This window comes from Sphaeramia orbicularis, chromosome 8, assembly GCF_902148855.1.
Source record: "Sphaeramia orbicularis chromosome 8, fSphaOr1.1, whole genome shotgun sequence".
In the NCBI taxonomy this organism is placed as follows: domain Eukaryota; kingdom Metazoa; phylum Chordata; class Actinopteri; order Kurtiformes; family Apogonidae; genus Sphaeramia; species Sphaeramia orbicularis.
In genome coordinates, this window is record NC_043964.1 from 8239081 (window position 1) to 8303255 (window position 64175).

General features: G+C 36.0%; 3 protein-coding genes across 6 annotated transcripts in view; 1 reads left to right on the forward strand and 2 right to left on the reverse strand.

Moving 5' to 3' along the window:
* Positions 1 to 1238, forward strand: part of LOC115423373 (cytohesin-3-like) — a 16863-nt gene extending 15625 nt beyond the window's left edge. For both annotated transcript variants that reach the window (XM_030140137.1, XM_030140138.1), the window contains exon 13: positions 367 to 1238. In XM_030140137.1, coding sequence (XP_029995997.1) covers positions 367 to 445 — 79 coding nt within the window. In that variant the 3' untranslated portion in view covers positions 446 to 1238. The remainder of the gene's footprint in view (positions 1 to 366) is intronic.
* Positions 1239 to 4266: 3028 nt separating this feature from the next.
* Positions 4267 to 32095, reverse strand: fam83fa (family with sequence similarity 83 member Fa). The gene is made up of 5 exons (XM_030142420.1): positions 31558 to 32095; positions 20922 to 21089; positions 13404 to 13525; positions 6643 to 7427; positions 4267 to 4859 (listed from the first exon to the last, which is right to left on the reverse strand). Exons 1-5 carry the CDS (start codon positions 32026 to 32028, stop codon positions 4810 to 4812), a joined length of 1596 nt encoding a protein of 531 aa, XP_029998280.1. The 5' UTR covers positions 32029 to 32095; the 3' UTR covers positions 4267 to 4809.
* Positions 32096 to 33821: 1726 nt separating this feature from the next.
* grap2a (GRB2 related adaptor protein 2a) lies at positions 33822 to 58953 on the reverse strand. 3 transcript variants are annotated; one of them, XM_030140085.1, is made up of 9 exons: positions 58722 to 58953; positions 47729 to 47881; positions 46832 to 46990; positions 43056 to 43147; positions 42859 to 42978; positions 40368 to 40554; positions 36766 to 36861; positions 36561 to 36677; positions 33822 to 34421 (listed from the first exon to the last, which is right to left on the reverse strand). In XM_030140085.1, the coding sequence occupies exons 3-9, from the start codon at positions 46907 to 46909 to the stop codon at positions 34242 to 34244; spliced, it is 870 nt and encodes a 289-aa protein (XP_029995945.1). In that variant the 5' UTR covers positions 46910 to 46990; positions 47729 to 47881; positions 58722 to 58953; the 3' UTR covers positions 33822 to 34241. The 3 variants fall into 3 exon arrangements, with proteins under 3 accessions (XP_029995945.1, XP_029995944.1, XP_029995946.1); XM_030140084.1 differs by lacking the exon at positions 47729 to 47881; XM_030140086.1 differs by lacking the exons at positions 47729 to 47881; positions 58722 to 58953 and adding an exon at positions 51331 to 51513.
* Between the last annotated feature and the right edge of the window lie 5222 nt (positions 58954 to 64175).

Here is a 64175-nt window from a genome sequence, read left to right on the forward strand (position 1 = left end):
AACATGGAATGTCTAAAAGCACTGTTTTTGTCAGTACAATGTCATAGATATTGATGTAAGAACTGAAGTGATTTTGGTTATTATCAAGAAAGCCATGAAAAATGGATAGATATCAGCTCTGAAATTAAACTATGATGAGATATTTTTGTTGTTATCATTATATTTGTCCAAACAAATGTACCTTTAGTGTTGTACCAGGCATTAAAATGAACAAGAAATTGAAGAAAACAAGGGTGGTCTAATAATGTTTTCTGCAACTGTACCTCCTCTTCTCCCCCCCCCCCCCGATCTTCTTTCTCCTCCTCCTCTTCCTCTTCCTCCTCCTCTTCCTCCTCCTGTACTTAATTTCCATTATTTCTCCCTCAGGGCCAGTGTCACCAAAGACCCATTTTATGACCTGGTATATCTACGAAAGAGGAAGGTCATCAGCAACACTTCCTCTTGAACCTCAGTGAATCCAAACCTAAACAAAAGCTAATCGTCAAACCACACAGTTTTGACACCAGAGGAGGAACTGAAACTCCATGAAAAATGAATAGGCCAAACTTTCTGTGTCTTCACTACGACTCTGATGTTTCAACCGAAAATGTCACTTCAATGGGAGAAAACACACCGGCACTTTGTCAAACCTGAAAGGGTTCATTAACAGCTAGTACTGATTTAAATTAATCCATTGTATTGATACTTAATATTTGGTTAAAAAAATTGTAAATACTGATAAAATGTACATTATATTTTATTTAGCTGTAAATTACTTCATGTATAATTTAATGACTTTATCAAACAAACAACTGAACTTGTAAAATAAACAGATTTATGTTGAAAGTACTTGTTTTGTCCAGCAGATGGCGCTCCTTCCTTACTCTACATCACCCACATCAGTCTTTGGGTTCTTTTATTGAAACTCTGTGAATGTTTTAAGGTTTTTTTTTTTACTGTGAAAAGTCTCATAAACTAAGACCATACTCAGACATTAACACTCTGAATCTTGTCAAATCGGTCGTATCTTGTGTTTTCCTGCTGTGTTTCCTGTTGTGTCTATGATTTTCTGATACTGAGCTGTGGTCGTGAGGTTAACGTTTCCTTGGAGAGAACAAACCAAAAAGCAAATAAGAAAACATGTTATTTTTACACAGTTTATTTCCCACAGTACGTTCATGTCTTTAGTATGTAGACTGAAGGAAGCTTCATATGAGGAACCTTAAAATAAACTTAACATAGAAACCAGATAGAGGATTTAAAACATCTAATATTAAGAGAATAAAGCTGGAATTTTACTTGTAATTTTACTTGCATCTTAATTCAGAGTATCAAATGATATAAACATGAAACAGTTGTTCAATCAAAAACAGCTGCTGCATTCTTATTACTCTAGTAAAAAATGAGTTTTTCTTAATGCTGTAACTTTTTGTTTCATCTTGACTTGTTTGAAATATTCAGATTTAATTCTTGTGACTATTTTCCAGCAGTCTAATATGATATTTGTATAATATCAGCTTTGTTATCCTTGATAATCCCTCATAGACACATTTGTTTTAATAATTCTGTCAGATGCTGTTCTTAACAACAATTGTATATATTTTCTGAGTTCCTCGAGGTGTGTACTTTAACCCTTTGAGACCTAGAACTATTTTTATGTGGTGACTTCAAAATGGATTCTTCTCTAAACTGATTCTTTCCACAGTGACTTGTTGCAATATTTTTTTTCCTCTGCTTTTGGCATTTATCAGTGTAAAACATGTATGATCCTATGTTTAATTTCCTGATCATGCAGATCTGGGGTGTCAAACATGTGGCCCACAGGCCAACACCGGAACACCAACGGGTTCAAGCCTGTGGGATGAATTTATGCAAAAATGACACTGAAGATATTAAATGTTAAAGGTGTTAAACTTGTTTTAGTTCAGGGACCTTATACAAACCTTTATGATCTCTAGTTAAATAATAACTTATAAATAATGGTAACTGAAGTTTCTTATTTAATATGAAAAAAGTAATTATGAAAATTTCTACATTTACAAACTATCCTTTCACAATAAAATGAGACGACCTGAAATGTCTTTAGAATACTTAAGCACTTTACCAATATTCTGCCTGTTACTAAATGTTTTGTATATTTTTAGATCAACAGATAAACGTGTAAATGATAAACAGGCAGAATACTGTTAATATTGCAGTTATTTTTCTAAAGAAGTTTCGTGTTGTACGTGGTTGTTCAGGTTATTTACATTTTCATAATGCAATTTTACTTTCTCACACTAAGTGAAAAATTAGTATAAAATTATTATTAATGAGTTATGCTATTATTTTCCTGGTCCGGCCCACTTCAGATCATGTTGGATTGTATGTGTATCCAAAGACATGCAGGTTACACATGTAGGTTAATTTAAACTGCCCATAGGTGTGAATGTGACAGTGATTGGTTGTTCGTCTCTATATGTTCAGGTCGTTACAGAAAATGAGAATCAGTTTTCAACTAACTTACCAGGTTAAATAAAGATTAAATGTGGCCCCTGAACTAAAATGAGATCGACAGCCCTGAAGTAGATGTTCATAAAATGTCAAACTAAATTCAGAGGTTATTTTATCAGAAACAGAGAAAACATGCAAAATACATCATTAACTCTCAAAGAATGAGACTAACTGGAAAAAATGGCAGTTTCTAAAACGAAAGAACATTAAATCATTGATGTTTTATATGCTTTAAAAGTCTGATGACCTGGAGTTTCTAATTTTTTCAGTTTTATTACAAAGGTCTTATTTGAGAGAATGTGTTCAGGCCCAAACATTGCACAGCCTTGATTTATCATATTGTCATTTGAGCCGATAAACGGGTGTAACTTGCTCAGGTAAGGTTAGATGTAAACAATAATTAATTTAAATATGTTAAAGTTTCTAAACAAAAGGGGAAAAAAATCATTGTCAGACACTGTAAATGCAAAACTGTGACTTTAAACCAAATGAAACGGAGGTTTTCCTGAATCAGATGATGTTGCACACCTGATAAGGAGAGATTATATAGAAATACTTAAAAATAAAACAAAACTAGTACATGTCATTTACCACAGAAACGTTTCTAGGTCTCCAAGGGTGAACTGGGTGAAGCCCACAGTGTATAATTGAAATTAAAAACCAGTTATCTCTAACTTTGCAGCCCCTCCGGTGAGAAATAACTTTGAATAGTGGGAACCAAGGTGTTGGAGTAAATAAATACATTTTCCTAAATTCTAGGAGTCATGAATTATTTGCCAGGTATTAAATTCTGTTCTAAGTCTTAAAAGTCTCAAATTTAACTTGTAGAATCCTGTAGAAACCCAGGTAACAAAAACAAACAAACAAAAAAAACAGTCAATTCCTCAAAATAGAAATTTAAAAAACTGATAATTAAACTGAAACCAAAACCAAACTTAACCCTCCGGTATCCCGTCCAGCAAGGCCTTTACTAAGCACCAAGTGTGCCTTTTTGGCACACTTGTGGAATAATGTCAAAAAAATTTTCATACAGTTTGTTTTTAATTCTTTTACACTTTTTTCTATTTCATTAACTTGAGCCGTAAACAAAAATACCAAATACTCAATAATTGTCACATTTTTTTTTTACCCTTTAAATGCTGTGTTTGTAATGTAAACAAACCATTTTTTTGGATGGAAGAAAAAAAAGTTTAATTTTTTTTCTATATACGACATAAAAAGTGGATCACATATTTGATTTTTGCAGCCTGGCATATGTCAGTGATTAACTCCAACACTGGTTAATTTGCATTATTATTTTTGGCGCTAGGTCAAATGTTCAAAAATACCAGCCTCTGTCACCCAGTGTGCCAAAAATCCACACCTACAAATCAAACTATTAAATATTATATATTGATTTATTTTTCTGCTCTCATTTCATTTTACTTTTGTAAATCAAGGTCAGCCCTAATCATACAGATCAAATGGAAGAAATAGTGTGTTTTAGGCACACTTGGGAGACAGATGCTAGTCTTGTAATTTTCTTTTGTTTACAATGTGCACATTTTAACTGGTGGCCAGAATTTTAAAGATCATGCAAAAATGAACATCTTTTGAATTCTAACCTTATTTAAATTGTGAAAAATAATATGAAGTTCTTTAAAACGAAGTGCAAAGTGTGCCTAAAAGGCACACCTGGATACCGGAGGGTTAAAGCTCAGTCAAACCAAAACTGATCTGGAGTCTTTTCCTGCTGAAGTCGTTTGTTCACAACTTTATTTGCATCATATTTATTTACAGAAAACTTGTTACACATTTTTTTTCCAAACATTTGCTACAAACTGAGATTCCTCTCATGTGGTGGTTCAAAACACGGTGATTCACATTTTCATTTTGGAACTGGATTCAAACCCGGAGCTCGGCGTTCAGATGCAGGAACTCTACATTATTCACAGCCTGTACAACGCTCTGCCACAGGTCTCACTCTGTTACCAAGGGTCCTCGTAAGGTGACACCCAAGGACAACGCCACGTCTGATCACTTTTCCTTTCACCATAGCAACCGGAGTAACTCCCGGGTGTGATGTAATCCAGTCGTGCGGCATTGAGCTTCAAGCATGAGAACAAAAAAAAACAAAAAAAACCAACACTGACAATAAGTTCATACGACAGACGGGAGGACGGCCACAGCGCTGACATTTACAGAGGGACTTTAAAGCGTCTCTCGTGACAGACTGAGGTGAACTCGAACGCATCGTCCCATTAGCCACATATCGTGTAATGTTTAATGTCACCTCCGAGACTTGGCTGATCTGTCACTTCCTCTGTTTCAGTCTTTAGAGTAAAAACATGGGTTTGATCAGGACTGGATGCAGTTCTTCTTCTGTTGTCGCCGACGACTCTTGAATCCTGGAAAAATTTTTAAAAAATAAAAAAAACGATAAAGTTAATCTAAGTTACAGCGGTTTAGACACATCCACACTTTTTTATTGTATAAAGAAAATGAATAAATAAGAACTGAATCATGGAATCAGACACTAGAGGTGTGTTTGTTTCTGTCATTTTCATGTGTTTTGTTGCATTTTTTACAGCGTTTTCATCTTCGACGCTTTGCAGTTCCACTTTATGTTTTTACATTTATATCATTTTTGTCTTTTTGCATTTTTTCACTGTTTCCTTATCCTTGTATCTTTGTTTATGTTGTTTTGGTGATGTGCTTCTAATTTTCATTATTTTATTTTTTCACTTTTTTGGTATCTTTTACATTTATGTTGTTCTAATCTTGTCGCATCCTATATTCAAATTTTTTTTGCATTTATGTCATTTTTTGTATCTTACATTTATGTATTTTTCACATTTCACACGTCAACTGCTATTTTATTTTCTTGTTTTGCTTAGTTTCCATCTTGCTGTTTCTATTAGTGTATGTTTTGTGCATTTTTTTGTCTTTTTTTTAACATCATTTTTTGTATTTTCACATTTTACATGTAAATTTGCTGCTTTTATGCTATTTTCCCCATCTTGTTGCATCTTTTATGCATGTTTTGTGCACTTTACATTTACATCATTTTCATTTGTTCTTTAAGCTGTTTAAGCTGTTTAAGCTCTTTGTTCTTTTTTACAGTGTTTTCATCTTTGATACTTTGCAGTTCCATCTTATGTTTTTACATTTATATAATTTTTGTCTTTTTGAATTTGCTCATTGTTTCCTTATCCTTGTATCTTTGTTTACGTTGTTTTGGTGGTGTGCTTTTACATTTCATTATTTTGTTGTTTTTCACTTTTGTGGTATCTTTTAAATTTACATTGTTTTAATCTTGTTGCGTCTTATATTCAAATTTTTTTTTGCATTTTTTGTATCTTACATTTATGTAATTTTCACATTTCACACGTCAAATTGCTGCTTTTATGCTATTTTTTCCATTTTGCTGCATCTTTTATGTATATTTTGTGCATTTTACATTTACATCATTTTCATTTTGTTCTTGCTGTGTTGCGTCTTTTGCATCATTTGTCTTGTTCTATGTTTACATCCTTTTCATCTTGTGCATTTTGTTTTGCGTCTTTTACATCTTTTTCTTCTTGTTTTGTATGTTATCCTTTCATTTTGTTGACTTCATGTTTTTTTTCCATTTTGTTGATTTTTTTTGTTCTCATATTGCATGTTTTACGTTGTCGTCCTGTGGTGTCTTTTTACTTTATTTTCATTGTAGGTTTTTTTTTTTTTTTTACATGGTTTTTATCTTTTTTGTATATTTTCATCTTGATGATTTTACTTTGTGTTTTTATCTTGTGTCTTTTGTCCTTTTCTTTATTTTTTTGTATTATTTTAGTTTTGTTGCAGATCTTTAACATTATTCTCATATTTCTGGACTGTCTACACTCTGTTACTCTTGTCCTTTCCATCTTCTTGTGTCTTTTCCATGATGTTCTAAAGCTGTTTTATTTATTTATTTTTTTTACATTGTTCTAATAAGATAAATATATCGTTAGCTTCATAGCATGACTGCATCGTCATATTTTTGGCCAAATTGTGAGATCTGTGTAACTTTACTCTCCTAACACTGCTCCTTCATTCTATACAGATATCACAATTTAGCCACAAATATGACTTTAATTAATGATGCTATGAGGCTAACGATATCTCTATGGCTATATTTTGATGAAACGTGGATGGTCATGTGACCCGTACCATCTTCGTCCGGGGTGTTGATCGTCTGCATGGAGATGCTCCTCTGGCTCAGCTTCGACGTCTTCTTGAACTTGGCTTTCAATGGATTCGGCTTCTCGATGATCTCAAACGTGTCCTCCAGCTCACTTCCCACGACGCCGCTGGATTCGGGCGTTTTGGCCGGAGACGGTGTCTGCGGAGTGGCCATGCCCTCATCTAACGTCTCTGAGCCCTGATTAGCTCCTCGTCCTTTTAAGAAGTGTCTGAAGGAGCTGCGTTGCTTCTTTGCGTTGAACGACTGGCTCTTCTTCAGACCTCCCTTTCCGTCGTCGTCCTCGTCTTCTGCAGGCGAAGCCGGACTTTGAGGCGACGGCTGCTCCGCTTTGTCCTTGTTGTTGTGATGGAAGCTGTTCTGGAGGCCGTTCCTCTGGTTCGACCCGGCCACCGTGTCCTTCTGGGTGGACAGGTCCTGCAGGGAGCCCGTCAGACCCATGCTGTTCCCGAAAACCAGAGAGTATTTGGGGTTGTGGTATTTATGTGCGGGAACCTTCAGGTCGATCTGTTTGGAGTCGCCGACGGAGACCTGGAAGCGAGACGTGGAGACGGGCAGAGGCCGGACCTGCTCCACCTTTGGCTTCCTGATGGGGGTGGGCGGAGGGGGCTTGGTGATGTTGAACTCTCTGTAGAGGTCCACATGTTCAGAAATGGCGTACATCTCCCTAAAGTCATGGTCGAAGAAGTCCACAACTTGACCCGACATGACGGTGATGGTGTTCCTGTCCATCCGGGAGGAGCTCCAGGTGAAACTGTGGATGAAAGAAGGGTTTAGACTGGATCAATGAAATAAAACTAGAAATGGGCGACTTTTAGTTCAGTCTAGTGTTCACACTTCACACCATTAACCTCCTGACACCCAGGAATGCATTTTGTTCTCTGTAGTGGAGGAGTTTCACAGCTTTACTTAACCTATAAAGACCCACTGCTACTTTTGTGGCCGTTCCAAAATAGTTCTTTCTCTATATTTATATATTATGTTTTTTCTTTAGTGATTTATTAATTAACAGTGTGACTTTACCCCTTCTCCACCAACATTCCCAGGTATTTATCTAGCAAGTGAAAGAATTCCTGGTAATCAAAGTTCTGGGAAATGTATGTAAATCAGGCTGTCATTTCTAGTCGCCGAATCAAAGTCCTGCTGAAATTCTTTTGAGCGTATTCACTGTTGAGTCATTATTTTGCCGCTGATTTCACTGAAATCATGTATGTTGATTCCAAATCTGAAATCAGAATTCCTCCAATTTGTCAGGATTTTAACTCATAAAGACCCAGTGCTACTTTTGTGACAGTTCACGAATGAATTTTTCTCTCCATTTAACCTTTCTTAAACGATTTATCACCATTTATTATCATTTTATTTTCTGTATGTTTGCAGTTTTCAGTGTCACTCGTGTATTTTTCCTATATTTAATTCACAGATGTAGATGTTCATAAAAGCTCAAAATAACGTTGAGGGTAATTTTATCAAAAACAGGTAAAACTAAGAAAAATTGACTTTTTCAGCTAAGATATCAATAACTGAAAACCAAGCATGTCCATTCACTGTCATTGATCCAACTCCATGGGTTTTACTGGTGAATCAATGTTGTAGAGGATGACGGTGTTTCCACGGTAACTACGGAGCCTCTGAACGTCCAAATGGGTCATATCTGATGACCATGAAAAGACAACAAACTGTATTTTACACCAATTATTGACATGGATTGATAGGATTAGGGGATCAGAAGTTATTAAACATTTTAAATCAGGAGATGCTTTTAGTTGCCGGTGGATGTTTGGGTCAGAAAAAAACAAAAAACAAAACGCCATCCACTGCAAAGAACATTCCATAAAAAAGTATTTGAAAAAACTGTTGCATCATACTATTTCCAATCAAGGCAATTTAATGTAAAAAAAAAAAAAAACAAACACCAAAACTTTTACTGTCCTGTGTCTCAGGAGGTTAACATAAAGTAGTCCTGATACGCCATCGTAGAAAATGACACAAAATAAAGATAAATTCAACTCTCCACTTTATCAGCACTGTGTAACATGGAGTAACTAAGCAATAGTACGAGATAATTCCCACTGTTTGATGATTTTTACAGATTTGTCAGTTTCCCTCAATAAAAATGAGGATGAACTCAGTCTCATTAACTTGGTACAAATAGTCTCTTATTTACTAGGTTCAGGTATTTTTTTTTTTTTTTTTTTTAGTTTTTACCTGTGGACAAGGTGACATGTCCTACCAGACTCTTGTTTTGTACACCGAGGATTAACTCTACATTTACTCTGTATTCCAAACAGTGTAATCAGATTATTCTGAAGTCAGTCGGGGTTTTGTGTTTTGTGCTAGTATTTTATTCTTCAGAAATGTTGTTGATTCAAGGCTGGTCTTTTGGTTTTGTTTGGGTTTTAGTCAAAGAGGACTTGGGGTTTTTATTTATTTCAGACCAGTCCAGACCACAGCTGTGGGGATGTTACTACATTTGTGGTGCCTTTTTTGATTTATTTGTTAGAGAAAAACATCTTTAAAATATTATTTAAGTTAATTTGCAAGATTTTAAAGTGTTTAATAGGCTCTAATTGCAGAAATTTAACATCATATTTAGAGATTATGTTCATTAGTGTGTAACAGAAGTCGACCGATATAGGTTTTTCTCAGGTTGATGCCGATTTTTTAAAATTTGGTCAGCTGATATCTACAGCCACTTTTTGAGGCTGATATTTAAGGCAGTTTTTTTATTTATTTATTTATTTTTTTTTATAGCACATTGACTGTAAAATACAACTGAAACACTCAGATAATTAAGATTTTTATGCAGCTATATAAATGAAATTATTCATACACCTACACATAGTACTGTTTTAGTATTTAATGAACTTCAAGTGCTGCCCACACAGGTGCCTGATCAAATATCTTATAACAGTTTTACTACTGATCAAATATCGGATTTCCAAAAAAAAAAAAAAAAAAAATTAAGGTCAATGACTGATATTCGGAAAAAAAATCAATACATCAGCCCGATATATCAGCTGGCCTATATATCTGTCTACCTCTAGTGTGTAATCAAGTGAAAATAAAAATTATTGTATTTCTGTTGGCTTTTAATGGGATAAGATGGAGCAGATCGCCTCCGCAGTCCATGTTTATGTACACTATATTTCTACAGGATCAGGTCCTCAATGTGGTTTGGACCAGCCTTAAAAAAAAGGCCAAAAAACAAAACAAACAAAATAAAACCAGCTGTCTTTGAAATTACTAAAATATAGTTCTGTTGAGACCAATCGTTATTATAGAGATGATAAACCAAGCCTGAAACTTGGGATTATGTTCAATGTTTGCTCTAAATAGGGAAAAGTGTTTCTAAACTCAAGACTCTAATATCAATGTCAAACCAATGATCTTTTTTATTCTTATGGTGTTTATCTAATTATCGTGGCCAAAATGCATCGTAATTTCGTTCTGCAATGCATCTCTGGCATAATGTCTGAATGACAATAAAGAAATCTGAATCTTAATGTTATCAGTCATCAGAATAGTTGTCAGTTAATTTAATCATTGACAACTAACTGATTTATCTTTGTATCTGTACATGCAACATAGTTTAATTTAATGTTAATAACCTTAGAGAGCAGCAAAACAAACAGCAGACACAGAAACAAAAATAGAGATTGAATAAAAGACCAAAAATGCTTAATAACTGTCTTAAATATCTGTTTTTGTATCTGGTTTTTGAGGTTAGATATTTCAAATATTATTTATATATTAGTTCTTGGTTTATCTCTTCGTGTCCTGCCTCATTTCACTGCTCATTAACAGCAGTAATTATGTGTCTGACCCCTTAAACCACATCAGTCTGGAACATCTGAAAACGTCTTCGTTTCAAAACTCTGATCTTGGTTCACATGGTCTTGTTGAAATAAAGTACTGTCTCTATTCTGCTGGTTCTTTTATTGCGATATGTTTACATATGTTTATATATATTGTTTCTTATATTATTTAAGAAAAAATACAAACAAGGAGTATCAGTAAAGTTTCTGTTCCACCTTCAGATGTTTACCTTTGAATGACAGGTAAAAACTATTATTATATTATATTATATTATTTCAGTCAGCTTTCAGCTTCTCTTCTACTTCTGCACATTTTTAACGTCTGTGATCATACTTTAATGAGTCAGGTCTGTGTGGTTCTGTATTGGACCATTTTCAGTCATTTAATAAGCGAGTTAACATCTTAATAGTTCATCCAGAACTATTTGGGAAACTTTTTGACAAGTCATCAGTACACTACACTACATCCTGGACTTGAAGCTCCGCCCACAATGACTGTGAAATACAAACAAATCACAGACTTTATCATGAACCTGGATCTGTCATTAAATCGTCACTCTAACACCTTTATGGAGCCGTGAGATTGGACTATTTTTTGACTCTTGGTATTTTTATGTTGGTTTAAAGCTGTTTTATACGGAGGAAGGTTGAGCTGTAATCCTACTTTCGTGTTTTATCGCCATAAAGTGAACATAAAACAACTCAGCTGATGGAAAAACAAGGACATTTAAGGTGACGGGAGGCTGGTGTCTATCATCAAACATCTATCATCTAAGTTTTTGGAGCAACTGAGAGCATAACAATAACTTTAAGAAGCAGAGAAACATCTGTGGTGAAATAAATAACTCCAGACAGAATCACATCCTGGTCGATCATTGACCAGAGGTTTTAGTCACAGTCAGGTGGTGGTTTTACCTGGTGCTCATTTCTTCAGGTTTCCTTATTTCCAAACTGATCCTAGTTAAGTAAAGTTTATTTTTAAAGCACTTTTCACAGATAAAAATCACAAAGTGCTGTAGATAAAATGGATGGAATAAAACAACATAAGAATAATTTCATAAAATAAATAAAAAGGATAAATCCATCAACCAAACGCTTTCCTAAATAAAAACGTCTTGAGCTGCTTTTTAAAAGAGTCCATGGAGTCGACCGCATGGAGGGGCAGGGGCAGGGGCAGGTCATTCCAGAGTCTGGGGGCTACAGCCTGAAAGGACAGGTCTCCCCAGGTTTTAAAAGGAGTCTTTGAGACCTTCAGGAGGTTCTGGGCTGAAGACCTAAGGGTGCGCCCTGAAGAGTGGGGGCAAAACATGTTGTCAATATAATGGGGGGTCTGACCGTGCAGCACCCGAAAAGTCAGGACTACAATTTTAAAAATCGATCGAATAACATGTTAAACTCCTCATCATGATCTCTTCCCCACAATAGAAAAAAATACCCTTGATGTTACGAGTCTAATAAGCAGGAAGAATAAATACAGTTTTACCTTTGAGTTTTCAAGGACGGATGATCAACACCTGCCTGACTCATCAGATTGAAAGACTTGAAGAAAAAATATTTATCTCATGATTTTACAGCAGTTTTTTGTGCACGTTTATTTCTGGCTTGATGGTAGTAAATTTGAGGCTTAAATAGAACTGTTTCAATGTAATGCATCTTATCAGGACGGTGATTTCACTAGTTTTAGTTTTCCTTTAGGACAGTGGTTCCCAACCTTTTTTAAAAATATATTTTATTTGACAGTTTTCATTTCTGTAAAACACACACAAAAAAACACAAAGGCTCAGATGTGTGTAACAACTAATTAACGAGCCAGTCCTTGTTCAAAGAAAGAAATTCCCAACCTTTTTTGACCCCATTTTAACTTCACAAATTTCTGGCAACCCCAGATATTCAAATCTGAGCCTTTTTTTTTTTTTTTTGCTAAAATTAATTTGTTTTTGATCATGTAATAGTTTGCTACACTATGTTGCAAATAACCATTAATTTTAGAAGACATTTAGTCTATATAATGTATATTATTATGGACGGAGGCAGAAAAGCCAGGTGTAGATTACTGCACAGTGACAAGTGACAGTTTTATTTTCCTTGGTCAGGATATGTACAGTCAGTCCAGCTTGGATTTACAAGGCTGACAATTAATACTGAACAAACAAGAACTCAAACTATGAATTATGAAAGAGCTGCAGCATCTGAAACCAACCACAATGAACATTTGAAAGATAAACAGAACCACAGTGCTGCAGTTTCAGCTCCACAGTTTGTCATGTCTTTTATGGACCGTGACTGTCTCTGTCAACTGGTCATATATTTTTTATTACCTCCGCCAAGGAGGTTATGTTTTCATCAGGGTTTGTCCGTTTGTCTGTCTGTCTGTTAGCAAGATAACTCAACAAGTTACGGAAGGATTTTGATGAAATTTTCAGGAAATGTTGATACTGGCACAAGGAACAAATGATTAAATTTTGGTGGGGATGGGGGGGGCAGATCTGCCTTGGGGGAGGTCTCCGCTCTCCGAGTGCTTTTCTAGTTAATGCGTTTTTTGTTTTTTCATTTTTATTAACTACTAGAAATTTCAGGCGACCCCATGGTTGAAAAACACTGGTTTGGAGAAAAATGTGTAATTTGTCATTATAGGTGTTTATGTTGTTATTTCACTGGTTCGGCCCATTTGAGATCACATTGCTCTGTATGTGGCCCCTGAACTAAACCGACTTCGAATTGAAAAATCTTTAATGTCCCCAAAGGGCAATTTGATTCGCAACAGAAGTGTACATATCTCACATATAACAAAACAATCAATCTCACATAGTACAATAAATACAATAAATACAGTAAATAATACAATAAATACAGTAAATATGCCCCTGGTCTAAATGTTTACTGATGACGACTTCCTGTGTGAAACCTCTCACCTGTAGGATCCGAACATGACTTTCTCTCCGTCCACCAACATGTACTTGGAACACAGCGATCCGGGCAGTTTTCCAAAGGACAAGGCCAGTCCAGCTCCTCTCACCATCCGCACACGCAGGTTCTGGAAGGAAACACCCGCTTAATTACACACCTCAGCCCAATTCATCACACATGTAAACCCTGAGTAAACGCCGTCCGACGTCCAGACCGTGTCATTCGCTGACGTTTGAGCTGCCAAGTCAAACTGCAGCGCTGACACGCCTCACGGCATTAAGTCAACTTTCCCAAGAATTAAAACCCTTCAGCCATGTCTGTTTACCTACAGGGAAGAGAAAGGAAAGAAGGAGCAGAAACAAAGACCAGGAGGAGTAAATACTGATTAGACCCGTATCAGGAGGAGGTTTTCCTCGGCCGTCAACCCGACGTGGGCTCTGGCGTCGGGTTACACTCTCCGCATCTGTTCTCACAATCCATGAATGTTCATTTGTCAGAGTAAGAGTAACAGAGCCCAACGCGAAGAAAAGGCCTTTCACAGCCACATCAACTGACACCAGGAGGAACCGACTCTCCCAGCGCTCCAGTTAAACCAGACCACAGCCTCCAAACTCTGCCACCAAGACCCGATAAGGCCGGTTATTATGTCGGAGTGGGGATAGGATGACGGTTTGGCTTGAGGAACGCCGTCCGATGTTAATCTAGATCAGCATTTAGTAACGTTTCTCAGATGCTGCAACACCTACGGACTCAGAGAGATGATATTAACAGGGTTGAATGAGGTGGAGATGGATTAACAATATCGGCAATATTAGGCCCCGATAGTGGCTGATAAGACTGGACAAAAAACCCCCCAAAAAAACTATTGGTCTGACACTGGTGGAGAAACATCTGGTTGAGGTCGTTCTCACTCCTAATAGTCTGGTAGAGTCGTACGATTGGGGTTGAAACGTTCAGCAGGTCTGAGTTTTCTTTCACTCTGCACTTGATCAAACAAACCCCTCCCTGTTTGTGGCGGCGCTGTATCAACAATTACCAAAGAACTCCTCTTACATGGCAGGAACTTTACCAGAAACATTTACTTTATTGGGGATTTTTGAAAAACCTTGTTCTGTTTCCACCAAAATTACCCAAGAAAAACATCCTCTCAACCCCAAACTTTTCCTGAAAAAAAGTTCCTTGTAGGGGATTGGACTTTACAGATTCCCCACAATTCTTAAGGGGCGGGGCTATGTATTGAAGAACTCTGATTAGTCGAGCACACTTGCAACATTCTGTCCCTTCATTCACCCTTCATGTTTAATCCAGTGGCGTCTGCGAACTTGTTTATTCCATTTCTACAAGTTTCACTTCATTGGTGATTTGATTATTTGGAAAATGGAGCAAAAAAAGAGAAGCTACGAGAAGTGGACGACAACGATGATGTCCATTTGACGAATACACTCTTTTGATCTTTTGAGCGTATTCATCTCGCATTGTAGGGATGCACCGATCCGACTTTTTCCAGTTCCGATGCTGGGACCTTGCGCATCGGTCAATACCCAATACTGATCCGATATCACTGTTAATTTAGAGCAGAGGTTCTCTCCCGGGGGGCACAGGCACATGGGTGTGTGTGTCGGGGGGGGTCACAAGTGCCATCATTGTGCCTGCGTGTAAATGCGTTACCAACTACTACTGTACACCATCCATCCATCCATCCATCCATCTGCCACTTATCCAGGGCCAGGTCATGGGGGCAACAGTCTAAGCAGGGGTGCCCACACCACAACAGTATAAATCACTCGGCACATACTCCTTCCCCAGGCACAAATTTGTTTTCGGGGGGCAGCAGGTAGTCAATGATAAGGGAGGGGAGCTCACTTTCACTTTCTCACAGCTTTATCTACGGAGCTATAACCTACCATGTTCTCGTCCTCCACATACAGGTTCCTCAAGTTACTTTTAGAATTATGTTCAGCATGCATGATGTAGCCTGTGTTGCAAAAATTGAAAGGGGAAGGATCAGTCTGATGGATCGGTTGCTTTTACCAATCCCCGATCGAGCTAAAATGTTGATATCGGGGCTGATATCCATCCTAATATTGGATTGGTGCAACCTCAGGGCATTTCAATCATGTGTCTGTCTGTTGTCGTTCGTTCACAAAGACAGCGAGAGACATGGAGTCGCCTCAAGGAGGGAGGATGTATTTGGCATACAGGGTAAACAGAGTATCTGAGTCCATCTGAGTACAAGTTTGGATATGGAGACTGGTGTTTTTATGGTTTCTTCAGAGTTCTTACATGTATGTGTTTACGGAAATTGTAGATAAGTCCATGGCTGAGCTGGCACCCCTGTATTCTAGAAGGCCTTGACACACTAAGATTATTTCTCACAGCTTGTATGAACTTTATACAGAGTATAAGTGTGTCCAAAGTTCACATGTAGTATAAAATGGCTAAACAATGACATAATAAAAGTGAAAGTAAATAAAAGTATAGATCCACATGTCCTAACCATGAAGTTAACACTCCAAACAGCCTGGATATCTTCAAATGTGGTTGCTGAATAAAATGCATTGGGTCTTTATGGGTTAAATTGGTAGAATTCTGATATCAGATTTAGAATCAATGTATACGATTTAGGTGAGATCAGTAGGAAAACACTGATTGAACAGTGAATATGCCCAGAAGAATTTCAACAGGATTTCGACTTGGTGACTGGAAATGACTGAGCATGACTTTCATAAATTTCCCAGAACTCTGAGGTGGAAACATAAACCTCACAGATTACCAGGAATCCTTTAATCAGTAAACAAATACCAGGGAATGTTGGTGGAAAAGGGGCTTAAGTTACAGTGTAAATGAACTGAACCACAATCCAGTTTTCAGACCAAACGCTGTTGGTTGTTGCTGCTGTTTGTGTTGGTTTTGTTTGTTGTTGTGTTCTATCTTTGTGTTACAGTAAGTGATTCATGAGTGAATCATTAACACCTAATTTTACACAGAAACACCAGATCATCGTTTTACAACACGTCTATACATGTGACTCCGGGACTTTTTGTGACTCATGGATCTATATGCCAATAAACACTTCATCTGATATCTGAAAATGTAGAAAAACAGGCTTTCCTTCCCTGCAGGTGCTTCGGGTGGAAACTCTCCAAAGCTGCGATCTTTCTGAACAAACGCATCACAATAAAGACGCTGTCGGGAGAGGAAGTGATGAATGAGACGGTGTTTTGTTGCAGTCTTATCTCCACTCTGATCTTCACCGTGCTGCTCAACTGGTACCTGAAGACACTTCTTTCATCGGCCTCTTTCGTAATCTGACTTATCAATGTTCACGCAGCATTTGAGGCCTTAAGGTCAGAAGTCACGGATCTGATCATGATCTGAACACAATCTGGACCCACTGGAGATGATAAAAGAAAATTTTTCTAATATTATTTCTTATTTTGTATTGCGAACACTGCCTGAGACGCACAAACATCATTAAATTGACTCATACGCCATGAAACACATCACATCAAGTCATGTCAACATCTAAAGTGCACCGACTGAATCACGGCATCGAGTTGAAAACATTCCAGGCTCTACATTTATACATTGTTTTCATCTTTTTGCATCTTTACATCATTATCCTCCTGTTACAGTCGTCATCTTCAGTCTTTCTATGTAGTTTTCTTCTTTTTTTTTTGCTGTTATTCAGTCTTTTACATCATTTTCGTCACCTATTCCTTGCAGAATTTTGAATGAAAAAAGTAAAACTACATTATGGAAATGCTTACATTTACAAGCTATCCTTTAAAAAATGTGAATAACATGAACGACCTAAGCTTTAATAAGAAAAATAAGTGCCTCAGCTTAATATTTATCCATGTGCATTACAACTTACAGATCAGTGGATCTACAAATACACGACGACAACTTTTTATGAGGAAATATTTAAAGCACTAAACCAACTTGTACTCCGGGAAACACATCAAGTCATGTCAACATCTAAAGTGTACCGACTGAATCACGGCATCGAGTTGAAAACATTCCACCTTAAAAGCAGCCACAGATTTTAATAAATATACAAAGTCGTGTATTGTTTTAGGCTGTAGTTGAACATTTATACACAAATCAAACAGGAAAGTGAGATGGAGACACATCTGAATAAGACGAAAAACCACGTAAAAGATGAATACTCTCTGGAAACGTGGTAACTCAAGCTCTACATTTACACGTTGTTTTCATCTTTTTGCATCTTTACATCATTATCCTCCTGTTACAGTCATCATCTTTAGTCTTTGTATGTAGTTTTGTTAATTTTTTTTGCTGTTATTCAGTCTTTTACATCATTTTTGTCTCCTTTTCCTCGCAGAGTTTTGAATGAAATAAGTAAAACTACATTATGGAAGTGTTTACATTTACAAACTACTCTTTAAAAAATGTGAATAACTTGAACGACCTCAACTTTATTAAGAAAAATAAGTGCCTTACAATTTTCAGATCAGTGGATCTACAAATACACAACGACGACTTTTTATGAGGAAATACATAAACCATTAAACTGAGTCGTGTGCTGTGAAACCCATCAAATAAAACCAAACAAACTATGACTAAATTTTCATGTCAGAGTCTAAAGTTCACAGACTGATTCATGCCATTGGGTTGGAAACACTCCATCTTAAAAGCATTATTATTTATTATTTATTGAATGTACAAAGACAAACATTCACCTTGACGTGAAAGGGTGTGTTTTGTGTTTAAGCTTTAAGTTGGGCATTTATATGCAAATCAAACAGGAAAGTGAAATGGAGACGCATTCAAATACGACGAAAGCATGTAAAATATTAATATTCCCTGGAAAGACGTTAATTTAGGCTCTAAATTCATACGTTGTTTTCATCTTTACATCACTTTACATCCTGTTACAGTCGTCATCTTTAGTCTTTTTACGTAGTTTTGTTCCTTTTTTGCTCCGGTTCAGGCTGTGACATAATTTTCGTTGCCTTTTCCTTGTTGTCATTTTGGTTTTTTTTTACCTCTTCTATGTCTTTCTGTACATTTACCAGAGTTTTGAATGAAAAAGGTAAAATCTGCAAACTATCCTTTAAAAGAATGTGAATATATCGGGCTGATGTATTGATTTTTTTTCAATATCGGTCATCTGCCTTAATTTCTTTTTGGAAACCGATATTTGATCAGTAGTAAAAATGTTATAAGATATTTGATCAGGCACCTGTGTGGGCAGCACTTGAAGTTCAATAAATGTTAAAAGAGTACTATGTGTATTAATAATTTCATATATACTGTATAGCTGCATAAAAATCATAATTATCTGAGTGTTTCATTTGTATTTTATGGTCAGTGTTCTTTAAAAAAAAAAAAAAAATCAGCTTCCAAAATTGGCTGTAGATATCGGCCATCGGGTGACCGAATTTTTAAAAATCGGCATTGGCCTTAGAAAAACCCATATCAGTCCACCTCTAATTACAACTTACAGATCACAGTGGATCTACAAATACACAGCGAGTTTTAATGAGGAAATATTTAACACACTAAACCGACTCGTGTGACATGAAACACATCAAATAAAACAAAACAAAAACAATGATTAAATTGTCATGTCAGCGTCTAAAGTGATTCATGGGTTGGAAACATTCCTCCTTAAAAGCAGCTGCAGGTTTGATTAAACGTACAAAGACAAAGTGTGTGCATTGTGTTTTAGGCTGTAGTTGAACATTTATGTGCAAATCAAAGAAGAAAGTTGGATATAATCACAAAAATAACACAAAAACCACGAAAAAGATGGATATTCTCTGGAAAGATGCTAATTCAAACTCTATGTTATACGTTGTTTTCATCTTTTTACATCATTTCCATCTTATTACAGTCGTCCTCTTTAGTCTTTTTACATAGTTTTGCTCCTTTTGTGGTCTTGTTCTGTCTTTTACATCATTTTCCTTGCTGTCATTTTCATTGTCTTACCTTTTCTACGTGGTTTTGTACATTTACCACAGGGTTTTGTTCCCTGTAAAAACTGTGAGATTCACAAATAGAGTGAACTTGACCAGACTTGATGCCGGGAACTGGATCACAGATGGAAACGCAGGCCTGAACAGGACTGAAGAGGATCTGGTTCCACTTGGATTCACCCACTTGATTTGATTGTTCTTTTGCATCTAAACTAACATTTAAAACGGGTGTCAAACATACGGTCTGTGGACCAAAACCGGCCCACAAAAGGGTCCAATCCAAACCAATGTGATCTAAAGAGGGTTAGACCAGTAAAATAATAACATAATAACCTATGAATAATGACAACTCTAATGTTTTATACTGAAAAAAGTTCAATTACATTATGAAAATGTTCATATCTACAAACCATCCTTTAAAAAATGTGAATAACATGAACAACCTGAAATTTCTGAAGAAAAGTGCATTTTTAACAATATAGTGTCTCAGTTACAACTTACAGATCACAGTGGATCTACAAATGCACAAAACATTTAGTCATCATAATAACCTATAAATAATGACAACTCCATTTTTTTCATTTTGTTTTAGTGTAAAAAGTAAAATTACATGAAACTGTTTCCATTTACAAACTATCCTCTCATAAAAAATGTGAATAACCTCAACAAATATAAGAGAAGTAAGTGCAATTTTAACAATATTCTTCCTGATACTAAATGTTTTTTTGTGTATTTGTAGATCCACTGTGATCTGTAAGTTATAATGTACATGTCTAAATGATAAACTGAGGCAGAATATTGTTAAAATTGGTCATATTTTTCTTAATAAATCTCAGGTCTTTCAAGTTATTCACACTTTTTTAAAGAACAGTTTGTAGATGTAAATATTTTCATTATGTAATTTTCCTTTTTTCACTGTAAAACAAAGATAAAATATTGGAGTTGTCATTATTTATAGGTTATGATGATAGTATTCTCCTGGTCAGACCTGTTTGAGATCATATTGTTCTGTATGTGGAACCTGAACTAAACACACTGAAGTCACAGAAAAGAATAACAAACTAACACAACCTACACTAAACTAGACTAACCCCTGTTCTGGTTTTACTGCTCTAGAGGAGTCCACTTGTAGACTTAATTTATGGGTGTACTCACACCTACTTTGTTTGGTCTGTTTAAAACAGACCAAAGTTCATTTCACCGGAAAGTCCGGATTTTTTTTTAGGTGTGAATACAAACATGCGAACTCTGATTCGAATCCAACAAGCGGACCACTTCCAAACGGACTCTGAGCCGGTTCAAAACGATAACTGTACGTACGACCTCCATGTTTGTTTTCATCAACACCTGCTGCCTCTGATTCACCCTCCCCTCAACTTTTCTGTCCAATTCCAGCGCAGTTCGTCACGTGTGTGCTTCTGTGTACACATTTTGGTTCACTAGCTAAAAGAGCAATGAGAATGCAATCTGACCCAAACAAAAAAAATAAGTCCATATTCAGTCTGAATCAAATAAGCGGACCAAAGGACTTTCCGGGTGTGAATTCACCCTAAACCACCTGCTCCGTCTGAAACTCACCCGTAGGTGAATGGCGCTGATCTGCAGCCGTGTGCACATGTCCAGGAAGTGTGGAACTCCGGAGGCCTCCAGCACCACGTAGACCGCCACACCACGCCGTGACGCCGCGTCCAGCAGGTCCTGGAGGATCTGCAGGTCGGTCAGCAGGTCCATGACGATGGCGACCACCTGAGACGGAGATGGGACGATTAAAACCCTGACAGATTCAGATCAGACAGATGACAGAAAACAGATGCACTTCAGGGATCGTTTCCTTAAAGGGCTCATATTTCTCTAAACCCACTTTTATTAGTCTGTGGTTCATTTATTTGTGTTTTTGGACCCTAATAGTTCATACAGTTTGAATTTGAACCCTCCAGGTGCTGCAAAGCTATCTTTATATTCATTTTGGCAAAAATCAAGTGGATTTCTACAACCTGTTTTAATTCCTTCTTAATTTATTACGTTTTATAACTAGTTACCAGAGGTGATTTCTCATAGACTGCAAGGGAAGCTCGGCTTCCCCTAAAATTACGAAAATTAAATGGTTAAATATGTACGGTTGTGTTGAGATTCACTGACTACAAATGTGTTAGAACATGTTCATCTCACAGACGAGTTCGTTCAGAATCAGTTTTATCACAAATCAACAGACTCGATGTTGTTCACTTCTCATACATTCCCGTTGCGCTGTTTTCTCATTCGATCTCTGCTCAGTGCATTTGTTCGTAGACGCTCAGCGTCCATGCACTTCAATGGGACTGAGTGGAACAGTTTTTTTCATTGCCTCAAAACCGGACGATAATTGGATAAATGCCACGATGTTGTCCCGCCTCTGGACACTCAGTGTCTCTGGGGGTGAATAGAACTGTGGGCGGAGCTCGGCCGGGCTGGACACCAAGCATTCCACGTGCTGATTGGAGGATCAGTCGAAAGGCTGAATCCTGTTTGACTGACAGCTATTTTCAGATCTACTCCTTCACTGACACAGTTCAGTTTAATACCGTCGCACATTCTGCTGTGAAATCGAGAGAGAAACCACTACAAAATTACTTGTTCATTTCTTGCACTGTAAATAAAACACACTCACTGTACTTCCTTGTTTCAATTTAACATAATTTCAACGTTTTCTTGTTTCAGTTACATAATTTAATCATTTCTTGCCCAAGTTCAATATTGTTTTGTAGATAGTTAAATCAATCATACTATTGGCTAGGTCAGAGTGAACTAGCTATTTAGCAAGGTGCACACGATGGCGGACAGTGCTAATGGAATGGAGGGCTAAATTTATGTTTAAATAACTTGACAATTTTTTTTTGGATGTAAGCCGACAATGAGCTTCCCCTCTCTGAAAGACGAGCAGCCGCCACAAAGAATCCAAACCAAAAAAAATATGAATAACCTGAAAAATAAGTGCAATTTTAACAATATTATGCCTAAACATGTGCATTACAGATGAAATGTAAGCTCTGAATTCTTCAGTTTAATCTTTTTTGCTGTCTTTTAATTTAATTTCTGTTGTGTTACTTTTTTCCTCGCTGTATCTTTCAAATGATTTTCATTGTAGGCGATTTTTTTTTTTTTTTTAATTTTACGTTATTTTTGTCTTGTCAAATACTTTGAAAACACAAAAAAACTGTCTAATTTTACTCACAATTGAAGATCAGGCTTCACACTGTCAACTTTTCCATCATTATTATTACCTTGATCTGTAAAAATCCAGTATTTTTCCACTTATAATTATTGTAGTTTAGACATTAAGGCTGAGAAATAGTGGAATATAAAGATAATTCTGCTGAAAATGCAGTTTTGTGAATGGAGTTCATACATATTAATGTCTGTTTTCCCTCCTTCAAACCCACTCTGTGAGTAATTATCACCTGTCACTGTTATTTCTGCTGATGAATGTTTTGACCTGGTTTTACAGAGTCAATACTTCAGTGAAACCTGCTTTTCCAGGTAATTAAAACGGTTACTCAAGACGTTCTGGGCTCGGTCCAACAACGGTTACGGTTTTCTGCTAATTAATTCATCACTGTCTGCGTGTGAGGTCGTTACGTAACAGTTACAGATCCGAGATAAGGCAAAATCACATGTCAGGATCAGTCACCGGCTCTGATAAAATACAAATAACACGTGGGCTTTTACTGATCGGAAACATCAGCCACTGTTTTACCGTCAAACCGACTCTTTCCATCCTTCATATATGAGACTGTTTTCAGTTTCCTCGTCTTGTAAATACTTGAACCTGATCCAGCGTCTGAAGGTTTTCCTGAAAAACAGCCTCACATTCAGAAGAAAATTCAATGAAATCCATCATGTGAAGTTTGTGGAGAATCAAATGAAGAGGCCAAACAATACTACAATAAGTTTATTTTTCATATTTGGGTTTTATTTTGTTACAAAGTGAATAATGTTTTTTTTGTCTTGTTGAAGAAAAAACTCAAGATGTCCTGCTTTTATTCATTTTGATGCTACAGGTTTATTTTAGTCTTGTCAAACATCTATTGAATTTAATTTGTTTTGCTGAATCATATTATTCTTACGTCTTTTAAGCCACATTCATCTTAACCCTTCAGTACCCGGCCCATGCAGGTCCTTCTTAATCACAGAAAATACGTAATCTGCACAGTTACATGATAATGTCAACATTTTTTACAGTTTGTTTTTTTACTTTTTTTGTATTTCATCAACTTTACCCAAAACAAAAATACCAAATACGCAATAACTCATATATTTTAACTCTTTATATCTATAGATGTCCTTCAAATCACCTAAAGCTCATCATCTACACAGTGCCGTACTAATGGTAGAATGATTTTCATACAGTTTTTAACTTTTCTTACATTTTTTGGGGGGTTTCATCAACTTTTTCCATAAACACAAATATCAAATACTCAATAACTGTCTTATTTTTAACCTTATAAATGCCATGTTTATAATGTAAACAAACCCTATTTTTTGATGCATTAGAATATGCATTAGAATTTTTTGTGCTTGGTCAAATATTAAATGCTAAAATTTGTTAAAACACATTTTTTACTCATTTCGGAGAAGGATGTTAGTGTTGTAATTTTCCATTGTTTATAATGTGCTGATTTTAGAAAGAAAGGACAAAAAAAATCAGGCAAAAATGTATAACTTTTGAATTCTAATCTAATACAAATTGTAAAAAAAAATAATATGACCTTTTATAACATTTAGTGTAATGTGTGGATAATATGGACAGATTATATCTATTCATTTGGTTTTTGTTCCATCATTTTAATGTTTTTTATATCCAATTTCATCACTTGTTCGAATTGAAGGGAATAGAATAGAACAAAGAATACAACAGAATACAATAGAACAGAATAGAACAAAGAATAGAACAGAACAGAACTGGACACAATAGAATAAAGAATAGAATAGAATAGAATTGAACAGAATAGAACAAAAAACAGAATAGAATCCTTTTCATCATTGTACCAAGTACAATGATATTAAAAGTGCTATCCAATCTGAGCATCACTGTAAAAATACAAATAACAGCAGCTAAAATAAATAGGTCGCATTAATATTGTTGCACATTTACCTTAATAAATCTTGTATTTTAGCATCTTTTACATCTTTTGTTTTTATTTTTAGCTTCAGTCTGATTCCAGTCTTAGTTTTAATCGGCTCTTATCACCTCTGTCTGTGTTTCGATAAACTCTAATAACCTGTTTGTCGACATGTTTCCATAGATCCATGAGGCGATGGAAAAGCAGAAATGCATCCTTTGTTCAGAAGTCGATGATTGACTTCACACCAAACGGAGGAATTTTCACCACGTGAAACGTTCGCTGTGAAGCAAAATCAAAGGGAAGTATTTTTAATTATATGAACTGGAGGCTCAGCTTTACTGTTTATCTGACAGACGGTTTGATTTAAGGACACGTTGAAGAGTTGACATGAAAAAGGAAGTGGAAGAAGGGTGAAGAGGTCATATTTCTCTAAAGCCACTTTTATTAGTCTTTGGTTCATTTATTTGTGTATTTGGACCCTAATAGTTCATACAGTTTGAATTTGAACTCTCCAGGTGCTACAAAGCTATCTTTATATTCATTCCGGCAAAAATCAAGTGGATTTCTACAACCTGTTTTAATTCCTGCTTTATTTGTAACGTTTTATAACTAGTTACGTCATGACATTTGCACATATAAGGTCCAGACTTCTGATGAACATTTCTCAGAGTACGACATAATTGTTTGTCAGCAGCAGCGGTTGTGGTAAAAACTGAAAATATGTCCAAACTTTGAGCTGATTTCCTAAAATGTTCAGTTGTTGGTTGAACGGGACAGAAAGCAGAGCAACAACCTGGAGGAGGCGGGGCCTGAAGTGGCTCATGTGCATTTAAAGGGCCAGCGCTCCAAACCACCTTTCTGATGTCATTACTCAGAAATATTCCATTTCCAATTCCATTTTAAATGGATTATTATGTTTAATCTGTTGTTTTACTTGATATTTTTATTTCACTGTTTTTAAATTGTACAGCTATTTTTTATGTCTTTTTAATCTATTCTTGTATTTTAGTGGACCATTTGGCTTTTTTATTCTTCTATACGACACTGTTTTTAATTGTACAGCTGTTTTATGTCTTTAATCTATTCTTATATTTTATTCCTTTATTTTGGTGTTTCCCCTGCAAGTTGCTTTGGAAAAAAGTGTTTGCCAAATGCATAAATATAATTGTAAATAGGGTTGAAGATGGACCTGTGGAGTTGAATTAATGAAGAATTCAGACCCAAGCAGAGCATTTACAGTTTATGTAGACCACAGGGAAATGTTTGAAAATGCATAATTCCATTTTAAAAAAGCAAAATATCACTCCTTTAATTCATGTTACTGAGTTTATGAACTAATGACGCCATGATATAAAAGTCAAGAAAAGAGACTTTACTAATGATTTAGTCACATGTGACCTTTGACCTCTGCAGTAGAAAAGCCGTTTTTAACTTGTTTCATTTTCTCTTTCAGTTGTTGTTTCAGTACTTCCTGGGAAACTTCAAAATAAAAGCAGATACTCAGAAAAAAAAAACCAGAAATTCTACTGTAAAATCATTTCATTTCTACTCTGCTCCTTGCACATGGAATATGTTGCTAAAAGACTGGAAACTGACTGAAATGATCTCTTTGAATGCTTTTAAATCTAAACTCAAAGTGCTAGAGACGAACTCAATGACTTCCACTTGTTTTTCATAGTTTGACTTGTTCTGTAAATTATTATGTGTTGTATTTCATGCTGCCTCTTGGCCAGGACTCCCTTGGAAAAGAGGTTCTTAAACTCAGTGGGATCTTTTTTCTGGTTTAAAAAAATAGAATAAAAAAATTTCCAGCTAAACTTCAGTTTTTCATCTTGTTGCATCTTTCACGTGGTCTTCCATCATAGACGACCTTTAAACCTGAAATTAAACCACATGAAAACCTGGACCAGGTCCTGCAAGAACAATGTGTACCCAGACTCTGCCTCGGCTCAGGCGTGCATACCTGCGCGGTCAGCCAATGGGAGGCAGCGGTGGGTGTGGGGGGGTCCCGTGGGGGGGTTTGCTGAACCCGGTCCGAGGCTGAATGAGTCTTCCTGCAGGTCTGATCTGACATTTCCATCCTGACTCATCTTGTTCAAACCTGAACCGAGTCGACATTTATAATCGACGCTCGAGGCTCAAGTTCTAAACATCAGCTTCTGGTGTGAACAATCTGCCGTTTGTGCAGAATCGATAAAAACTGAAAGTCACGTGTATGACAGGATGAGTCAGAGCTTGATTTATTGAAACTGGAGGTGAAGAAACGTTAGTGAATCACCTGAGTTTTACCTGAACCTTTCACCTATACATAAATCACTCCTTATTCTATACCGTTCACTTGTTTTTCCATTTCGACGTAGAACTGCAGAGGTTTGGATCAATAACTACATCACTACTATACTTCTAATAATAATTCTGCGAAAGAAAGCAAAACAGGTGATTGACGGGGCAGGTTACAGAGGTTACACAAACCAATTATTCTTACAGTCAAAACTGGAATATTTCCATATGTTTGCACCTAACAGTTGTATTTCAGTGCATTACAGCTGCTGCTGATGATGACTGCACCTCAGTACCAGCTAGTGTAACTGCAACTGTTTTCATATGTTTTAGCTGTTTTTATGTTTTAGCTGTTTTTATATGTTTTAGCTATGTTTATATTTTAGCTGTGTTTATGTTTTAGCTGTGCTTATATTTTAGCTGTGGTTATATTTTAGTTGTTTTTATATGTTTTAGCTGTGTTTTCAATTTTTTCATGTCTTTTTTTTTTCTTTGGATTCTGTGAGTCCGGAAAATACACCAGAATTTCAATGTACTGTACCTATACTGCGATGCATCTGTGTGAATGGCAAATAAATTCTATTCTATTCTATTCTATTCTATTCTATTCTATTCTATTCTATTCTATTCTATTCCATTCCAGTGCCTCTGGTCTGACTACCTTGTGTGCTATTTATTTTTCTGGCTGTGTCATTTTATTATGGTTATGTCACTTTTATTCTTAATATTATTATTCTTATTCTTTATACTTAACTCTCTTGCGTATTTGCACTATTGTACATATGTTTGTTCACTGTGTCATTTGTATGTATGTATGCGAGCAATGGACTTCACAGAATCTCCTTCAGGATCAGTAAAGTACACTATCTATCTATCTATCTATCTATCTATCTATCTATCTATCTATCTATCTATCTATCTATCTATCTATCTATCTATCTATCTATCTATCTATCTATCTATCTATCTATCTATCTATCTATCTATCTATCTATCTATCTATCTATCGTTATCCAGATTGTTTCCAGATCTTTTTTATACTTATAAGTTATAATGTACAGTGTTTGCTCTTGTGTTACTGTGGGGGGTTTTTTTTGGTTTGTTTTTGATTGTTTTCTTTTTGTTCACTTTATTTTGTTCGTTTTGTGTTGCCTTCAAGGATGACAAGAGTATGTGGACATGTTGAATTCAGGTGTTTCTTTTCTAACAGGGGTCTGGGATACAAAACAATAATGACAGATTAAACTTTAAGGAAATTTTGATGTTTTTATCTCAAATCATCATGAACAGGACATCTTACAGCTATTGACATGATGTGTCCCAATATTTTTGTCCATATAGTTTATAAACATCAATATTTCCTTAAAGTTTAATGAGAGTTTTTTTCTTCCTAAGTGAGATGTGAAGAAAGTAGATGGTTGGTTGTGGTAGAAAATTATTATTAACAGTCAGAGCACATTTAAAAGAGAACATTTAAAATCATAGTCATGGATAAAACCAACAAAAACAATGTTGAGAGAAATTAAGTAAAAACCATCTCTGAGGCATTTTGGAAAGAAACATAACACTTTAAACCAAACTAACCAATGCAATGATATTTATTCCAATATAAAACTATATTATGTCATTTTTTTGTCATTGTTTTGTATCCCAGACCCCTGTTAGAAAAGAAACACCTGAATTCAACGTGTCCACAAACTTTTGTCAATCTAAGACCTGAACTTCAATCAACATCTACTTTATCACTGTTTAAAAAGCATCTGAAAAGGACTTTAATTCATGAAAAAATATAAGGCTGTATATCACTTGATTTGTATTTGATGATTTGTAATGTGGATTACATTTTTATTGTTTTTACTTTAGTTTATTATTTCAGTTATATTGTATTTTTTAATTCTTTTTTTTTGTATTGTTCATTTCGGGGGAGGTATTCATATAAGCCTTCTTTTTTGGTTTCTAACCTCTCCTGCACAGTTTAGTTACTTGTTTGAATGTTGTTGTTTTTTCCATTGCTGTTGTTATTTTGTGCAAATAAACAAACAAACAAACAAACATGTAGTGAACTCTGGACCTGACTATACGTCGTTTTGTTGCATCATTTCTGTTGCATTTATCGCATTTGTTTTACGTCGCATTCGTCAAATCTTACGTTGTATTTGTATTTTACCGTCTTTTACATCTTATTTGAGCAGGACTCAGGTCTGCGTTGAGGATCATTCCACCTCCAAACCCGCTGAACATATATTTACTCATATGTTTAACGTCTAAACCAGGATCTGAGCGTCACATGGATCAGAAAACTGAAGCGTGACCTTTATCATGTTGAGTTTGTGTGTTTGTTGACGGACGTGTAAATGAAAAACAGCAGATCAGTTCAGACCTACTCCTAACACTGACTAAAACACCTGACGTGGCGTCGTTCCGATCTGAACAAAAGGAGGTGAAGGCCTTTAAAGAGCAGGCGTCGGTTCAGACTCGTCCTCCCTTTGTGACGTCTAGACTTGTTTTCTTTTATTTTCCATTCATGTTGAAATCTGGGTTAAATGTTACAAGTTGAGACCCGTTTATGCTGAAAGGATCTGTGGGGATTGACCTGATGAAGGAAGAAAAACGGAGACCAAACCATGGACTTTTTTGGTTCTGAAGGTGGAGAACTTTAGACCTGAACCTGGTTTATTTACTGATTTAACGACATTAGAGTCCAGAGCTGGTTCTTCACATGCAAAACTAAAACATAAGAAGAAGAAATGATAGACTGTGACTCATTTAAATATGAAAAAATAAAGGTATTTTTCATTTTCAGGGGTATCAAACCTAATTTTAGTTTAATTATTTTAGTTAGCAAATAATAATCCAAATTTTCCTCTTTGTTTTACAGTGAAAAAAGTTAAATTACATGATGAAAATGTGAACAACCACGTTTAACCTGAAATTTCTTTGGAAAAATAAGTTCAGTTTCAACAATACAATATCCCATCTTATTATTAACACAACTGACTCATCACAGTGGATCTATAAGTACACAAAACATGTAATAATAGCCAGAATATTATTAAAAATGCACTTATTTTTCTTAAAACATTTCATATTTTTCATATTTGTTCAGGTTATTCACATTTTATTGTGAAAGGATAGTTCGTAGCTGTAAATATTGTTACAATAAATAACGTAATTTGACTTTTTTCACATTAAACCAGGAAGAAAATGTGGAGTTGTCATTAATTCTAGGTTATTAGGTTTTTATTTGACTTAATTTTTTGGACTTTGGGTCGCATTTGACTCTGGTTTTGGTCCACGGGCCGCATATTTGACACCCCTGACATAAAAGACCCTCAGATTGATTGTTCATCTGTTCAGGTTCAGACTCCAACTGAGAAATCAGACAGTGAAGATCTTCAGCCCCAGGAGAAAAAAAAAAACTTTTCAAATCTGTCACATGACCTCCTTTGGCCAATCACGTCACACCGTTCCCTTCCCAACGACCATGACCTGTGCTGAGCCAAGTAGGTCACAACGACACAAGACACTGAGGTTCACAGTTTTGTTTTACAGTTTTTCACCGTTTTATTCACTGTTCTGCTGATCTCTGTTCAGATCCTGTTGGTTTGGCTTTAATTTTATTGAAATAAACACCATATATTGGAAAAAGTTAAAATTTCAGCTTAAACTGATCTTAAAAGTTATTAAACATACATAAATAATTCAACTGGGTGATATACATTAACTTTATTCATTATCCGCCTTTTTGTTCTACTTTTAATATTTCTACGTGTTGCATTTAAGTGCTTTTGTTTGATTTTCTTCTGGATATTACTTCTTACGTTTGTGCATCTTTCTTTCTTTTTTTTTTTTTTTTTACATAAATAAACAAACCTCTGATAATAGTTGTTCTAAAACCAGATACAGTTTGACGTGAATAATGTAGAACCAAAGATAAAACATCTGGTTTAATTAACCAAAATCTGCCTCAAACTGGAAGAAATAATGATCTGACATCGATCCTGATGATCATTGATAAAAGATGTGAACATTTTCACATTTCCCAAGGATCCAATACAGCCCAAAGTGCAAAATACTACCACAATAACCTATAAATAATGGCAACCCCAAACTTTTCTCTTAGTTTTCGTATTTTAAAAAAAGTTAAATTACATGAAAACAAATTATGCTTTCACAACAATTATGAACAAACTGAAATGTCTTACGAAAAATAACTAAATTCTGTCTGTAATTAAATGTTTTGCGTGTTTGTAGATCCACTGTGATGAGTAAGTTTTAATACATGTGTAAATGATGAGACATAATAAAGTAAAACTGCACTTACTTCTCTTAAGACATTTCAAGTTGTTCATGTTATTCACATTTTTAAAGGATTGTTTGTAGATGTAAACATTTTCATGTAATTTAACTTTTTTCAATTTAAAACATAGATAAAAGTTTGGAGTTGACATTTATGGGTTATTATGAAATTATTATTATTATTATTATTATTATTATTATTATTATTATTATCATTATTAGTGTTATTATCAATAGATAGATAGATAGATAGATACTTTATTCATCCCATAGGGAAATTTACAAATGTACATTTATTTATTTATTTATTTATTTATTTTATTTATTTATTTATTTATTTTTACTGGTCTGGTTTGGTTTGTGGCCCCTGAACTACACAGACTCTAAAAATGTGAAAAACTGTCATTTCCAGATTTTTCCAAACGCATCCTGTCTGGATCCGGATCCTGAACCCGGACCAGGATCTGGGGTTTGACTCTATATCTCCAGGTCTGACCCGGGTCCTGGTCCTGGTCCCGGTCCCTGCCTCTTACCTTGTGCGCGTCCTGGATCATCCTCCGGACCACCTCTTTGATGTGGGGTCCGGGCTCCTTGGGGGGGTGGGTGTACACGGACACCCGGGTCACCCCTTTGTAGAGTCCGCTGGTCCCGGGCCAGCCGATGTCCAGGGCCGGGACCTCCGTGTCGGACATCTGGGGCCAGTATGTGGAGTGGACCCCGGAGTCCGCGCTGGACTCCTTGGTCTTGTCCTGGTCCCCGGACTCGGAGTCGCTGTCCGGCTCGTACTCCTGGAAGGTCTTGCGGATGCTCTTGACCTCGCGAGCCGACAGGAAGTCCCGGATGTTGTCGTCCCGGAGCCGGACCTTGAAGGCTCCGTCCCCGTTCCGCAGCAGCTGCTCCAGGGCCGCCCTCTGCTCCTCACTGTAGTAGAACTCCGGACGGGACTCCGGGATCTTCTCGTTGACGTGTTCGTCGTCCATGCAGACCAGCTGGGACTCCGCCATGGTGGACTGAGCTCCGGGATCCGCGTCCTGCTCCGGCTCCGTCTACCTGTGGACCAGGTAACGGCAGGTGCGCAGGTAAATGCAGGGGGCGGGGCTTAAGGAGGGCAGGCGGGACAACGGGGACCCAAGTAACTTCCGGTTTTTGACCTTTCAAAATAAACCTTTTAATCTAAAACCTGGAGGAGGACGGTTATCTGTGGACCAAAATACTGCAACACAAGTAAAAGTACACACTGAGAAGTACTACCACACAAGTAAAAGTACACACTAAGAAGTACTACCACACAAGTAAAAGTACACACTAAGAAGTACTACCACACCAAGGAAAAATACTAATACACACACTGAGAAGTACTGCAACTCAAGTAAAAGTAATGATATGCACTGAGAAGTACTACAACATGAGTAAAAGTACACACTGAGAAGTACTGCCACACCAAGGAAAAGTACTAATACACACACTGAGAAGTACTGCAACACAAGTAAAAGTACACACTGAGAAGTACTAGCACACCAATGAAAAGTACTAATACACACACTGAGAAGTACTGCAACACAAGTAAAAGTACACACTGAGAAGTACTAGCACACCAATGAAAAGTACTAATACTCACACTGAGAAGTACTGCAACAAAAGTAAAAGTACACACTGAGAAGTACTAGCACACCAAGGAAAAGTACTAATACGCACTGAGAAGTACTGCAACACAAGTAAAAGTACACACTGAGAAGTACTACCATACCAAGGAAAAGTACTAAGACGCACACTGAGCAGTACTGCAACACAAGTAAAAGTACACACTGAGAAGTACTACCACACCAAGGAAAAGTACTAATACACACACTAAGAAATACTGCAACACAAGTAAAAGTACACACTGAGAAGTACTAGCACACCAATGAAAAGTACTCTACACACACTGAGAAGTACTGCAACACAAGTAAAAGTACATACTGAGAAGTACTAGCACACCAAGGAAAAGTACTAATACACACACTGAGAAGTACTGCAACAAAAGTAAAAGTACACACTGAGAAGTACTAGCACACCAAGGAAAAGTACTAATACGCACTGAGAAGTACTGAAACACAAGTAAAAGTACACACTGAGAAGTACTACCATACCAAGGAAAAGTACTAAGACGCACACTGAGCAGTACTGCAACACAAGTAAAAGTACACACTGAGAAGTACTACCACACCAAGGAAAAGTACTAATACGCACTAAGAAGTACTACCACACCAAGAAAAAGTACTAATATGCACCAAGAAGTACTACCACACCAAGGAAAAGTACTAATACACACACTGAGAAATACTGCAACTCAAGTAAATGTAATGATACGCACTGAGAAGTACTACAACACCAAGGAAAAGTACTAATACTCAAGGAAAAGTACTAATACACACACTGAGAAGTACTGCAACTCAAGTAAAAGCTATGATACGCACTGAGAAGTACTGCAACACCAAGGAAAAGTACTAATAGGCACTGAGAAGTACTACAACACCAAGTAAAAGTACTAATATGCAATGAGAAGTACTACAACACCAAGGAAAAGTACTAATACTCAAGAAAAAGTACTAAAACACCAAGGAAAAGTACAAAATATCGTAACAGATGAACAAAAAACAAGACAAAAATAATTCACTAATATAAATATTACATCATAATAAATATCATAATAGATGAAAAAATGTGCAAATTTTTTTTTTTTTTTTTTTAAATTCCTGACCCATCAGAGCCAAATTGTGCTGATAAAATAATTAGTAAAACAGATCAAATTTACATCTGAGTCACTAATAAAAATAACTTTATTTTTCATTTTCAAAAAACTGGGAACGTACACGACTGGAAATGTGTCAAGATTTGCTCAGAAATCTAATAGTTTAATCCAAAATTATAAAATATAAGGACAACAACGTGAGCAGAAACAGTGGATTCTTCATGCGACCAGTGTTCTTGAATATAAACGTCGGTTCCTCGGTTCTCCTCAGCAGAACCATGGTCCGGTCCTGTTCTTCATGATCCGGGTTCTGGAGGTTCTTCATCCAGTCTCTGCTCCTCTGGACACATTTCAGATTAAAAACTGCCTCATGTGAAACTGCTGACCGGCTGGAAGTCCAATCGGTACCACTGAGATCCAGACCGTGTTGAATCCAGGTCCGTCAGTCCACGGGGGCATCGGTCAAGGTGGGGCCTGTAGGGGGCGTCACATTGGTTTGGTGTAGTTGGCGGGAAACAGGCCCGTCTTCCCCCGAAGCCTCCCCTTCCACCAGGATGAGTCGGACGAGTCCAAAACCTCGATGATGTCACCGGCGCCGAAGCCGAGCTCATCGTCTTCCTCTGCCCGGAAGTCGTACAGCGCCACCACCTGGATGGAGGACGCCCTCTGTGGACGGAGGAGACACAGCGACTGGTTGTTAAGGCCCAGAAAAACTAAAACCAGCAACATCTAAACCAGGAGTGTCAAACTCATTTTAGTTCAGGGGCCACATTCAGCCCAGTTTGATCTCAAACGGGCCAAACCATTAAAATTACAGCATAATAACCTATAAATAATGACAACTCCAAGATTTTCTCTTTGTTTTAGTGCAATAAAAACACAAAATTATGAAAATATTCACATTTATGAACTGCCCTTTCACAAAAAAGATGTGAATAACCAGAAAAACTGAAATTTCTGAAGAAAAATGAGTGCAATTTTAACAACATTAGGCCTCAACTTATCATTTGTACATGTGCATTACACACAATGTTACACAAACATTTGGTAACAGGCATAATGTTGTTAACATTTTCAAGTTTGGAATTTGGACCTAAAATAAGAATGATTTCTACAATATTATGTGTCAGATTATTGTTAACAACTTACAGATCTGATCTAAAAATGCACAAAACATTTACTAGAATATTGTTAAAATTGTAACTCATTTTCAGGTTTACATTTTATTTTTTATTTTATTCTTTTATTTGAGATCACATTAGGCTGAATTAAAACCAGCTGAACACCCTGGACTGTTAATATCTTCAGTGTCATTTTTGCACCGCGGGCCACGTTAGAACCTTTGCAGGGCCAGTTTTGGCCCAGGGGCCGCATGTTTGACACCTGTGATCTAAACTAAACCGATGACAGTGAACCATGAGACAAAAGCTAAAATAAAACAAGAAAAGCACTCAGAGAGCGCAGACCTCCGCAGATCCCCCCCGATCACCACCAAAATTTAATCATTTCTTCCTTGTGCCAGTATCAACATTTCCTGAAAATTTCATGAAAATCCTTCCATTACTTTTTCCGTTATCTTGCTAACAAACAAACAAACAGCCAAATAAACAAACAGGCAAACACACAAAGCAAAGCGATCACAATACCTACTGGTGAAGGTAACAAAACCAGGTAAAAACAAGAACATTTGTACAAAATGGACCAGATAAAAATCATAATCATTCATAAATGTCCATAAATAGAAACAGAACGTCAGTGTTTTACTTTCACTTCCTCCAGTTTAACACTAACACTGGTTACTGTCATTATATCTGATAATTCAAAGGTACAATGAGATGGAAAAGATGTAAAAAGACAAAAAACAAATGATAAGAAAATGATGTGAAAGATGGAAACAGTGTAGAAAATAACATAACGCGATTAGTTAAAATGATATGAAACATGAAAAACATAACAAGATGAAAATATTGTAAAAGATGAAAAAGTGCAATGACGTGAAAATATCATAGCAGTCTAAAAAAAAACAAAAAACGAGATGAAAATATTGTAAAAGACTGAAAAAACAATGAGGTCAAAATATCGTATTGGACTAAAAATACAGAATGAAGTCAAAATATCGCAACAGACAAAAAAAAAAAAAAAAGCAATGAGGTCAAAATGCAACTGATGAGAAACCATAATGAGGTCAAAATATTGTATTACATGAAAAAATGCAATGAAGTCAAAATATCGTAACATGAAAAAAACGCAATGAGGTCAAAATATTATAACAGACTAATAAACCAATGCAATTCAGTCAAAATACTATAACAGATTAAAAAACACAATAAAGTCAAAATATCGCACGAGACAAAGAAAAAAAAAATGCAATGAGATCAAAGTATTGTCACAGATTAAGAAAAAATCCAATGAAGTCAAAATATCGTAACATACAAAAAATGCAAGGAGGTCAAAACATCGTAACACGAAAAATGCAATGAAGTCAAAATATCGTAACATGAAAAAATGCAATGAGGTCAAAATATTGTAACAGATTAAAAAACGTAATAAAGTCAAAATATCGCAAGAGACAAAGAAAAAAACTGCAGTCAGATCAAAGTATTGAAACAGAAAAATGCAATGAAGTCAAAATATTGTAACATACAAAAAAAACGCAATGAGGTCAAAATATCGTAAATGACTACATGTTGTACAGACTATTTTCTGCTACAGTACTAACTGGGGACATGTACTTTTATTTTCTACTACAGTACCATCCGGGTTTTGTACTTTCATTGTGTATATGTTTGGGTTCTTGAGGCCGACCTGGGGCAGGGGCATGGTTTCTGACGTGCGGCGTGGCGGGAAGGCGGAGCTAATGGGGCTGCTTCGTCCTGAGTGGCCGATGGTGTGGGCTCGTTCCTCCAGTCCCACCCTCTTGGCCTGGAACAGAATACAACCCTCTGATGAATGAACGATTCTGGGAAGTAAAACCACTGTGATCAGCGACGTGTCGGCAGAGAGCGTTTACCAGCTGGTTGTGAGGCTGGTCGGACGCTCGGCGAGGTGTTGCAGCGGCGACGGCGGCCGGCGAGCTGCGCTGCTCGGGGAGACTTCCTCTCTTCAGCTATGAAAGGAAATACACAGGAAGTAGATGAGACCGAACATCTGGAGGGAGCGGACGGTGACAGACCAGGTTTATCTGATGTGAAAGTAGATCATGTTTCTAAGAAGCGACCCATCGTATGTTCAACACCAACAGGAAACACAACAAAACAATGATCAGTCACATTAAAACATGTAGTTTGAGCTGAAAACTGGATTCAGCTCTGATCAGGACTTTTGAAGAAGTCAATATGGGACATTAAATTCTCCAATTCTGGAATGACGGTGATGAATGATGAAGGTTATTGGTCCTAAATTGTGTGTTTGGAAGACACAACGGTAAAGACCAACAGTAAAACAACAACAGCGAAACTAACTAACATGGTTAGCATCATCTGTGAGTGAGATTTCCACTGTTTAATCCATATTGACATCTGTCCTCTTGTGTCTTTTGCTTCAGAAAAGGCTAAAACAGGGGTCTCAAACATGCGATCCGGGGGTCAAATGCGAAAAGTTCCAATGCAGCCCAAGGGATGAATTTGTAAAGTGCAAAAATTCCACAGTCAAGGCTGTGGAACTCATTTTAGTTCAGGTTCCACATACAGATCAATCTGATCTAAAGTAAAATAATACCACAATAATCTACAAAATATAATGACTCCATATTTATCTCTTGGTAGAAGTGAAAAAAAATTACACTATGCCTATAAATAATGACAACTTCAAATTTTTGTCTATTTTACTGCAGAAAATATTTACATTTACAAACTACCTTGTAACAATAAAATGTGAACAACCTGAACAAAATGTGAACTACCTGAAACGTCTAAAGAAAACTGAGCACAATTTTAACTTTTTTCTGCCTGTTCCTCAGTGTTTAGTGTCTTTATAGATCCGATCCATAATGCACATGTACAAATGAGATGTTGAGGCATAATAATGTTAAAATTGCACTTATTTTTCTTAAGAAATTTCAGCTTTTTCAGGTTATTCATATCTTTTTTGTTTGGATAGTTTATAAAAGTAAGTATTTTCATAATTTAATGGGGGTTTTTTTGCACTAAAACAAAGACAAAAATTTGGAGTTGTCATTATTTATAGGTGATTATGCTATTATTTTACTAGTCTGGCCCACTTCAGATTAACTCGGGCTGAATGTGGCCCCTGAAAGGAAATGAGTTTGAGACCCCTGGGCTAAAACATGACACCATCGTCTAAACATTGGTGATATCTGCTCTTGGATTTGCAGGTTCTATATACACTAAGGCCTGTTTTGACATTATCCCTTCTACTGACTGGATAACAGTAAGTTTTGGGAGGGGCTTCATGAAGGGTCACTTACATCTACATGTCAAACAGAGAAAGATATTCCCTTTAAGATGAAATCTAATAAATAACCCAGGCAACTTAAGTTTAGGTTTAGGGATCAACGAAAAGAACGGAAGCAAAAAAGGTTAAAGCTACATGTAAAAAAAACCTCCAGAAATGACACAATCTATAGATAGATAAACCTGTCTGTGCTGTTGAAAAATGAAGCCCAGAGTTAATGAGTTTCATCACAAAAAAAGTCCCATAATTCAGCCCAAGAATCTGATTTTGGAGCAACGGTTTGCAGTTTCTCATTTTAAGTCTCAAACATTTGGACCTGAATCTATGAAAATACTCCATGAGGCAGGTAAAAAAATGGCTAAAAAAGGATGCACCAAAAATGGAGGACTGGACAGAGGTTACAGATGACGTCTATAGGATGGAGAAGTGGACTTTTTCTGTCAGACTTGATTCAAATTCACCAATTACTGAAAAAACTGGGTTGATTTTATGACACTATTAAGAGCTGATTTTACTTGATAAGAGTAACGTGCATACAGACCCATGTAAAGCCTGGGTTCATGCTACACACTTTAAATGTTCGGTGTTAATCTTATACAGAGGAAAAGGGTTTCTGGAAGGAAAGAATGGAATGGGAAAAACGCTTGTTACTTCCCATTAACTCTATTTAAGGTTACTGTGTATATTTTTACTATTTCTGTCTGTGCTCCCCTGTATGAGTATGTTTTGTCTTGTTTTTCTTTACATATATAGAAGTTATATATGTGATGTAAAATGCTGATAAGATAATACTGTCTGAAAAAAATAATAGAAAGATAATTACAAAAAAAAGAAAAAAGAAAAGACACCACGAACGGCTATGATGTTTTTTACTGGCTCTTCCATTGTTAAAATGTCAAGTTAAAGCCACATTTTATTTTATTTTTATTTTCTTATTACGTCACTGTCTCCCCACTGCTTTGATGAGGTCAACTTTTATAAAACTCGACCCAATGACAACAGATCTGAACCATTTTGGACATTTTGGAGTTTATTATAACAGCATTGTGTTTATGTAGCGACAGGTTGGGGGTCTAAGGTCGGAGTCTAAGGTTGGGGGTCTGAGGTTGGGGTCTAAGTTGGGGATCTGAGGTCAGGGTCTAAGGTCAGGGATATAAAGTTGGGGTCTAAGGTTGGGGGTCTGAGGTCGGGGTCTAAGGTTGGGGGTCTGAGGTCGGGGTCTAATGTTGGGGGTCTGAGGTCGGGGTCTAAGGTTGGGGATCTGAGATTAGGGTCTAAGGTCGGGGGTCTGAGGTCAGGGTCTAAGGTTGGGGTCTGGGGTCGGGGTCTAAGGTCGGGGATCTGAGGTCGGAGTCTAAGGTTGAGGATCTGAGGTCAGGGTCTAAGGTTGGGGGTCTGAGGTCAGGGTCTAAGGTTGGGGGTCTGAGGTCGGGGTCTAATGTTGGGGGTCTGAGGTCGGGGTCTGAGGTTGGGGGTCTGAGGTCGGGTCTAAGGTTGGGGGTCTGAGGTCTGGGTCTATGGTTGGGGGTCTGAGGTCGGGGTCTAAGGTTGGGGGTCTGAGGTCGGGGTCTAACGTTGGGGATCTGAGGTCTGGGTCTATGGTTGGGGATCTGAGGTCGGGGTCTAATGTCAGGGGTCTGAGGTCGGAGTCTGAGGTTGGGGATCTGAGGTCGGGGTCTGAGGTTGGGGATCTGAGGTCGGGGTCTGAGGTTGGGGATCTGAGGTCGGGGTCTAAGGTTGGGGATCTGAGGTCAGGGTCTAAGGTTGGGGATCTGAGGTCGGGGTCTAATGTTGGGGGTCTGAGGTCGGGGTCTAATGTTGGGGATCTGAGGTCGGAGTCTAAGGTCGGGGATCTGAGGTCGGGGTCTAAGGTTGGGGATCTGAGGTCGGAGTCTAATGTTGGGGGTCTGAGGTCGGAGTCTAATGTTGGGGGTCTGAGGTCGGAGTCTAAGGTTGGGGATCTGAGGTCGGGGTCTAATGTTGGGGGTCTGAGGTCGGGGTCTAAGGTTGGGGGTCTGAGGTTGGGGATCTGAGGTCAGGGTCTAATGTTGGGGGTCTGAGGTCGGGGTCTAATGTTGGGGGTCTGAGGTCGGGGTCTAAGGTTGGGGGTCTGAGGTTGGGGATCTGAGGTCAGGGTCTAATGTTGGGGGTCTGAGGTCGGGGTCTAAGGTTGGGGGTCTGAGGTCAGTGGTTTGGTACCTGGGCCAAAGTGGGGTTCCTGCTGTCCGAGCTGCCGTCGTTCAGGTAGATCTCCCGGGTCTTGGAGATGGTGGTGGTCTTATAAAACTCCACCAGCTTGTTGACGGAGGTGAACTTCTCGGACCAGAGGAAATACTGGCCTTTATTGTCTCTCATCACTTTGAAATGTTGGACGTCGCTCTCGTGTCTGAGGGTCGAGAAAACAGAGGAATCAGACGACCGATCCAGACCTTCAGCCGGATCCACCATCGAACTACAGCCTCACATTGAACCTCAGACTGATGAAACCAGACCAACGCGCTGCTGTTTTTCGACTCGTTTGTTGTTCATGCTTCTGCAGACTCTTGCAGGTGTAAATTTGTGAATTCTTGCAGAGTTTGCGACACATTACAGATGTTTCGAGAGTGAAATGAGTCACAGTTGACTTTTTCTGTATTTCTCGGTCGCTGCAGGTTGGTTTCTCACGGTTAAACGAGATGCCTTTTTAGCAGATTGTCGTTATATGTTCATGATCGGGCTTCGCAACATTCGTGGAAAAAGTCCCTAGCATGATAAGGTTTAAATGGCAGAAATTAACCTTCTGCTTTTAACCCATTATGAGAACATGAAGGAACGGACCACACACACCGCAGACTAGGAGCAGTGGGCTTGCATTATTAAGCACCCGAGGAGCGAAAAGGGAGTTAAGTGCCTTGCTCAAGGGCACATCAGCCAACATCTTTTTTCTGCCAACCCAGGGAATCAAACTCTCCTGCCTTCTACACTACGGCTGCCCCCTATAATAAACATCACAACTTAAACAGTTTTTCCAATTATCCAACTTCCCCCTCGTATATTGTACAATGATGAGAATCGGACCGAAACATTCCAAAATCCAGAAGAAAAACAAGTACTAAAATTACTCCAAGTTAGATATTAACAAGAACTAACTCTGAGGCGATTCCGATAACAATCAAAATCACATCAGTCTGTTAAGAATGTTCAAGGACATTTTAGCCAAAACTATCTGTGGACAATTAAAGTGTGTTAACCCATAAAGACCCAAATGGCCACTGGAGACCAAAACCATCTACTGATCTAAACCGTTAAACACCTGTGGATCCACTAATCCTATCAATACATGTAAATAATTGGTGTAAAATCCAGTTTATCATATTTTCATAGCCATTTGTATGTTCAGAGGCTCCATAGTGAATGTAGAAACACCGTCATCTTCTAAAACATTGATTCACCAGTAAAACCCATGGAGTTGGACCAATGCTAGTGGATGGACACACTTGTTTCATGCTCAACTACTGATATATTTGTGGAAAATGTCACTTTTTCTTCGGTTTTCTCTGTTTCTGTTTTAATAACCTTTGGATTTACTCTGAGCTTTAATGAACATCAACATGATCAACAGATAAAATATAAGAAAATACATAATTTACACTGAAAAAAACATGAAATACAGAGGAGAACATTATAATAAATGGCGATAAATCACTTAAGATAGGGTAAATAGGGAGGGTAATACCTGTTGATCCACTAATCCACTGTTGATCTACTAATCCTATCAATACATGTAAATAGTTGGTGTAAAATACAGTTTGTCATCTTTTCATGGACATCAGCTATGACCCATTTGGATGTTCTGAGGCTCCGTAGTTACCATGGAAACACCATCGTCTTCTACAACATTGATTCACCAGTAAAACCCATGGAGTTGGATCAATGCTAGTGGATGGACACACTTGTTTTATGCTCAGTTATTGATATATTTGTGTAAAATGCCATTTTTCTTCAGTTGTCTCTGTTTCTGATTTAATTACCTTTGGATTTACTCTGAGCTTTAATGAACATCATCATGATCAACAGATTAAATAAAAGAAAATACCTAATTTACACTGAAAAAACACTTAATACAGAGGATAATATTATAACAAATGGCAATAAATCACTTAAGATAGGGTATATAGGGAGAAAAATATATTTGGGAACTGCTACCAAAGTACCGCTGGGTCTTTATGGGTTAAAGTGGTTTTATGTTGTATTGATATTCCAACTCTCACCAGCAGGGGTCAGTCTGGTACCAGAACACACTTAGAACCAAAACCACCAATGAATGAACCCTATGTTTCTACACTGAATAAAGTATAAAGCTCATTGTTTACACACATCTGTATTATGGTATCATTACATTTTCGTCCTCAAACTAAAACTCATAGACACTTATTTTAACAGGTCCTCAAAATTACACTGTCTTATAATCTTCAGGTGCTGTGTCGACTGATAGTTTACATTATAGCTCTGTTAGCTTAGCTCAGTTAGCAGACAGAAAACAGCCACAATAAAACCAGAAATCACCCGTTTTCTGTATGGTTTGTGTTGTCAATAGTTGTACTAAAGATCTGTTTGGAATCCTACAAACAAGGTCAGAACTGTCACTGAACACATATAAACATAAAACTGCCCTAGTCTCGTTTTTTTTTTTTTTCAGACGTGGACTGACTTGACGGAGATGGAGAAGTCTCCAGGTGAGCTCTGACACCCTCTGATCACAAAGTCTCCCACGTCTTTGTTCCTCAGTAGTTCCTCGGCATTGTAGCGGCTGGCTTTCTCCTGGAACCACCTGAAACCACATGAACGTCAGCACTAAACTAAAGTACATACAAGCTGATGAAAAACCCGCAGGTGAAGGCGTCTCACCTCGGAGTCTGCATCTCGATGTAGTTCTGAGGGACGAAGCCTTCCTGTCCGTTCATCTCCGCCTTGAACCACTCGTCCTGAGGATTCAGAATCTGACCAACAACAGATCTCAGGTCAGAAAATGTTATTAATAACAACTTCACTAACTTATAAAGTGTGACCATACCCCTTGTTTTGGTTAAATGATGTTTGATTATGTATCAGATATTTTAAAAATGCATGTTTAAAGGTATTCAAGTCAATATTACTTATGTTGTCTGTCAGTTATTATTTTATGTTATTTACTTTCACAGCTGTTTCAAAATTCAGAGGTGGTCATGGGGTAATGGGGGGTGGGGGTTCTGGGGATTTATGTTCAAGGGAGACCCACACAATATTTTCATTTCATGTCAGAAAATACATGTAATGTGTGAAAACCTTAATAAAGATATGTGTTAAAAAAACAACTTTACTGAACAGTCAAAAAGTCCAAAGTATTTTCCTAACATCATACCAATCAAGCCCAAATATTAAACTAATCTTAAAACTGTATGAATTACAAAACATTAGTGGGGAGAACACAGTGTATATCAAAGAAAAGTGGGAAAAGGAGGGTAATATTTTGCTGCATATTGATGATTGGGTTAAAATCCAAGAGGATTCATGGAAATGTACTTTCTCACTTAACTGGAGGGAGTTTGCATGGAAATGTGTGGTTCACTTCTATACAGGGTGTATCAAAAAAAACTATGCATTTTGAAAGATTACCCCCTGTTCCGCATTTGATAATTTTTGGAATTTTCTTTTATGGACATCGGTAGGTAGGGGATTGGTGGATATTTGTCCAAATTTACAGACCCAGGTTTTCATGCATGAGTGAGCAGGGGCAAAGTTAGGGTTAGGATTAGAGTTAAGCCTAACCCTAACTTGGCCTGTCCTCAGTGACATTTTCAGGCCTAAACAAGTTGAATTAACTTTGAAAGGCAGGAACAGCTGCCATGGGTAAAGAAATGAAACTGACATGGTGGCCAAAGTGCTAATGCTGTAACCTGGCAATTTTGTGGAAAACAAGATGGATGCCCATTGTCCCCTCCCATGACCTTTGATTGGATTTAAATCCCACCGCTACTTCGCACAAACCAGTTTTAACTTGGATTGCGCAATTTGCCCCTGCTCACTCATGCATGAAAACCTGGGTCTGTAAATTTGGACAAATATCCACCAATCCCCTACCTACCGACGTCCATAAAAGAAAATTCCAAAAATTATCAAATGCGGAACTGGGGGTAATTTTTCAAAATATATACAGGGTGGGGAAGCAAAATTTACAATGAACATTTAGTTGTTTTTTCTCAGCAGACACTACGTCAGTTGTTTTGAAACCAAACATATATTGATGTCATAATCATACCTAACACTATTATCCATACCTTTTCAGAAACTTTTGCCCATATGAGTAATCAGGAAAGCAAACGTCAAAGAGTGTGTGATTTGCTGAATGCACTCGTCACACCAAAGGAGATTTCAACAATAGTTGGAGTGTCCATAAAGACTGTTTATAATGGAAAGAAGAGAATGACTATGAGCAAAACTATTACGAGAAAGTCTGGAAGATACTGTTAAAGAAGAATGGGAGAAGCTGTCACCCAAATATTTGAGGAACGCTTGCGCAAGTTTCAGGAAGCGTGTGAAGGCAGTTATTGAGAAAGAAGGACACATAGAAAAAAAACATTTTCTATTTTGTAAATTTTCTTGTGGCAAATAAATTCTCATGACTTTCAATAAACTAATTGGTCATACACTGTCTTTCAATCCCTGCCTCAAAATATTGTAAATTTTGCTTCCCCACCCTGTAGTTTTTTTTTTTATACACCCTGTAGAACACCAGAACCAGGTTCTAATGCGGACACATCTTGTTGGAGGTTATGTGGAATGAATAAGGCTCATCATCATCATGTATTTTGGAGTTGTCCTAAATTGTCTCTTTATTGGGAGAAAATAAAACGAAGCACTGATAAAGTGATTGGGGAAAGGTTTATTTTAAATTTTGAAACTATGTTCTTAGGCAAACAACCAGACTAGATAAAAGGATATTGTAAAAAATCTGTTGAATATTTTGCTGTTTGCTAGCAAGAAAGCAGTCACTAGAAAATGGATGACTGACAAACGACCCACATTAGAAGGTTGGATAGAGCTTGTTAAAGAAATTTCCCTGATGGAGAAATTGACATTTGCTTTGAGACTAGAACATGATAAATTTGAGGAATGCTGGAAACCATGGATGGACTTTATGAACACTGATAAGGAACAAATCATGACACCCACTGTTGTTTAGCTACTATATTACTGTTGTTTGTATTATTATTATTATTTTTTTAATTATTGTTTTGTTGTTAAAAAAAAAAAGGGGGGGGAGGGGGTAAGAAATCTAGAAGTGAAGACACTGGAGATATACACAGGAAAATAAATGCGCAGATAGATTGTTTTGTTCTTTTCTGAAAAGAAAAGAAATTTAGAAAAACAACATTGTAAAATTGTTTTATGTGCGTGTGAATGTAAAACGTATATTCTCCATTACAAAATCAAATAAAAATTTGAATCACACAAAAAAGTCAAAAGTAACATAAAAAGACAAGAAAAATGTGTCATGATGAAATTTTAAATCAGTTAGCGCTGATATTTGTGGTTTTAAATTATTTGTTAAAGATGCAAAAAACTAAAATGTTGTAAAGGATCCAACGCAATACAAATGGATCAATCTAAATTTAAAATAGGGGAGACCGGGTTCAACCACAACAGATTTTAATTAGAAGATATATGAAGCTTCTGTTAATCAAACTGTCAGTCATAAAAGAAAAAAGTCAAGACATAAAAAATGCAAAAGCTTCTTTAAATCAAACTGTCGAAGGTAAATATTTACATGTTGACGCATGAGTGAATAAACTGAAAATGAGTCTATTTTTACTTTTATTTTCACTAAATGAACCGCTGAACGACACAGGAAATCATCCCTGCTTCTGTGGTCATCAGACTGTTTAATACTTTATTATAACCCCATAATTTTTAATAACACAACAGTATAATTGCACATTTATTTCTGTATATATGTTTAATTACCATATTGATAATATATTGTCTAGTGCATATTGTATAAATACATATTGTAATTGTTTCCTTATACAGTTTTTTGATATGAATATTTGAGTATTTGAGTTTATTAATATGAATATTTTGGTGTATGTGTGTGTGTGTATATTTATTTATTTGCATATTTAGAGCTTTACATATTCTGTGTGTGTGTTTATATATCTTCCTTTTTTGTTGTGATAATTGATGCGACTTAAATTCAACATAAATATAGTATGTACAGTACGATCATTTAGTCTTTACACTAGTGCACTTAGTAAAATGAATGATAAGTCTAACATTCCGGAAGAGTTTAGAAACTACAATCGGGTAAAAATGATATAGAGGACGCAAGAAGATGAAAATGAAAAAAGTAGATAAAGACACAACAATGCCAAAATGTCCTAAAAAGTGCAACAATACAAAAACAATGTCAAAGATGCAACCAGACAAAATAAAATACACAATATGACATGACGTATGGCTGAAACCGGATGAAAACAACATAAAACAAACCAATGTAAATGACACATGATTCAAGTTCTCTGTGTCACATGATGTAAGTGATGCAGAGAACATAAAAACAGGTAAACTTTAAAACTAATGATATAAAACGACATAACATTAATTATTTTGAGACTCAGATGGATGTCGTTGGACTCCAAACCGACCTTCAGGATGTCTCCTTTCTTGAAGCTCAGCTCGTCGTCTGCCGTGGCGGTAAAGTCGTACTTCCCTGTGGCCTCCATGGAGACGGAACCAACGAGGTGTCAGAATAATTAAGCGAAGGTGAAGGCGATGGTCAGGGGTCGGCTGCGGTCGATGAGCCTCTGTGGAGGAAGAGGATCAGGGTCAGACCTCCAGGTGAAATCCAGGGTTCAGCTGGGTCCTGGTTTCAGAGCTGAGACTGATCTGCCTCTGAGGCGGCGACATCCTGATTAGATACGAGTCACCGGGGTTTGGGTGGTGTTACGGGTTATCTTTAAGACAGTGGTTATGATTCTAAACTACTATTTGCAGCTCAGCTTTCCTAAACCAGGAAGTGAAAATCATTTGATCTCTAGAATATACTAAGCATCATTATCTCAACATGTTATTCTCCTGATATGAGTTCAGACATAAACAGAAACACTCACATCTTATCTTTGATTTATATGACATTTATTATTACATCTTAAGTTCAGTTTGGTTATTTGTAGCATTTTTTTCTATTCTGTGTATAAATGTAAAATATTAAAGGGGTCATATTTTGCTAAACCCACTTTTATTAGTCTTTGGTTCATTTATTTGTGTATTTAGACTCTAATAGTTCATACAGTTTGAATTTGAACCCTCCAGCTGCTGCAAAACTATCTTTATATTAATTTTGACAAAAATCAAGTGGATTTCCACAACTTGTTTTAAGTCCTTTCCTAATTTGTTATGTTTTATAAGTAGTTACGTCATGACATTTGCACATATAAGGTCAAGACTTCCAACGAACATTTCTCTAAGTACGACTTAATTGTTTGTCAGCAGCAGCGGTTGTAGTAAAAACTGAAAATATGTCCAAACTTCAAGCCGATTACCTAAAATGTTCAGTTGTTGGTTGAACGGGTCAGAGAAGCAAAGCCAACAACTTGTAGGAGGCGGGGCTTGAAGTGGCTCTGGTGCATTTAAAGGGCCAGCGTTCAAAACCCCCTTTCTGGTGTCATTAGTCAGAAATAGGGTTGAAGATGGACCTGTGAAGTTGAATTAATAAAGAATTCAGACCCAAGCAGAGCATTTACAGTTTATGTAGACCACAGGGAAATGTTTGAAAATCCATAATTCCATTTTTACAAAAAAAAAAAAAATAATAATAATTATCATTCCTTTAAAGCTGCAGTGTTATGAATTATTTTCAATTATTCTTTTTCAACATATTGTAAGTGAATCGTCTCAAAGGAAACAAAACTTCTTTCTCATTCTCTGGACTCTGTTTTTAGGTTTTAGAAATACTTGTAATTACACAGGTTTTTGCATACTCTCAGGTGTTTTCAGACAGACACAGGTCAAATATGTGACTGACAGCTGTAATAACCAATCATAGTTCCGATTGAGACGTGAATCAACATTATGTCCATTTATCTTTTATATTTAGTTGTAGATTTCAACCAAAAGGAAAAAACAGCAGAGTAGATGGAAAAGACTTAAAAGACATAAAGAGATGGAAACATGTAAAACAAAATGCTAAAAATGACATCAGATAAGTAAATGATAAATAATAGCAAACATTGTCAAGGTACGGATGAAGAAACTGATGCAAATGCTAAATGCAAATGTTAATGCTAGGTGCTGTATGTGTATTATGGGTAAATTACAGACATCGAATTTCCCAACAGGGATAATAAAGTTCACTTTTAGAGGCAGAGCACAGACATATCAGATATTCATATAATATTCAAGAAACACTTAAAGACCTACAACTATTTTTGTGGCAAATTCTCTGCATGGTGCATTTTTTAGTAAAAATCAAGTACTTTAATATATTTAAATTACTGATCATGTAGATGTTCATAAAAGTAAGTAAAACTCAAACGTTGTATTAAAACAGAAAACTGAAGAAAAATATATCATTAACTGAGCATAAGTCAAGTGTTTCCAACCACTGTCATTTGTCAAACTACATGGGTTTTACTGGTGAAGGTCCTTCAATAACTAAATATAAATATAAATATAAATATAAATATAAATATGCTGTAATTATTGAAGAAAATGGTTGAATTGTTGAATCTGTATGACTGTACTACCATGATATTGTTGTGCATAATTCAGTTACTGCATTTTGTATTCATTGTGGTTGAATGCTAAATTAGGAAAAATGTATTTTTGATTCTTGTATTAAGTTAGTGAGAAAGGTGTAAAAGCACTTGAGGGGTAGGATTAAATAAGTTTATACGTCTTCCTACTCCTTTTTAACCATGCAAAATTCAGACTTGCACGTACTTGAAGATAGATTCTGTTCATTTAAATGTTATTTTGTTTTTGTCTTATTTTGCTTTGTTTAGTTTTATTTTATTTCTTTGCATGTTCAAAATAAAAAAAATAACAATATTTTACATTAACCAATAAAAATATATAATTTAGCATCATTCTTGTCCAATTTATTATCATTTATAAAGAGGAGGAAAAATGGAAAACCATCATGAAAACATAAAAAATGACAGAAATGAACATCTGACTACCTACACATTTATTTTATTTTTTGTTAAACTCCATGGGTTTTACTGGTGAATCAGAGTTATAGAAGATGACGGTGTTTCCATGGCAACTACAGAGCCTCTGAACGTCCAAATGGGTCATATCTGATGACCATGAAAAGATGACAAACTGTATTTTACACCAATAATTTACATGTATTGATAGGTTTAGTGGATTAACAGCAATTAAACAGTTTAGATCAGTAGACGGTTTTGGTTGACAGTGGATGGTAAGGTCTTTGAGGGTTAAAGCTGCAGGAGCTGAAATTAGAGAAAAAAAAATACTAGAATCTGAAAATACACCTCACCTGGTCCAAACTAAAAGTTATAATATAAAAACAGATCAACCTGACACTGTTTTATGCTGTTTATGGAAAAGTGAAGGAATAATATCACATCTAGCTCGCATCTACTTGAATCTGTTTGTATGTTTAACCTCCTGTCTGTCTAAAAACACCGTGGATTAGATAAAATCTGCATCACGAAAACACAAGAAAAGACAAGATGCATTAGTTTCTCTCAGATACTTCAAGGTAATGATGGAATTTATGCCAAAACACTAAAAACTATCAAACACTGTAGCTTAAAATCCATTTTCATTCAGTTTTCTGCTAAAATAAAAATAATAATAATAATAACATGTAAATACAACATAATTACAAGCAGTTTGATTCTAAAGCAGAGCCATTTATAATCACCTGTTATAAATTATTCCAGGTAAATTCAACACTAAAAGCACAGTCTCCAGTTTTAATATTTATCTGAGAAACTTAAAGTATCAGCCAATCACTGAGCAGGAATGGATGGTGAATATAAGAGATGATGCCAGAAGGTGTGTTGATGTTTAAGACCTTATAAATAAAGAAATAACAAAGCCTGTCACATCCAAACTTTTTCATTTGAAGTACCGTCAAAGGTAGAAAACTGAATTTGAGAGCAGAGAGACTTAACTGCAGACCACATAAGAATAATCTGGAACAGATAAAAATATGTCCTGTAACAGCTGTGGCTCTGCAGAGTACCACAGTTGTGGTTTTGTTTGTATTAAGATCTAAATTCAAATTTCAAAAGGCATGCTGTAATAGCCATTTAGAACAGTGTCATCAGCATAGAAATTGTTAATTAGATGTGACATTAATATTGACTGAATATGACAGGACCCAGTACTGAACCTTGTGGAACCCCTTTTAGAAAGTTGTCTAAATTCAAAGTCATGCTGTGCTAAAATAAGACATTGCTGAGTCCTGAAACCACTTAAACCAAGATGAAGAAATACACCCAACATCCTGCATCCTTGTTTAATATAACAAATGCATTTTTCCGCATCTGCAACAGGGTCGAAACACGGCATTCGAAATCTCTCTGACGGGACATTTTAGAGAGAATTTGACAGATTAGTGTTGCTACATGACCCACATTTTTACTTTTAAATTCATTTTTGCTTTAGTTGGACCATAAGGGATTATCCAAAACAAGGAGCTACTTTAAATTGAAATAAATGTCGGAATGGCAATCGATTAAAGTTCGCTCTCTGACGGGACATTACTGTGTTTTGACCCAACATTGAAGTCGTTAGAGCATGTCATTATTTGTTTAGCCAAAAAACATGTTACACAAACTCTGCAGGTTAATTATGGCTAAAACTGAATGTTCTAATGCAGAAAAATGTTAAATATTCAATATAAATGAACACATTAGCCTTGCATTGCTAATGCTAACAGCCCATAATTTAACGCGCTTGGTAAAATACGATAATACACTGATAAACAGGCCATTTAAAAAGATTGGAATCAGACCTACAGAGGGTTCAAATATGCAATAATAATATAATGATGCAAAAGATAAGAACACTAGACATGTGTTTTTGCAGAGAAAAAGCTGATATAAATGTGGAAATAAGTTGAATCAGTGTACTTTTCTACTACGTGTATGTGTCGTGGAGTACCGACCATGTGGACGCTACCTCCTCTTCTGAAACACCCGCTGTGTTTTTCTGTGAACCACTTGACTTAAGTTCCTGGTAATGAAACGAGTGCAAACATGTGACGCCGCAGCCCCTGAACATGAATGAAGCCTGTGATCTGACAGTAAAGGAACTGGAAAAACTCATCTGTGACCTATTTGTAGATCCAGAAGAGCCAGAAAAGCTACTTATAGTTCCCTCTGTTCACACTGACCAAACAGGGAGGTCGACATTAGAGGAAATAATCATGTTGAGCTCCGATCGAACAGCCACTGAGGCTTCAGATCCAGGAGGCACTGATGCATTATGGGTGAATAAACCCTTCGTTCTGTTTGTGGTCAAGGAGTGGAGGATGTGGTGAACTATCATGAAAAAAAAGGTGCAGTTTGCAGCTGCTTCTCAAAATTCAACACTTCAAGAATCTGGTTTTACTCTGTAGTCACAAGAAAATGAACGCAACTATTGTCTGTGAATCTACACAAAAGTGGGAAATAAGCAAATGGACTCAGTATCACTGCACTGACTCAAGTAGGAAAGTGAAATCACACTATAAGTTTTATATCATCGATCGATAAATTATCAGGATTAATGTCAAAACATTATTTCTTTTAAGTTTTTGAGACAAAGACAATGATATTAAAGGCAAAACAACATGGAAATGAATGTAAAAGATGTCTGATGTAAAAGACGAGAAATAAGACTCAAGACACGTACCAGTCTAAGTTAAAAATGATGCAAAAGATGCAACAAGATGAAAACCTATAGGACATAACCACACAAAATACGAGATAATGACAAAAACAACATGAAGACAAGAGGTAAAAATATAAAAGATAACACAAGATGAAAATGTAAGATACAAAAAGGCAAAAATGATACAATACGATAAGACTTGCAACAAAATGAAGACAATGTGAAGGAAGTAATGACAAAAAAGACAAAAACAAAGAAGAAAAGATGCAACTAAACAAAAACACAAGATGACTAATAATATGCGACAAGACAAAAGGATGCAATAGACAAAAAAAGAAAACATTTTAAAAAGACGAAAGAAAAGACAAAAACAGTGCAGTAAAACAAACACAACAACAAAGACACATCAAGATGAAAATGCAGTAAAAGATGCGATAAGAAACAACGCAACAAGATGAAAGAAAATGCAATAAAATGAAAAAGATGCAAAAAGAAAAAAACAAAAAAATCAATGAAAAGACACAAGATGCAAAAAGAAGAAAAGATGCAGTGAAATAAAAACCCAAGATGAAAGAGATGCAACAAGAATAAAAGAAGCAACAAAATCAATACACAAGATGAAAGAGATGCAAAAAAATGAAAAGAAGCAACTAAATGAAAACACAAGATGAAAGAGATGCAACAAAATACAAAAGATGCAACAAAATAAAAACACAACAAGATGAAAGAGATGCAACACAGTAAAGAGATGCAACAAAATAAAAAGATGCAATAAAATAAAACCACAACAAGATGAAAGCAATGCAACAAAATAAAACAAGAAAAGCACTCGGAGAGCACAGACCTCTGCCAAGACAGATCTGCCACCCCCCGATCACCACCAAAATTTAATCATTTCTTTCTTGTGCCAGTATCAACATTTCCTGAAAATTTCATGAAAATCCGTCCTTAACTTTTTGAGTTATCTTGCTAACTGAAAAAACAAACAAACAAACATGCAAACACACAAAGCAAAGTGATCACAATACCTCCTGGTGGAAGTAAAGATGCAACTAAATAAAAACACAAGATTAAAGAGATGCAACAAAATAAAAAGATGCAACAAAATAACAACACAAGATGAAAGAGATGCAACAACATAAAAAGATGCAACAAAATAAAAATACAAGATGAAAGAGATGCAACAAAATGAAAAGATGCAACGAAACAGAGATGCAACAAAATAAAAACACAAGATGAAAGCGAAGCAACAAAATAAAAAGCTGCAACAAAACAAAAATGCAACGTGAGCAACATGTGACAAAAAGACGCAAAAGCCAAAAAACTAAAGATAGAGGAAATCCAACTGATCTCCTCTGAGCTGATTTTGTCTCATTTCTTTCACTTCATCATTAAACTCGCCGCCATCGTCTCCACCTTCATCATGTCAATTATCCTGAGACGTTGCCATGACGACAGGAGACCACGGCGCCCCGTTTGACCACAAGGCTGAAGTGTGAACAGCCCTTGTCTGTTATGTGCAGAGTTTTTGTAGCGTCTGTGACAGGATACAACTGCAGAAACGCTGACGGTGAGCTGGTCAGCATTTCTGACATTTTGAAACACCATGTGACCAGTGGTTTTCCTGAGCAGATCTGTGACAGCGCCAGGACGGAGGGAGGTTAACCCACCCCTGACAACAGCGGCCCAAAAACGAGAATGAGATCAGGCCCTTTACTTGAGTCAAAATGAATAAAACCACAACAAAATGCTGTGACATAGAGTCTGAAAATAGGCTCGGTCAGAGTTTGACTAATGTGCCGGAAGCTGTTCAGACTAAAGGACTTGAGTTGCATTATGACATGTTCTAAAACCATCATGTGTCCAGTCACAAATACACACATCAGGTCTGTTTTCAGTTTTCCCAATAAGACCCAGTACTACTTTGGTGGCAGTTCTCAAATGATTATTTATCTACATTTAACCTTTTGTTCAGTGATTAATCACTATTTATTATAATATTATCTTTTTACCTCTGCCAAGGAATGGTGGAGGTTATGTTTTCGTCGGCGTTTGTTTGTCTGTTTGTCTGTTAGCAAGATAACTCAAAAAGTTATGGACGGATTTTAATGAAATGTTGATACTGGCACAAAGAACAAATGATTAAATTTTGGTAATGATCGGGGGGGATCTGCCTTGGAGGAGTCTGCGGTCTCCAAGTGCTTTTCTAGTTCACTTTGCATTTTTCCAGTGAAAATCAGGTACTTTCCTATATTTAATTCACTGATCATGTAGATGTTCATAGAAGCTCAGAGTAAAGTTGAGGGTTAATATATCAAAAAATTGAAGAAAATGTGCCTTTGTACCCCGCCTCCTGAAGAGGAGGCAAGGGGTATTGTTTTTGGTTCGGTTTGTTTGTTAACACCCTAGCTGCAAAACTATTGGTTGAATTCATACAAAATTGGGTTTATAGATTGCCAGTGACCCAGAATAGATGTGATTACATTTTGGGGAAAATAGGTGAAAGTTTCAATTTTTTATACATTTTAAAATCTTTTTTTCCCCCCATTTACTAATAATGGGTGAAATTTCACATGTCTGTAGCAGCAAAACTGTTTGTTGAATTCATACAAAAAAGGATTTATAGATTGCCAATGACCCTAAGTAGAGGTCATTACATTTTGGAAAAAATAGGTGAAAGTTTCAATTTTGTATTAATTTTTAAAATCTTTTTTCCCCCCATTTACTTATAATGGGCAAAATTTCGCATGTCTGTAACAGCAAAACTATTAATTGAAGTAGGGCTGAAAGATATATCGTTATCGTATGGATATCTAGGTATGAACATTCAAGATATTAATATCAAAAAAGCAACGATATAAACAATATAGATTTCCCCCGCGCTCGCCCTGCATGTACAGCTCTGGAAGTCAGAACAAATTTCATTTATTCGTACTTTATGTTAATGTTGATGACTGGCAGTGAGTTCTTATAAATAAAACTACACTTTCCACATTCTTTTGTATTATGATGTTTGTATTTTTCTGAAAACTGCTTGGTTTTCACAAAACCCATAGTCATATCATATTGTATTGATGTTGAGATATCTGGCATGAATATCGAGTTATGAAATTTTGTCCATATCGTTCAGCCCTAAATTGAAGTCATACCTAATTGGGTGTATAGATTGCCAGTGACCCAGAATAAATGTGATTACATTTTGGGAAAAGGTCAAAGATCAAATTTTTTATAAATTTTTAAAATCTTTTTTTTCCTCCCTTTCACTTATAATGGGAAAAATGTCAAATGTCTATAAAAATATCAATTTTGTTTCAATTCACTTCAAACTCTGCACATATATAGAGGTAATTGATATATTGACATCAGCACACGCATAGACATGATGACATCAGCTGGATTGATCGCAAAATAAATTACAATACATGCGAGGGGCGGGGTTTGTTGTGCCTGGAACCACTTGTTTAGCAAAGACATGAATATTTGAACATAAACCCAGTGTGTCCATCCACTGTCACTGATCCAACTCCATGGGTTTTACTGGTGAACCAATGTTGTAGAAGATGACAGTGTTTCCATGGTAACTACGGAGACTCTGAACGTCCAAATGGGTCATATCTGATGACCATGAAAAGATGACAGCAACAGTTATTTAAAATGTAATGACAGGTTTAGTGGCTCAGACATTATTAAACATTTCACACCAGTAGATGGTTTTGGTTGCAGGTGGATGTTTGGGTGTTTATGGGTTAAGTAAGGAGTTTATTGAATTTAAGGAAGAGGAAACTGACCTGATGAAGGAAACGCCCAAAGTTTCAGTTCATGATACGAGCAGAGATGTCATCATGATAAAAACATTCATCGACCATGATTCAGCATTTAATTTACTCATATCATGATACAGTTTATGACAATGATCTACACGATGCAACAACTTAAGTAAATTACACAACAAGATGAAAACAGAATCGATTTAACAGGAGGTGAAAATGACAAAAGATGGAAAACAATGACGCAACAAGTCAGAAATGATGCAAAAATACAAAAAGAATCATCAGTTGTCTTCTCTAATTTCATTACCTGGTTGTTTATATATATGTATATATGTGTATGTATATATATATATGTGTGTGTGTGTGTGTATATATATATATATATATATATATATATATATATATATATATATATATATATATACACACACATATATATATGTACACACACATATATATATATACACACACATATATATAATTTCTCACATTTTTTCACACATCATTGAATTGAAGTAAAGAAAATAAACACAATGAGTTCTGATTCAACAAGATGAAAACAAAACATAAAAGACTGTTATTTATGGTCTTAAACTCTTCTCTCTGTTCAGATTATCATGATGTGATATTTTTGTTATATATATACAGTCACGGAAAAAATTATTCAACCATTGAAACTCATCAAAAACAATGGTTATGCAATCCAGTACTAACTCCTGTGTGTATCATGTGACTAAAACACACAAAAGAAAACATGGAATGCCTAAAAGCACTGTTTTTGTCAGTACAATGCCATAGATATTGATGTAAGAACTCAAGTGATTTTGGTTATAATCAAGAAAACATGGAAAATGGATAGATATCAGCTCAGAATTAAACAACTATGAGCTATTTTCATTGTTATCATTATATTTGTCCAAACAGATGTACCTTTAGATATACCAGGTATTAAAATGAACAAGAAATAGAAGAAAACAAGGGGGGTCTAATAATTTTTATATATTTATTTATTTATTCATTTATATAACACTTTTAGATATTGAGATTGGATATTTGACAACTGTATTTATTTTATATACTGTGTTTGAGAGTCATCCAGTGAAATTTTGTTCAAGTGCACTGTTATTTTACATGTCTATCTATCTATCTATCTATCTATCTATCTATCTATCTATCTATCTATCTATCTATCTATCTATCTATCTATCTATCTATCTATCTATCTATCTTCCAAAAACCTGATAATTTAATATAAAAATGTCATCGCAGTGTTTATCCCTATGTTTTTTTTTATCATTTTGTCACATTTCTAATGCAGTAAACAGTAGAATATTTATATACTACATCGAAAACTAAAGACTGTTTTGCTGGATAAAGTGCAGATGTCGACTCTGCTGATGGTTTTATCTGATGGATTATGAACAGATGCAACTACAAACTGAAAGTGTGTCACTAGTTCTGACTTTAAGACTCTGGTTTGAGACTCTTACATTTCAGTGTCACATTCTGGTTTTATTCACCATTTGCACCTGCACGGTCCTCTGCACAAAGTCTGCACCAACTGCACTAACCCTGCACATTCAAAGGCTCTGCAGGATGCTCCGCCTCTAGATTCATGAAAAGTCATGTTGTGACCTTAAAGATGAGTTGCACCATCTTTACATTATGTTATGTTACATTACATCTTTGTCACTGAGTTTGCATTAATTGTCTTCATTTGTTTTAACTCTCAAAAATGTAAACATCCACTGTCGACCAAAACCATCTACTGATCTAAACGGTTTAATACCTGCTGATCCATTAATCCTATCAATACATGTGAATAACTGGTGTAAAATGCAGTTTGTCCTCTTTTCATGGTCATCAGATATGACCCATTTGGACGTTCAGAGGCTCAGTAGTTACCATGGAAACACCGTCATCTCCTACAACATTGATTCAACAGTAAAACCTATGGAGTTGGATCAATGACTGCGGATGGAGGTGGTGTATAAGGGTCTGATCAGATTTTCTATCATATGATAATCCAGGGTTTTTGTGCAGAATTCATGTAAAATAATGTGCAGGTAACTGTATTTGTCCCCAGTGCACTTTTGCTAATTCATTTTGTATCTTTTTTTTTTTTTTGTTATTTCCATTTTTTTGTCCATGTGAGCAATAATAAACTGAACCAAAGCGATACTGAAAGATACATTTTCAATGGGTAATGTAAAATATTCTTGTGAAAGGACCTTCACTAACATGAAACTACATCTTCCAAAAGCCTAAAACACTGGCTTTGGTTGTAGAAAAACAAGGGAAAACCCAGTAAATATATTAAAAAGAACAGTTTCACATTTATTAATGCCCTTCGTGTTCAGTTGATTCACCAGTAAAACCCATATAGTTTGATAAATGACAGCAGTTGGAGATGCTTGTTTTTATGTTCTGAAAAGGTCACTTTTTCTTCAGTTTTCTCCATTCTGATATAATAACCTTTGAATTTACACTGAGTTTTTATGAACATCCACATGATCAGTGAATTAAATGTAAGCAAAAACCTGATTTTAGTTGAAAAATTCAAAATGCAGAGGATAACATTATAATAAATGGTGATAAATCACTAAGGAAAGGTTAAATGTACAGAAAAACATAATTTGGAAGGTCTTTATCAATAATAATAATAATAATAATAATAATAATAATAATAATAATAATAAATAACAAGTTACAGATTAAAATGTACAGTTGAGATTTAGGGCTGAACTGAAAAACAGAAGTGAGAAATATACAGAAAGAGAAAGAGGAAGAAGCTGAACTGACAGAAAATCAGTCTATATCTGGACCTGAACCTGGATCTGGACCTGGATCCGAACCTGGACGCGCTCTTAGACCGTATAAACCCTGGATGCGCATATCCAGGTGTCCTGCTCACCTGTTCTCCTCCGTGGACTTTACTCTAAGGATCTCCTCCCGTGGATCCACGCCTCATGTTTGAACCGGACGTAAAGGGTTAAATCCTGCTGGTTTTATCTGGTTTGTGTGAATAAAGTGGAAGAATCTGAAGCTGAACCCGCCTCTCCTGGTTCGGGTCCGGGTCCAGGTCTCCTCTGCGATACAGCCTCTCCGTGACGGGTGAGAAAACCGCGACTGGTCTGAGACCCGGTCTGATGTGAACCGAGTCTTGGTCTTTCCTCTTTTCACAATAAAAGCCTTTTTACGCGCGGATTACGCACAAAGTCTGGAGACTACGGAAGAGGATTAGGGCCACTCGGGGAAAAAATGAATAGAAATTAAGTACTAATATATTTTTGAAATTATTCTTTTGAAAAAAAAAAATTCTCATAATAATAATAAAAAACATAAATTGGACCTTACATCTTTTTTTTCCAGTGGCCCTAATCCTCTTCTGTAGGTGACACTCTGGATAACTGTAAAATAAAAAAATATGTACAACATGACAAAAAAAGAAAGAAAAAGCGAACCAGACTTCTCACATGGACCAATAATAAATAAATAAATAAATAAATATTAATTAATAGAAACAATCTCAATTAATTGAATATAGGGGAGACTGGGTACAGTTGTTCCACCACAATATATTATGATTATAGAACTTATAAAGCTTCTTTTGATCAACAGACAGAAAAACACAAAAGTGGCATAAAGGATGGAGAAAGTCAAAAACATTGGCAAAGATCCAACAAAATGAAAATGTCGTAAAACAACGAAAAAACATAACAGGAAAACATCAAAAATGTTGTAATAATACAAATAAAAGTAAAAGATGCAACAAGACAAAAATGATACAAATGATTGCAAAAGATGAAAATGTTTTTCTGTTCATGTTCAGTTATTGCGTCACCTTCATGTTTCCTTTCAGGGGACTTTAGAAAAACTGAGCCTGAATGAAAATCTACAACACAAACTAATAAAACCCCACTGATTATTTCATGTTTCTATTGGACACATGTTGTAAACATCATGAACATCAGCCTCAGGTTCAGAACAGTGGAGTTTATTTATACAAACATCTTCACCTAAACCAGGTCCTGGGTTTACTTAGACCAGATCAGGACCTGAATCAGACCTTGGGAAGTGGATCAGACCCTCAGAGGTGGATCAGATCATTACAGAGCTTTGTTTCTCAGCTGAACGTTGCTGCATCAAACCACCATCTGTGCAGAGCAGGTGCAGCCTGAGATCATCACATCCGCTGATGTTACAACACAACACAACACACACAATCATGGCCTGTTTGTGTGTTCAGGGTGTGGGTTTGTGGAGGGTTAGGGACCTTAAATACAGACTAGAAAAGTACTGAAGCTCTGAAAACAAAATGTCAAACTTTGCTTTATGTTCTATTTTTGTAATGTTACAGAGGAAGTTAAAAGTCTTATTGAAGGTATTATCCACCAGAGGATGACAAAGAGTCAGAAAAACGAAGACTGGAAACATTAAAATGACACAACAGTTTTAAAACAAGACATTTTCCAGATCAGAGAACTCTGATTTAGGCATCAAACAAGGCGTTTCTGTGAATTAATGTTGATTTTTTAAAATTCATTTATTTTTTTTTATGTATCCTGAAAGCATCTCAGTTCAGTTAAATCTCTTCTGTTGTCATCCAGGTCAAAACAAAGAGAGTCTAAAGAACCTGTTTTAAAAGTCTTGGTTTTGTTCCAGTCCAAGAAAAAGGGAAAATTCCTTCTTCTAATTAGTGAAATAAACAGAACAAGCACTTTTTTATATATTAACTGAATAATGATTCATTGGACTTTTATGAAATAATGCTATTTATTAAAGTGAAAATTTCCTTCATGAACTAAATTTTGGCTTCCTTATTTATTCAGTATATACATGATTAAAACTGAAAACATTTATATTCCCAGTCTGGGTCCATGATCTGGATCTGGAGCTGGACCTGGATCGGTCACTTGGGCTGTAATTCTGGTCTTTGCCACAAGATGGAGACACAGATCCACAACAGACTTTAGCTTCTACTGGATAAAGTTAAACAGCTTTTACTAAGATATTTATTTTTATTTTAATGATTTAATTCACTCTGTGTTATGATTATTTTTGTTTGGTTTCATTCCTTTATTGTGACCACATGAAAATCTCTAAATATTTGATATTTTGTAAATGTTGAATCACTGTGTTTGGTTTAATTCACTAATAAATAAAAGAGCAAGTGCAAATTCTGTCAGTGCATTTTCCATTTTCTCTAGAGCTTTATTCATTCATGGTTCCATTTTATTTTCAAGTCATATTTTCCGTGACATGTCTGTATTACTACTACTACTACTACTACTACTACTACTAATAATAATAATAATAATGATAATAATAATAATAATAATAATAATAATAATAATAATAATAATAATAATAATAATGGTATTTATCAACAAATAGAAAACCCAGACCTTGTAAAATAAATGGCAAATACCATTTAGGGTAAAATAATAATGATAATGTGGCATCAATAAATGGTTGATTAGTCCTTATTTAATATTTCAGTAGATATAGAGATGTGATTTCTAGGTTTTACACCCCTTCATGACGAGAAAAAACAACCATTATAACCAACATTATGTCCTATTTTATCTCACACATAAACACATGAAATTATGATTTTTATTGAAACTGAAAGTAGTGACAACATCCTGACACTGAGGGGTTTATTAGTCATATTTGTTTCATTCACAACCATCAAACCCTTTTTTCATACATTTTTTCCAGTGTTATTTGGTATCATGTGTATATTCAGTACATATACAGACGCTAGCTGCAAATAAGAAATATGAAAAACAGATATTGAATAAAAATTATAATACAGTAATAGACATGACTGATAGTAAGCATCAGTCAGCTAATTGATAAAACGTGGAACGATTCGATTCCACCTGTTGAAGACACAGTGTGTTTTTAGTTGTAATCTTGTGTCATCTGTAGTAAACCTCCTTAACCTTCATTGACTCATTGAGAAGGTGATGATCTTCTTATCCATTAATAGTAGAGACAGTAGTAAAGTCTGATTGTTTAATCCATCTGGTAGGGAACACAATGGACTGTAGGGGAGACTGGGAACTGGAGCACGAAAGAGAAACATAGTAACATTTTTTAATGTAAACATCGCACCAATATAAAATTTATACAAGCATGTAGTGATTAAATGGTTAAATAAACAAGGGCTGAAGCCATGATATTCCCTCAAAAGCCCTGAATGTTTTGGATATTAAAACTAACCTCTACTTATTTTGTTATTTCCCTTTGGTCTGACTAAACTGATTATCATTAGTTTACATCCTAGGGTTAGCCACAGTTAGCTATTTATAACTGATTACTGAAAAAAAAAAAAAAAAAAGTTTGATTTTGAAAACATCTTAGATTTCATGATTGCTCAAACAAAGATAAGGCATACATATTTATTATACTCAAGTCCCAGAAACTGACACAAATAATGTAGAAATACAAGTGACGGGAAGTAGCTGCCATTACCCACAGTTAGGTCATTGATTAACTGATTGTTTGGGGAAAAAATATATTAATATATTTGATTGGAATATTAAAGTTGCATTTTGTAACTAGTAAAAGTGACAAAAGTGCATTCATTGTCTTTAAAATCAGAAATGGATGTAAATCATTTAGAAATATGAGTGACGGGCTATTTTTTCACATGTGTAAAATGAATCGCTTTCTGGAATGGATTACGTAGGAATGGGTAGTGCTGCTCGGTAACTAATGTTAGGTAATTTACTAGAATTGATTTCAAATTGAATTTGAGTTTCATAACTAACAAAACTAAATCTTTAAATCTCAGAAACTGGTGTAAATAATTTAGTTGTATAGGTGACCAGAAGTGGCATTCTCACACAGGTGTAGAACAAATTGGGTTTCTGGTGCAAATCATATAGTAACACAGCTATTAGCTTGGTAGCTACTGTTAGCTAGTTTGTTAATGTTAGTGGATTGACTAGAGATACTGTATGTGGTTGAAAATTAATTTTAATGAAGGACAGGTAACACTTATGCCACTGTTTTGAAATATCAGTAAATGCTGTGAATTATTTTAAAATAGTAAGACAAAGTAGCTACAATTAGCCATTGTTAGCTAATTAGCTAATAATAGATGCTTTATTAACAGCTAATGTAGTTATACATACTTTAAATAAAGAAACAGATGTAAATTGGTTAGAAATAGGAGTGACAGGAGTTATTCTCTGAACAAGCGTAAAATAAATTGCTTTTTGGTACAGGGTAGGTAGTCGCACTTTTCTCACACATACATAGAACAAATGGATTTCTGATGTGGATTATGTTGCTGTTGGTCAGCGTTAACTAGCTTGCTAATGTTTGGGAAAGGGGGGAAATTACCATTTATTTGATCAAAATTGACCCTTACTATAAAACAGAGGTACCACATGTATATTTTATTGTTTTAACCCTTTCATGCATGAATTCTGAGGACCTTAGTCAATATTTTTTTCTTGAGTGTTTTTTTTTCCTCTTTAGGCATAAAAATAGCAATGCAATTGAAATTTTTTTCATGAACCTATTTTTCATGGAGTTACAAAAATGTCCACTCAGGTGGACACCATGCATTTAATTTCTGAAGCAAAGAAACATGTATTTAAAACTCATCATCAGAAAGTGATATACTGTGTGAAAACTATGAAATAAAAACATTTTTAATGAGTGCTAATCTGATGTTTTCTCACATTTTATCATACTCAAATACTAGTTATTACTCATTTTATCATACTCAAATACTAGTTATTACTCATTTTATCATACTCAAATACTAGTTATTACTCATTTTATCATACTCAAATACTAGTTATTACTCATTTTATCATACTCAAATACTAGTTATTACTCATTTCATGAAGATAATGTCCTCCTCAGACCCAGAAAACTGACAATTTTAGCTTTTTTACACTAAAGAATTGTCTTGTTTGGAAACTGCATAATGCAACAGTTTTTTTTTTCAGATATATTTTTAAAATAATTTTTATTTATTTGTTGATTTTTTTTAATGGAATGTCCTTTGCAGTGGACGGCATATAAGTTAAACTGTCAAACTTTTGTCCCCTATAGAAGACAAAATGCATTGCTGGGTCTCAGGAGGATATGCAAAAAAAAAAAAAAAGGCGTTTTGTTTCAGAAAACTGTTAATGACAGTCTAATAACAATTAGCAATTGATTTACACTAAAACATGTTAGTGCAGATCAGGTTTATCAAGAACAGCAAAGTTACAACAACTGTATGAATTGCAGTGTTCGAGATGATGCATTAAGTGTCCACTGTGTTGGCTGATATGGAACTAAAACAACAAAACTCACGAACATACAAGAGAACTGAAGAATAACTATCTACTGGAGT

Coding starts and splice junctions, on each gene's coding strand:
- fam83fa (XM_030142420.1), bottom strand. CDS start 32,028: ATGGCGGAGTCCCAGCTGGTCTGCATGGACGACGAACACGTCAACGAG. Junction 13,526..20,921: donor TCAGCGCCATTCACCTACGG/GTGAGTTTCAGA, acceptor GTTTCCTTCCAG/AACCTGCGTGTGCGGATGGT. Junction 7,428..13,403: donor GTCATGTTCGGATCCTACAG/GTGAGAGGTTTC, acceptor TTTCATCCACAG/TTTCACCTGGAGCTCCTCCC.
- grap2a (XM_030140084.1), bottom strand. CDS start 46,909: ATGGAGGCCACAGGGAAGTACGACTTTACCGCCACGGCAGACGACGAG. Junction 36,678..36,765: donor ACCAGCCTCACAACCAGCTG/GTAAACGCTCTC, acceptor ATTCTGTTCCAG/GCCAAGAGGGTGGGACTGGA. Junction 34,422..36,560: donor AAACCATGCCCCTGCCCCAG/GTCGGCCTCAAG, acceptor CTCCGTCCACAG/AGGGCGTCCTCCATCCAGGT.